The following is a 72089-nucleotide window of genomic DNA, read 5'->3' as shown; positions in this document are numbered from 1 at the left end:
TATTAGAAATGAAAACATTTCTTTAAAGGTATTTAACATTAATTAAAATAGTTAATATTAAATATTACATGTTTTATATACAATATATAATATATAAATAATATATACTATATATAATATATAAATACATTAAATATTTAACATAAAATAAAACAATAATAAACCCAATACATGTTAAAATGAACATTTTCATGAAAAACAACTATATTTTCCCCTGAAATAGTGAAAAGAATGGCATTATTTTACCTTTTTTTTCCAAATCTCCTCAATATCTGGCTTAATAGAAGACAGGTGCATTCTCATATCTGATTCTGTATTTAAATTGTTGTGGCAAGTCATTTTGGTTGAGGTATATGAAGAAAATCCAACTTCATACAGATATGTAGTTGGAAAGGGGAGGAGGATTATTACAACAATGATTTTGACCTGGTGACTACCCAAAATAGTCTCCAGGGCCTCCAGGGGTCCACAGACCATACTTCAAGAACCGCTGATCTAGCTTAACTTCCTCCTTTTCCAAATGAGAAAACTGAGATATAGGGAGATTAAGTGATTGTCCAAGGTCACACAAGCTATAAATGACAGAGCCAGGATCCAAACCCAGGCCTTCTGACTGACTCTATTATGCTGTCTACTAGACCACTTATACTGAAAATTTAACAATTAACTCTCATACGTGTTCCATCACCTACAAAAGTAAGGATATTCCTAGGGTGATATGTTTATAGACTTAGAGCTGGAAGGGGCCTTGGAAGTCATTTAGTCTAATCCCCTCATTTTAGAGGAGACTAAGCTTTATTTAGATTAGTGGATTTACCCAGGCTCATATACCTAGTTAATGTTTGAGGTGAGATTGCAGCATTTCCTGATATCAAGGCCCAAATATTATCTGTAATTTTAGGACGGTGGCAGAGAGAACATGGTAGATCTCTAAAGAGGCTCTGTTAGATTAATATAGAATATCAAGGGATATTCTCTTTGTTCAAGATAGATGAGAAAATAGCAATAACAATACATAGTATTTGTAAAGTGCTTTAAGGTTTCCAAAGCACTTTCCAAATATGATCTCATCTGATCTTCATAACAGCCCTGTGAGGGAGGCGCTGCTAGTGTTCCCATTTTAAAGAAACAGAGTTTGAGAAAGGTTATGTAACTTTCTCAGCATCACGCAGCAGAGTTGGGATTTCAACTCAGATTTCCTGACTCCATGTCCAACATTTTCTTCACTTTTCCATCTATCCATCTCAAAAAAGTCTAAGTAGATTATGAGCTGAGTAGAGGGGTGTGATGGAACCTTTAGGAGCATCACTTGTTAAATTTTCATTGCGGATATTCACACCTCGGGCACATGCAAACACTACAAATCAGGGCTTGGTTATTGTTTAAATGACTGTCTAGACTTAAGAAAGGAATAGAGAAAATGGCAGATCAAACTAAAGGTGTGTTGTGCATGTTCCTTCCCTTCCCCCTTTGGTAAATGGTGGCTAAACATTTTCAACCATACCACTGGCTGGTGGTGGGATCTAGACCTTCTAGATTGTCTAATCCAACCTCCTCATTTTACAGATGAAAAAACTAGCCCCGCCCCGCCCCCCCCCCATGGAAATAAGGCCACACAGGAAGTGGCTAAACCATGATTTGAACCCAGTCTCTCAGATTCTGGATCCTCAACCCTTTTCGCTGAACCATCCATTAATCACAAGCTAAATACCAACTGTAACAATATCTGAAATATAATAGATAAGAAAAATGTTTCCTACCAATAAAGGGAATGAGAAAATATTCTTCAGTGTAGAAATTAAACCAGTTAATTGGAGACCAGCTACAATCCTTGATCTATTAATCTTCAAAACAACACTCTCAGTACTTTTTTTTTTTTTAAATCACCGTAGGGCTTCACAGAAGTAGATTTCATGCAGCCTTTTAGCAGATTAACTGCTCCAAGGACAAATGGCAGAAAAGGGTGGGGGGAGAGGCTCTTGCCTTACAGGGTTGAAACCTTAATTTGCAGCTATGAAAATAAATTGCCTTTATTGTTCCCTTTGGCCACAATTTAGGATTGCTAAAGTCCAGCAAACTTTCTGCAAGTTTCCAAGGCCGGTAATTGAAAAAAAAATATTAATGACCAAAGAATTGACCCATTGCTCCAAGGCCAGTGAAAAGAAATGAAATAATATGAAATAAAATTGATGAACTATAGGGTCACAATTGATCTGAAAGAAGAGGTGGGCCTGGAGGGAAAAAAACAAAGATTTTAGGAGTAATCAATTGCTTCACTTACCCACTATCACACAAACAAAAGGAGAGTTTGTTTACTTACTGTTGAATGAAACTTCAGCTCTCCACACATCAGGAGGACGTATACTTTAGATTTCAGCCTTCTGAAAATATTGAAGCTCAGAAAGAAGATCTTTTCAATTTTCTTGAAGAGCAAATTACAATTCCTTCCTATAACTCTGTGCTTCTTTGGGCAAAGCAGATATCATAGAGCAGAGATACATCTTATGGAAAAGCAGATTTTCTCAAGTATCTTCCAAACTTCCCCTTTAAAAATCAAAAAGGGTCATGCATTTATGCCAGTACATTATTCCATGTAGGGAAATATTAATAGCTAGCATTAATATGGCATTTTAAGGTTTGCAGAGCACTCTACATCATTAACTCGTTTCATCCTTGCAATAACCCTGTGAGTTAGGTGCTATTATAATTTTGTGGTTTTTGTTCAATTGTTTTCAGTCATGAATGACTCTTTCTGATCCCATTTGCACATGTGTCTATATAACATACAATATTGCCTTGTTTTAGCTTTCATTCCTATCCTGTGAAATGGGTACTGTTAAACATAGGTTGCTCTCAATTAGGTCTCAAACCCATCAGTGAGTTAGGGGAATGTCTACCCCAAGCAAAGTCTAGAACAATGCCTGCATGGAAGATGAGAACAATTTGCTCCAACAGTTATAAAGGCAGCTGTGGAATGCTTAGAGCCTGGTCATACATTGAAGATGCCAATGTTACCCACTGCATCCTGGGCTATTGCCAGTCATATTTACTTTTGTCCTGCCACTGGAATTCAATGACTCTGGAAGAGAGAGCAAGGCTGACAATTTTGTACAATTCTGCCTCATTAAAATCTGATTCACTTTTAAGTCAAGACATCACCTGTAAGTATCATTGGTCATCTTTGAAATGAATGATGAACAATTATGTATAGACATAATAATTATTCCTATTTTACAGAAGAAAAAAATTGAACTTGAAAAGCAGTTGAAATGACTTACTCAAGGTCATATAACTAGAAAGTGTCAGAGGTGAGATTCCAATCATCTTCCTGCATCCAAATTCAGCACTTTATCTACTACATCCCAATGAGTGGTATGCATGGAGTGACCTGGAAGGGAAAATATCCTTAGTTCCTATATAGGTCTTTTATTTTTTTTAATTAATCAACAAGTATTTATTAATTTATTTTAAGTATTATTATGTACAGGCATTGTTCTAGACTTTGGGAATACAAAGATACCTGCTAGATCTTTTGTTGTTGTGTTCTTTCCTTGAGATAATTAATTGGAAAAATATTTCCTGGCATTCTGAGGATCTTTCAAAATCTGGTGTCAAATGTCTGATCACTCCAAAACCAAAAATCCAGGATGACTTTGCAAAATCAACAAGGGCTCACAGAAATTTGAAATGTCAGATAAATATTCTTAACTTTTTCAGGAGAATTCATTCATGCTCTTCATCAAGAAATGCTTATCTCTGACAAAAATTCAACTACTTTGTGAGGGCAACTACTGATATGAAATAATGAATTGGGCCTTCTCTAACAAATGCATTGGTGGGGACGAGCATATTCTCAACATAAGATATTGCTGATAAATGGCATTTTATTCCAACTGTGCTCAGAGTTCACAAATCAAGTCCATTAGAGAGAGAGAGAGAGAGAGAGAGAGAGAGAGAGAGAGAGAGAGAGAGAGAGAGATAAGAGCTATTCAATTCAACTTTATTCCTTTGTTAAAGTTAACAACTTGTCTTGTGGATCGTTGTGTTTTTCTTTATTTAGGGGAATTTATGCCTGAAACAACATGAGGTTTTCACCATGACAACATAATATCCGCAGAAGGCAACAGATTCATAGTCAAACTAGCAGAAAATATTGAATATTGAAGTTAGCCTTTCCTACCCTTCACAGTTACAAATGACTCCATCTGCTAAAACTGGGGTAGGATTTCTGATACTTAAGATGGGGCAAAAATGTCACTGCATAAACCAAGACTTCCCAAAGTGATCATTCATAAGAGTTCTGTCTAGTTCCACTGTGAGATTTAATTTTTCACACATTCTCCCACTGAATAAGAATTTCATGCCCTTTAAAATAGTACCAACATTAGTAATGGTTCCACTGCACAAGATAAAGACCATTTCTGAAATCAGAAAAAAACTGTGCACTTGGCATAAGAAAATTCCACTCATATTACCGACTTCCGTTTAGAGAAACTGGCTATACACTCATCTTTAGCTGCTGCTGCCTTTGAGCATTTGACTGCTTAAATACTAAGAAGAGCCAGGAAAAACAGCTGTCTCTGTCCAAAAACATATGTCTATCTGGTAGTTGAGTAAGCCAGAAAGCTTTAAAATAAGCTTTCAGTTTTATACTTTTTTTTTTCTGGAACATTTTCTTAAGAGGAAGCGACAAAATTTTTAAAAAGAAAAGAAAATATAATGTACCTGTGGAAGAATGTCTAAAAGCATAGGCCACAAGTCTGAAGATACATTTATTGAAACCTGAAATATATGTCTACTTTGCACTTCATACTAATTCTTATAAAAAGTTGGTTATATTCTTCGGGGGGAAGATTACACACACACATACATACATATATACACACATACACACACATACATATGCACATACATACATAAATACGCAGATTCACATACATATATGCATGCACATATTTACATGTATGTAATTGTATAAACAAATATAATATCTCTATATATACATATATACAGTACATGTATGTATTTCTTGCAGTTCAGTCTTTCCAGTCATATCTGACTCTTTGTGACTTCATTTGGGGTTTTCTTGGCAAAGATAGTGGAGTGGCTGCCATTTCCTTCTCTAGTTCATTTCACAGATGAGTAAACTGAGGCAAAAAGGATTAAGTGGCTTTCCCAGGGTCACACAGCTGGATTTGAACTCAGGTCTTCCTGACTCCATGCCCAGTGCTCTATCCACTGTACCAACAACTTCTCCATGTATATGTACACATATAAGTAAAATAAGCATCTGTAATTTGAAGAACATGAAAACATAATGGAGAAAGAGAATGGCACAGATGGGTAACAAAAAGACTTGTGGGGGGGTTCTTTTTTTGGCAATATTTAAGGATTTGAAGAATTACCATATAGAAAGCATGTGAAATTTGCTGTGCTTATCCCCAAAGACCAGAAGTAGGAGCTTTACACAGAAGTTTCAGAGAGGTAGAATTCTCCTGATTCCAGACACATTGGCTGTTAAGTAAACCTTTGGTCAACAGTACATTTTTCCAAGTCTAGCCTTGACTCTAGTCCATAGGTTTTCAGTGGGCTTTAAACCAAGCAATGTCACTGAAGTATTTTATTTTCTCCTCCACTTCTTAGATATATTTTAGAACTTACCATGATATGTGACATGGCTCAGTCATGTTGCAGTATTATATCTACATTTGAGAATTTCTGCAATCTCAGAACAATTCTTCTTCTTGGTATAATATATATATATATATATATATATATATATATATATATATATATGTATATAATAGTTCATTATTCTCTAAGATAAGATTTCCTGAATCATTAGAAGTAAAAGAAGAAAAAAATCCATAAACCTTTTATACTGATGAATTTTTTTTCAGTCTATAAATGCTCAGCTCACACAGAATCACCTGGACTTCTGACAATGGTTTTGCTATAGCATCAAATGGAAAAAGAGATTTCAGGAGTAAAAATTACCTCTTTCTAACCTTCAGTAATCAAGTCATTGTATTGTCTTGCTCATAGCAAGTATTTATTTTCTTCATAACATCAGTTAGCAACTAATTTTAAAAAAAGGTCTTCTTGCTGTTATTTCAAATTTAAGAAGTTATATCTCTTTGTAATGGAATCACATTACACACATTATGCAATCTGTGTGTATATGTGTGCATATGTATGAAATGTTGTGAATGTGGAAACAACAATCACTGAATGTGGTAGCAGACTGAATATATACATATATTATTTTTATATATATATACATATACACATACATATATACACACAAACATATATGCCTACATACTTTAGAATTTGTAAGTCATTGTGATAGAGAGACAAGTCAATCAATTGACACACATTTATTAAGCACCTACTTCTCTATGCCATTCAATGTGCTAGTTGCTGAGGATACAAACAATTAAATAGCTTTTGCTATCAAGACAAAAACAATTTTTGCAGACAAATACATAGATATTAACTGCTCATGTTTGTGTTGCTCCAATGCAATAAAAATGCCAATATTACCTAAATTTAAATAAGATTCAGGGTCTTACCAAACTACTAAAGAACTGCTTTATTGCCTCATACAAAATGATAACATTTCATCTGGAGGATGAAAAGATCGAGAATCTCAAGGGAAATTATTTTTTTAATGGGATGGAAGATTCCCTAGCAATATCAGATTTCAAAGCATACTGCAAATCCATAATAAAAGACAAAAACAAAACAGACCTTGCCTTTAAAGAGCTTATATTCTACTGGGTGGATACACACATATAATTTATGATATATATATATATATATATATATATATATATATACACACACACACACACACACACGCATATATATGTATATCCACATACTCAGAATATGATGCAACATAATTTTATATATATGTCTTATATATGATACATATTTGACACAGTGTGCTTACATATGAATATGCATATATTCATGTAGTTTCAAAGTAATTCCAAAAGAAAGGAGAGGTAATATAGCTTGAGGGATTTGTAAAGCTCCATTGTAAAGGGTGACACCTTAGTTGTACTTTTAATGATTCTATCAAGTGGAGGCAAGAGCAGTACATATTTCAGGCATGGGGAAATCATTTTTGCAAAGACATAGAGGAGGGCACGATGACAGGGCAGTATACTGACAGCTTCCCGTGTAGATGTGACCACACAGCCATCTCAGGAGATATTATATCATAAAATCTCAAATTACTTAAAGCTGTCAGTAGGTTTCTTTCTTTTTGTTCTTTTCTGAAGAATTCTAAGTCTTATTTTTTCTAAGCATTTTCTAAGGCTTATGGCTTGAAAGCTGTCCTGCCTAGAGCCAGATACTATTTCTTCAGTCTTAGATTAATTTCCAGGAAAATCTCTCTTTAGAAGCCCACCTCCACCCCCACTCTACCCCCATTGGGTCTGCCTCATGGTTCTTGGAAATTTATAGGTGGGTTAAAAACATGAAGAGTCAGGGGAGGGGGGGGAGAGGAGGCTCCCTAGACTTTGGGAAGAAGGAGGCTGTTTCTATCAAAAAGCAAAATCTTATTCCTAACTCTAGAAAACCCTGTTTCAAGACTCTCTGCCCCTCCTTTTATTCGAAGCTCATTTCACTTTCATTTGCAGTTACTTTCAATTTGAATGCTCAAGTAGGCTCCAGGAGAATATAAATTTTGTCTAATCCTATAAAGCAAAAGCCAAATATATATTTCGTTCTCATTTAAAAATTCAGTTAGACATCTGAGCCTTCCTTGGAACTTTCAGATCTCCTTTGCTAAGCCCATTTCTTCACCAGAAGCAATAGTTAAAAAAAAGACAGCCCAGGGATAAGCCATGGCTGGGAGAATTTGAGCAGCATAGACAACATATTCAGTACCTCCAGCTAAATAATTGGTCTAACTTACTGGGGACTGTCAATTTCTCCTTCCTAGATCCACTGACCAGTCTCTGAGTAAGGGTTCTGTTTATTTTGGCTGCAAAGCCCTGCCTAGAGAGAGAGAAGGAAAGCCAATATTTCCTTCTGTGAAATGAATTGCATTAGTCTTTTCAGACCCTTGTTGTACGGGTGAGTTGTAGCTGGGGTGGTTGTGCACGCACAGTAAATCTAACTATATCATTCCCACATTAATATTTTCCGGTGTAAAATGTTCATATTTCAGTACTCCCTTGAAAATTTTTGAGGATCATGTTTCAATATTACTTTTTTTTTTATCCCTTCCTAGAGCATTTCCTTTTCAGGGTTACCTTGAAAAACAACAAATCTGATTTTTACTTTGAATGTACAAAGCAAGAGTACCAGAATAAACAAAGTAACAGCTTTGCTGTTATGATACTCTTGTTCATGAGTAATGTTGAGTTTCTCAGCCAGAAAAAAGGTCACTTAGAACTGAATTCTGAATTCATATTTGGACTGGGGCATTATGGGTGTGACTGTCATGCTTTATGGCCTTTTATTTTAGAGTAGGATGCTTTATATTTTGTGTTGTTTCTCATGAGGAACTTGGTCAATATCAACCCTGAGAAAACTAGTTGTAAATTGCCAGGGCAACTAAGATCTTAAAAGAAATGGTTCACTCTCTCTTCCTAGGAGCAATTACTGACTAATGGGTTCCCTTGGGTTCACATTTTCCCCTTTAGGGGGCAGTACTATTGTACCTTCAGATACTTCCTTTTTTTTTTTTTTACTTTTGTATTCAATTTTTCATTCTGAAACACAACCGTTGAAAAATATTTAAACCAAGAAGGCCTATTTTTTTTTATTTTGTAACATTAATTTTTAAAATATTTTGAATTCTAAATTCTCTCCATCCCTCCTGCCCCCACCCACTCATTGAGAAGGCAAGTGATATGATACCTATTATACTTATGCTATATGCTTATCCCCAAAGACCAGAACTAGGAGCTTTGTATAGAAGTTTCAGAGAGGTAGATTTCTCCTGAAACCAGACACATTGGCTATTAATTAAACCTTTGATCAACAGTACATTTTTCCAAGTCTAGCCTTGACCCTATTCCATAGGTTTTCAATGGTCTTTAAACCACGCAATATCATACCTCATTGAAGTATTTTATTTTCTCCTCCACTTAGATATATTTCAGAACTTATCATGATATGTGACATGGCTCAGTCATGTTGCAGTATTATATCTACATTTGAGAATTTCTGCAATCCCAGAACAATTCTACTTCTTGGTATAACATGTATAATAGTTCATTATTCTCTGAGTCATGCAAAGTATATTTCCATATTAGTCATAAAACATAACACTCTGTTAAAGAAATTTCTCATAAGAAAGCATCTAGACTCACATATAAGACTCTCATTCCTTTCTTTTCCTTTTCTCTTCTTTCATAGCATAAAGTCTAATTGTAGCTAGCTCATTTGATTCTCACAATAACTCTATTAGTTTTCATTATCATCCTCATTTCACAGATTAGGAAACTGAGAAACAGAGAAATTAAATAACTTGCCCATGGTTCCATAATTTGTAGGTTTCTGAGGCAGGATTTGAACTCAAATCTTGCTGACTATAATTTCCTTGCTATATCCACTACACCATCTAACTGTCTAATATTATTTGTTCTCTGTCCTTCATTCTCAAAAGAGGACCAATGACATCAGAAGGGTGATGTCTTGACTTGCTTGCTCAGATGCATGTGGCTGGAAGTCTCTGGATCTCAGTTTCCTCATATGCAAAATGGGGGTGGGGCTGAACTAGATGGCCTCTGAAGTCTCTTTTCTTAATTAAGGATTCAGTAATCCTAAGAAGAACATTTGAAACTAAAAATCTTTCAATGTTTTTCAATGGATAAATAAAGAGTTCTCTGTTTTGTAAAAAAAAAAAATTAACAGAATTTTTTTTCTTTTTTTTAAGTTTAATATCTTATTTGTGTAAAATATGGCTATTTGCTGTGGCTGCTATAAAGACAAAATATTGGACCCACATGTAAAAAAAATATTTATAGCAGCTCTTTTTGTGGTGGCGCATAACTGGACATTGAGGGGATGCTCATCAATTGCAGAAAGGCTGAATAAGTTGTGGTATATGAATGTAATGGAATATTATTGTGTTATAAGAAATGATGAGCAGGCAGACTTTGGAAAAACCTGGAAAGACTTAACGTGAACTGATGCTGAGGGAAGTAAGCAGAACCAGGAGAACATCGCATATAGCAACAGCCACATTGTGTGATGACTGACTTTGATAGTTCTTCTTAGCAACGCAAGGATCTAAGACAACTCCAATAGACTCATGATAGAAAATGCTATCCAGATCCAGAGAAAGACCTATGGAGTCTGAATGCAGATTGAAGAATACTATTTGCTATTTTTTTATGGTTTTGTTTTGTTTCTTCTTTCTCTTGGTTCCTCCTGTTGGTTCTAATTCTTCTTTACAACATGATTAATGTGAAGATATGTTTAATATGAATGTAGAGCCTATATCACATTGCATGCTGCCTTGAGGAGGGGAAGAAAATTTAAAACTCAAAATTTTATAGAAGTGAATGTCACAAACTAGAAAATAAAAATAAAGACAAAGACAAAATATCAATCTGAATTTGATTAGAAAAGAATTAAGAGAGCAATGTCATCAATGATACCACTTTTTTAGACACCCAAAGTAAGCCCATATGATTCAGTGATTAAAAAAAGAAATGATACTAAAGATTATTATTTTATGACTTACAAATATAAAAATAATGAAGAATTTTATCAACAAATATCTGTATATAATGCATCATTTTTATCATATGAGATTTATGTGTTGTTATAAAATGTAATAAACTATTTTATTTGAATAAAATACAAACTAAGAAAATTATTCATGTAGAGTATTTTATCAAAAGTGTGTGTGTGTTGGGCGGGGGTGGGGGGTGGGGGGTGTGGTTGTTACAATTTTCTATGTAAAAAAAGAAAATACCACTACTGAAAATTTCACTGCCTTAAAGAGCTCCCAAACCTCTATAAATATTTTGTTTCCAAGGCATTGAACACAGAACAAAATCATTAAAACGTACATTCCTATTCCCTCTCCTGCCATCCACAAGAGGATTCACAGTGGATCTTAGAACACGGAGGTGGGGATGTGCAGGATTCAGGGCTCAGCTGGGGATTGTTGCAGGGCCCCACCACGCCAAAGGCAAGGGTGGTGGGGTGGGATCTGAAGGTGGGGGAACCGATTTTCTACCCTGAAAAGCAGACAGCTAGGTTGTATAGTGGTTAGAGTGTGGGCAGTTAAGAGGACCTGAGTTCAAATGTGGCCTCAGATACTAGCTGTGTGTGACCCCAGACAAGTCTTTTAACCCTATTTTCCTCAGTTTTCTCATCTATGGTTATGGTAATCAGGGTGGGACTTTTTTGTTTTCTCTTTTAGAATGCTAAAGTAATCAAGTGCCTTTGATGAGTCTTGCCTTTCAAATGTAATGGCAAGTGAAGTAGACTTTTTGTTGTCTTTTGTTTCTTTGATTGAATCAACAGTCTTTGACCTGCTTAAGAAACAAGAAAGCTTAGTTCACATAGGTTTGAGTCCCATGGTTGTGATGCCCTCTGACCCTGAGAAGGGTATGTAAGATCTGAGGTTGGCGTTTTCTTTTGGAGCTCTCACTCACTAGAAGAGTGATTTGTGTGATTTGACCAGGTGAGACTCTGGGTAGCTGTTGTTAAGAGGACTCCAGCTTTGAAAACCCAAATGTTGGTGCTTCTCTTTTTGGTAACTATTTATGTGATGTCTTGATTAGACAAAGCCTGTCTGTTGATCTGTTTGTAGTTTCTGTTCATGTTTGCTCTGAAGTTCAGGGTGCTGACTTTTTCCCTTGAACTAAGGATTCTCTTATATATTCCCCATATATATTATTGTTTATATTATTAATATATATTCCCCATATATATTATTGTTTTAACAATCCAGCTAGCAGCTCCTGTGGGGGCATAAGATCCCCCCACAGCCAGCACCCAGGAGGCTGCTGGCACACCGGGAGAGCACAGGTTCTTTTTATTTGTTTAAACAAGAAAAGCACGGTGAAAGGGTTGACCAGCTTACTTTAATCCAGCATTCAGTTAGCATACAGACAACATTCATTTAGTTAAGGGGAACAAACAGCCAGTCTTCTGAAGTTCAGAACATTCATTTAGTTTGGGGGAAAACAAAACCAGTATCCCGAACTTCAGAACAAAATACAAACAAATTGCAAATATCAACAGACGGACCCAATACAATTCATAGTTACCAGCATCTGGGCTCAGCCCGAGAGCAAGGGCTGGCCCAGAGTCACGCTTGCCACTGCTCCCGAGCCAACTTGAAAAGGAAAATAAAAAGGAATCTTCAAGCCATCTTCTCCCCTCTTATAGAGTTTTTGACATCATCAAGCACTGCCTGAATGACTGGGGCCGATTGGTTCTTGAGTTGGCCCCTCCCCCCAGCGTAGACTAGGTTAACACCCAATAGGGCGTGGCTCTGGAGTCAACACCTCCCCTCAGTCAGACCCATGACTCATCACAGAGGAAGTTCTCTTCTCCCAGGCATGGTTGCTGGGCTTCCTGCCCCGGAAGAGTAGCCCCAGCACCCAGCGAGGCTCAATGAGGTAAGCTGAGTCACAAAGAAAACAAAGGCCATTCTGGTCACAATTGTACACACACATAGACACACACACACATATATATACATACATACATATATATATATATATGTGTATATATATATATATATATATATAATTAAAGTGAGATCGTTAACCCTTAAAGTTGCTTTCCTTAGAAAAGCAGATCAAAGGACTTGTGCTAGCAGCCCTCCTGTGTGTTGGTGTGATTGTTCTCACAACCCCACAGCAGCTGCTAGCAACATTGTTGTTACATCTGTAAAATGAGAAAATGAGTTGGAGAAGGAATGGCAAACCACTCCGGTATCTTTGCCAGGAAAACATCGAATGGGGTTGGTAACAAAGAGATGGACATGACTGACTGAATGAACAACAACAAAAGAGAAATAAAGAAGAGGCTGGGTTGTGACCTATCCTAGCCCTTTAAGCAAGGAGGCATAATATAAAGGGAAAAGCACTGGCTCTAGAATCAGACAACCTGCCTCTATTGCTTAATACCTATGTGACCTTGGACTGCCTTAGACTAGTCCCTTAGCCTCCGTGACATTGTTTCCTCACCTGAAAAATGAAAAGGTTGGACTACATACGGCCTCTGAGGTCCTGTTCAGGTGGAGTTCTATAATCATATGACCCAATTCCAGGAAATAGCTGCATTGCACTTTCAGATAACTTCAGGTAGTTCCTTTCTTCTGTCCCACAATGGTCAGTCCCATTCCTCAGACCACAACACTGATTGGTGGGGTCCTGATAACCCAAATGGAGTTGAGGACCTACCTGCAAAGCAACGTTAGTATCCTTCCTCTTATTTGCTTCACTCTGGGGGTCTGCCCACTTCCTTACACCCAGTTTTACTCCTACAGCAACGTCTCACTAAACATACGCCCTTGGTGTTCTCAGCCAGCTAAGCACTGACTGTTTCCCTGGTTCCACAGCTCTTAGATAGACCTGGGACCTTTCAGAGCCCATCAGACAGGTTGAACCCTTTGCCACCTAGCTTCCCAATCCTATTACTCCATTCTGAGATCTTTTGAATAATTAGGATGTGAGAGCCTAAAATCCTTTTGAGCTCTTCAGGTTCTCTTGATATGAGTTACAAGACCATAGATTTAGAGCAGGAAAGGACCTCAGATGCTAGCTCATCCAACTCCTTCATTTTAGAGGCCGATGAGGTTATGCCCAAAGTAGCATAGGTAGTTTCAGAGGCTAGGTTTGAATCCAGGGCCTCTGACTTCAGAACTTGTACGCTTCTGACTGTGCCATGATACCTTCGTTCAGCATATATTCATTATATCAATCTATATCGGTACCTTACCAACGTAAAATGAGAAAATGAGTTGGAGAAGGAATGGCAAACCACTCCAGTATCTTTGCCAGTAGGCTGTAAACTCTAGACTCAAAGAAAATGTTTCCTTTGCCTTCCCTCGGTCCCAGCTCTGATTCTAAGGTCTTGGATGGTAGTGATATCATACTTCAATATGCAACAGGTCAGATTTTGTACCCGAAAAGTAATTGTTAGATGAAATTAATCATTCATAACTCCATGTAAGCTTGGAGGGAGGTCTTTAGTGGAGGGCACTAGGGATCTCTGCTTGGCTTTATGCTTTTCAACATTTTTAACCAATGATTTGGATAAAGGTAAGCAGTATGATATTCCTATTTGATATTGACACAGAGCTATAAGGGATATTTAACATACTGAATGACAGAGTCCACATGCAAAAATATCTAGGCTGAATTTATCAAGATAAAATGTAATAGAGACAAATGTAAAGTCTTACAATTTGGAAGGAAATGAGAATTTATTAGTTATTGAACTATGTGCTTGCAAATATTATCTCATTTGATTCTCACAACCTTCCTGGAAGGTAGGTGCTATCATTATCCCTATTTTATGGTTAAGAAACTGAGATAGACTGAGGTTAAGTGACTTGACCAGGGTCACACGGCTTGCAAGTATCTGAGGCTAGATTTGAATTTGAATCTTTCTAACTCCAGATCTAGGGTTCTATCTACCGTGAAAGAAAAGGGAGCTAATATTTATCTCTAAACTTAAAAAGCTTTTGTGGGAGTTACTTATTCAGGGAATAGACATAATCTGTACCCTGAGGTTGGGAAAAGAGGAATAGATTTTAGTTCTCCTAATACATCTGGGAATAAGAACTGGAGAATAATGAGAATAGCACTAGTCTATAGGTCTTTAACAGTTGCCTAAGAGTTCCCTTTGTGTGCCAGCATGAATGTAAGGCTGGCCAATTGCTAGCTTGGAAATTTGTTGATTAGCACTGAGACATGGTGACCTGGGCAGTGGCATTCTATAAAACTACTGATGCCACTTGCCTGAGAAATAAGTAGTGGTGGTGGCAGAGGCAATAGCAGTGGCAATACTAGGGGCAGTAGCAATGGCAGGGGCATAGTGAAAAGTAGATGGCAGCTATAGACCTAGAATGCAGTGACAACAGACAGATGGACTCATCTTCTAAGCCTCAGTAGGAGCAGCTTCGCATCAGCCTCAATGGTACAGAAGTGGAGGGAGTTCCTAGAACATGCCGAGGAGCTATGGGTGACTGAGCTGAGGAAATCTAAGGCACCCAGTCACAATGGGAAGGAGACCTTGTCCTTCATTGGTTCTGTGAGTTTTCAAGAAAGTTTAGTTCCCAAGGAAAGTAGAATCTATGAAAGAGAAGAGTTGCCAGTCTTTTTAGCAACCTCGTTGTTTTATTCGGTTTTGTTTTTGTTTTTTGCCCCTTTGCTTGGGAGGTGGGAGGAATCATCTCAACCTTGCCATTATACTTATGGATCAACTCTGTGCATCTCCAGGGAAAGTTGTGCTTTTGAGGGAGAAATGTTTCCTTGGCTCTACGTGCTCTGGTAGAAATCCTTATCATAATCTTTGATAAACTCATTATATCCTCTCTGCCTTATTAGTTTGATGCTGCCAAGGAAACAGAAGATACATAGATGAGAGTTAGAAATGAATTAAAGTCAGATGTTCCCACAATGGCCCTTCATGGAAGTCTGGATCTGTGATTTCAATAACAGGGGAATCCTGGTGAAGAAACTCTATCTTTGCAGATGAACAACTGTTCTACAGTTTATAGCAGGAGTAAGAAAAGTACAGGGTCAAAATTTGGCATGCCACCTGTTTTTGTACAGCCTAGAATCTAATATTTAATTCAAAAAATTTTAAATGGTTGAAAAACATCAAGAGAATAGTAATAATATTTGAGACATGAGAAGCTCATAAAATTCACATTTCAATGTCCATAAATAAAATCTTTTTTGGAATAGAGCCACTCTCATTTTTAACGTATTGCCAATGGCTGCTTTTCCACTAAAAGACAGCATTGAAGAGTCATAACATAGACTGTATGTGGCATATATGGGACTCTCACAGCTGCACATTGCTGCTCAGTGCACCACAAGTCACAGTGACTCCATTATAACTCAATAATGTTTCAGGTGCCACATATATGGCCATGCCGTGACATTTTGTGAATTCTTTGTGTTATCATTACATATCCATCGTATAAACTTAAGAAAAGCAGAGGAGGAAAAGTTTCATTATGATTTTTGAGTTCAGGGACAAGATTGACATTTTTTTTCAGAATGCTAAGAACCACTTTCAACCAATAACACTGAATGCTGAATGACTGGAAATTAGCTTTTGCTGTTGACTTGATTAAATTCCTTAATGAATTCTACACAAAGTTACATGTTAAAACAGCAATTATCCATGAAACTTATACTTGCTTGGCTAATATGGAAATATGTTTTGCATGACTTAACATGTTTAATCAATATCACGTTGTCTTTTCAAAGGGTAGAGAAGAGGCAGGAAGGAGAGAAATTAGAACTCAATTTTTTTTAAAGTTAAAATTTTTAAAAAATGTCATTGGGAAATATTTAATAAAATACCTAAATGTATTTTAAAATAGAAACATATTTTGAAAAAAGTCAATTTGATGACACCAGCCGTTGTTTGAATCATAAGTAATGTCAAGTTGCTTTATCTACGTCCCTTGTTATCAAAAGTGAAAATAAGAAGTGGGATCTCCATTTCCACACAAATGGCTACATTTTTATCTGAGCTCAAAATATAATTCTAGTAGCATTTTTCAGACCTTAATGCAAATACAGAAGAAATATTATTATTTCAAATCCACATACCTGTGTAATTGAAGGGCTTCTAACTAATCTTCTATTGAAAGTGATAAATCTGCAATATAATGATAGTTGTTAAAAAGTAAATATCAAGAGAAGAATCTAATAAATGTCTTCCAAGCACGAATATGCTCAATTAAAATCATGTGCTTGTGGATTGATATCAATATTTGGCAGTAGCTATCTGTGTGAAAAGACATTATTAAAGGTCAAACACATAAAATCTCATTACAGATAAGCATTAATAGATGGACATTTGCAAATAATTTCATGATAAAAAAAACACTAACTTTCAACCCCAATAAAGCAAAATGTTATCACCCAAATAATTCTCTTTTTGTCATTAGCATATCTATATTACAAAAATTGTATCCCATCATTATCATTATATTTTGAATTTCATCAATAAAATTTTGTGGAAATTTGTTTTTTTCTTTTATTATGTAAGTACCTACATAATATCCATAATTGCCTCTCAGTCTACAAAGCCTAAAATATTTACTATCTGTCTGTTCACATAAGGAATTTGCCAAGCTTTGGCTTATACATAGTCTTAGAGAATGGCCTGAGTCATGGATAGGTTAAGTGATTTGACCAAGGTCACATAGCTAATATGTGTGAGAGCTTGGATTAGAAGCCAAATCTTTCTGACTCGGAAGCCAGATCTTTATTCTTTATTGACTACAACAAGTTGTCAGTTCCCAATCTCTCTCTCTCTCTCTCTCTCTCTCTCTCTCTCTTTCTCTCTTTCTCTCTCTCTCCACACACACATACATTTATAGACATACATGTCTATATACATGCATATACATGCACACATATTGATTTATTATTATTATTAGCAAATTTCCAAAAATGAATTTAGTCTCTCTGTTCTTAATCAACGCAAAGGTGGTAGAGTGAGAGCTTTGCATTCAGGAAGACATAAGTTCTATTCTTACCTCAGACTCTTACTAGTTTTGCGATCCTAGGCTGGTTACTTAAATGCTATATGCCTCAGTTTCCTCAACTGTAAAATGGAGAGAATAATAGTCTTTGTGTCTCAGGGCTTTTGTGAAGATTAGATGAGATAATTTTTAAAATGTTTCACAAACCTTAAATTGAGATAGAAGTATTAGTTATTATTATTATTAATAGTAGTAGCAGTAATAGTAGTAGTTTGTATAGGTTATTTATTATTAAAGTTTCATCAAAATTCTTCCAGTCTTTACTTATTTTCCTCTGGAGTTGCCTCAGATATTGTTTATGGTATCAGAAATATGTCAGTGTCCATTGATAAGAATTAGAACCCTGAGATTTCCATATTAAATGTGATTAATGCATAGCTTAGCAGAAAAAGGTAATATCAGAGCTAGGAGGAATCCTTACAATGATTTCATCCATTTCCTACCTTTAAAGATGAGAAAATTGAGTCCAAAGGAGTAAAATAATATGCCTATGGTCATATTGATACTATAGCACTCAGATTGTTCTCTTTGGGGTTTTTAAATCCCCAGGTTAGGCCTCTTTCTATCTGGAAATTATAATGGCACCAAGAGTGTGAGGGGTGGTCAAGGTTGTCCTCCCTGACACCAACCTCAAAAGGTTCAGAATGTAACCAAAACATCTGAGTTCCCTTTAGTAATTTACGTCTGTCATCCATGAATTTGTATAAACCTTTTTTGAACCTGTTTATATTTTCAGCCTCCACTACCTCTTGGGGTAACTAGTTCCATATGTATACTTTCCACTTGGTCAAATAGTACTTCCTTTTGCTCCTAAATCTATCTTTCAAGTTTCAAGGAATCAACCCAAGTTTAAGGATTTAAGAATTTTGTGATCAAGTTAATATTCATCCCATTCATGCTCCTCATGATTTTATAGACTTAGATCCTATCTCCTCTCAGCCTTTTTCTTTCAGTTCTGGAGACGGGTAATCTTTATAGGACTCTTTTTCAGAGATATTAGGTGATATAACCATATGATGCCAAACATCTGGCTGAAAATGAAAAAAAAAATAAGTGGAACATCAGGATACATCCACATATCCAGATGTTTGTCATCTACTAAATCAAACACCAGAATATTTAACTAAGTTATTCAGTTTTTGTCCAGATATATGCATTGTGAAGACAAAATTTAATTCTAACCTCTCTAGGCAAAGAGCGGGGCAAGAGAGGGCAGAAATGGGTAACACACTTATGGTTTTGGGGAAAAGAGCAAAAGAATGACAAAATTATAGAATCACAAAGTGCCAGAGTGGGAACAAACCTCAGAGAACATCTGGTCCAAGCAATACTTGAAGAGTATTATTCTTTATAACATCATTACAAATGGTCATCCATCTTCGACTTGAAGGCCTGTAGTGGGGAAGTGACATCTATCTCCAGACAAAATTCTCTATCTCTTTTGATCCCCCCATTCCACTTTTGGACAACACTTATTGTTAAGCAGTTTTATAATATTTACCCATTGGGTAATCCAGATCCCTTCATTTTCTCAGTCACTCTCTCCCAAGGGGTACATGTCAGTTGATTTTTTTCACCCAAGTCTAGTAATTTACATTTTACTCTCTTGAATTTCAACTTACATGACTTTATCTATTGTTAAAAAAAACATTAAACTGGACAGGGGCAAGGATGATCAATGGATATACCACGAGAAGAGAGGTTCTTACTTTTTTGGTATGTCACGGTCCCCTTGGGCCATCTGATAAAGCTTATGTAGATTTTCCCAGAATAATATTTTTAAATGAATAAAATAAAATTCATAGGATTACAAAGAAAACCAAATGTATTAAAATATAATTATCTAAACATCAAAAAAGAAACAAACAAGGGGGGTTCTATCTCACTGACACTTTTTGTAGTTGTTGGTGTCATTTTTCAGTCATCTCCTATTCTCCATGATCCCATTTAGAGTTTTCTTGGCAAAGATACTGGAGTGGTTTGCCATTTCCTTCTCCAGCTCATTTTACAGATGAAGAACCGGGGCTAACAGGGTTAAGTGATTTGCCCGTGGTCACACAACTAAGTAGTGTCTGGGGCCAGATTTGAACTCAGGAAGATGAGTCTGCCTGACTCTAGGTCTACCACTGTGCCACCTAGCTGTCTCCTCACTAATCCCTTACTTTCCCTTATTCAGAGTCAGAAAAAATCACTGCTTCACTATTCCCCTCAAATCCATGAATATATTTTAAATTAAATCAAATTAATTGAGTTTTAGGTGCTGTTACACTGGTACTTTTAGACTATTTCTTCTTTTCTTTCTCATTGGAATCATTTGTCTTCATTTTTTTTCAGACTCTCTGGAGAAAAACAGTAATTTATTTCTTTTTGTGGTGGCTTTACTTGTAGAATTTTACATGATGTGACTTAGGCTACTTTGTGAATTCTTTGACTTTTGCTGTCCCCAAATTTAGAATTTGCATTATTTTCATTCTCAGGTTTCCTTTCCATATTGATAAGGAAATCTAAGTAGCATAGTAAGTTCTCCCCAAGAGTATCATCATTTCTTTGTCATCAAATTATCCCTCCTCATTAGAAAGGTTCAGCTCCAGAAAAATAGCTATGCTTTCTCATTTTATTTGCCTTCTAAGAATAATTAGTATTGAGACCAATGACAGATTTATAACCTCCACTGGCTTTGGCAAGAGAGGTGCAGTAGATAGCTGAAGTCCCCAATCACTAAAATAAGTCTGCGTCAGATTTATTTCCTAAAATCCTCATCCTCATCCATACTTTTGTTATGGCCTAGTACTCTGTTATATACTCCCACCACACATACGACAAAACCAAAAAAGTTTTTATTTTTTTCTCACACAAATTTTCTTCAATATGGCCTCCCTGTTTCAGTCCGTGGATTTTATTACATGTGCATATCTTCGTGCATATAGTATTCAAGCAAAGGTATTTCACTTTCCCTTTTATGTAACCCATTATTTTGAATAAGGTATACTTTTCAATAGTCATACTTCAGTTGGGCGTTTCATCCCACCAAGTCCCACTGATCCCTATGGCGCCAAACTTGGTTGGGAACTCTACTTTCCCTTCTTCAATAGCTAATACTTTGTTCTTCACAGATAGCCATAACAGATCATGGATTTTATTGTTGACTCTTCTTTGATATTAGCTCCTGTCAATTACAGCTCACCCTTATTCATATTCCTACATTATACTTACCACTTATTTTGATATATGGCTGTCATACTGACATACAAAGCCCAATGTGTAAAAGGCACACATCTTTCCCTATAACCCCTCATATATCTATATATGAGAAGCTTCCTGCTTTTCCTTTTCTGTCTTAATCATATTTTCAGGACTCCATGAATATACATATAGTATATGAATATTTATATGTGTGTATGCATATGTGTATGTTCATGTACATATGCATAGCCAGCCCATATTAAATGAATTCCACCCCTGACCAAGAACCCACAGTTCTAACATTTTAAGCAATTGTCCAGAAATCCAAATTCTGTTCTCAGACATCATCTTCTATTTGCCTTCAAAATTCACTTTTTCCCTTCTTCCAATGTCTCTTTCTAATGTCCCTCCCTTTAATCAAAAATGGTAATTGAAATGAACAAATAAATAACACCCCTCACCTGCGTGTCAAAAGCCTTGAATTTCTTTTCTAGGACTTTATCATGCCTAGCAATGTATTGGAAATTGTTCCTAGCAGTCTTTTCTCCCCTCATATAATGCACCTAAAGTGGATAATGGTGGTAGATATTCTCCATTATATCCTATATTTATATATGTCCTGAGAAGAAAGCATAGTCCCTTACTTTTTTATTCCTGGTTGACATAAGGCAACCTCAATCGTCCTCAGTAGGGAGATGCCAATCACCACAGCTCATCTCTTCTTCCATTATGGAGTATTGGATAGCTTCTTTCCTGGTGGTACCTCATCACTATTTGGAATTCACAAGGATTCATCTCTACTCTCCAAAGCAACTAAATTCTCTCCTCTACCTTTAAAGTCACTTCTAAGATTTTTCATTGATTGAAGATTATATAAAAACAGCATTTCCGGGAAGAATCTTGCTTGTCTTAGTAGTGGACTAGGAAGTGATGTTGGAAAGAATAAAATTTGCATAGGGCTTCCTGTGGTTTGGATAGAATTAGTGAGCACGGCCAAAAGGAAACATTAAGAAAGCTGTCCCTAAAAGGCATTCCCTAAAAAAGACCATAATCACCCATATTGTGTATAGCCACAGAACTGTGCTGTATTCTGCATAAGACATCTTATAAGATAAATTAGCTACAACATTTGGATAATGGAAGAAAAGGGCCATTATAATATTACATAAAATGAGCAAAGTACTGCAGTTTTTAATTAAGGCCAAAAGTCGGCTTTACAATGAACTATTTGTTGAACTTTAAAATATAATTTGGAATCTTTGAATAAATTACTTTGGGCTATGTAATAAAAACAGAGAAGTTTGTGCAGGAACACATGGATTGCATTATCTCCCTTAATGCTAGCCTGCTCTTCCACTGGCTGCTGCCTGGTAACTTGGGTACCAGCTGGGAGAGCTAGGACCCAGCTGGCTTGGCAGGAGCTACAATGGCGTGCCTTGTCTGGCATCAGGCCAAGGGTCTCCAGCACAGAGGCCCTCAACTCCTCAGATTTGCTGGTGACTGGGAGATTGTAGCTACTGATTTTGAAATGTCCATGACACCCAGGACAAAGAAATCCAAGAAGGAACAAGAATATTGAATAATATTGGGAGGATTCCTCAGGTCACATTGAGTAACTACTTGACTTCCTGAGTATTACCTTAACAATGAAATTGGGTCACTTACTTCCTTGTGAGATTTAACTTATGGGGGAAAGTTTATAGACAGCCAAGCTCCTTTACTTGTTCAAAAGTCTGAATGAATCATCTGCCATTTGGAGTCCGGTTTTTCTGGAGTTGTCCAAAGTCAGCCTCCCAATTCTCAGAAAAAATGTCTTAAAGACTTACAAAGGAGGCTCAAGAGGCTTCTTGGACATTAAGCCACTCTTACAAAACATTTGATGAGTCAAGTGTAAACGAATCAGACACATACATGCCAAATTTCTCTTGACAAACACATAAGTTTAGAATTGTTGGAAGAGGGAGAGGGCATGGCGCTTGGGAAAACATGTGTTGAGTTTTATTCTTCCCAAAATGTAATAGAAATATTTCTTGAGACATGAACACAAACTGTGCTGGATTTACTCAAGGCATGAACAGAATAGCAAGAATTGCAGATCCCCATGCTGTTGTATAATATATTCAGGGCTGACTCTGATACTCCCCCTTACCCTATCACCATCTCCATTCCTGACTTTATGCTAGGATGTACATTATCTTGTAGATCTCTTATTTTATCTTATTCAGGGTCAGAGAATCACCATTTCTTCTTCCTTTCAATTCCATAAAGAATAAAGGAGTTGAATAATACATGTTAGCTTTATGACCCTGTGCAGGTCACTTAACCCTCCTTGCCTCAGTTTCCTCATCTGTAAAATGAGCTGGAGAAGGAAATTGCAAACCACTCCAGTATCTTTGCCAAGAAAACTCCAAATGAGTGAGGAAGAGTCAGACATGACTGAGAACGACTGAACAACAAATATACATATTCATTTGTGCATGTATATGTAGATTAGATTGTACCTATAATTTCATTGGGATGAAGAACTTCAGGTAAGGAAAATCACTCCATGAGATCATAGGTAGAGATCAACTATCATACACCTTATAGTCTAAGAGAATTACCTAGGGTGGAGATTTAATGTCTTGTTAAAAGGCACACAGCAAGTGTCAGAAGCTGGTCATGAAGAGTAAGACATGATTGAACAACAATAACAGTGTTAGCACATACCACTCTGCCTCATACAGTGCTGTCCTACTATGAAGTGTCCATTGTCATGGCCAACAGCATGGTGGCTACTGAGAGTAGAGAATTATTCATATTATCTCTCCCAGCTTGAGTGTAAGCTCCTTCAGGAAAGTGATTGCTTTTCACTGTTTTCTTTGTAACCATGGAACTTATCAACAGTGCTTGAAGCAATGTTAACTGCTTAATAAATAATCTTTGATTGATTAATAGTAATATTTACCACTTTGACCATTTTTCAAATTGTTTAGTATGAAAAATAAAGAAAAGTATTAGAATAAAATAAATAAATAAAGCCATTAGAGATAGATGAATAAATAAATAAATAAAGCCATTGTTTTAGATATCTCAGAGTGGGAAAAACTATATTTTGCAAATGTCATAGCATCCTTTCTCTTCCTGCCTTCCCTACAGCTTTCATGATCACAGCCATGCAAATAAGATACAGGCAGTCTCATCCTCAAATTAGTTTCTTTTCATCATCCTTTATATGTTTTTAAAGGGTTCATTTATTTCAAAGACATAGAATTTAAAAGGCACACATCTTTCCCTATAACCCCTTGGTATTTCTAAGGAAAGTGTTCTCTGGCTTAGAATAGCATCTGTTCCACCAATTTCAAATCCAAATGTGCTATTGCTACTGAATAAGTCCTCATTGCTGCTGGTCCGGAACCAGAAGGTCTCTCCTGGGCCACCAGTGGTGGTCTGGCTACAAAGCCCAATGTGTACATGAATCCCCAGATTTCCTGAATGTCTGGACAGCTCACTCTTTTGACCTTCTCAAATCCACAAGATTAATCTCCTTCACCTGAAATAAAAGGACAACTACTGAGGCAAAAATCTGAGGATGAATTTCACAGGGCCACATATGGGCTGCAGAGGGGTAAGTACCTAATACCTCTTCCGTTATAGGATTGCTTCTTACTAGATGCAGGCAGCAAAAGAGTCAAACCAAAAGCAGAGAAGCTACTGAGCATGATGACATGATGAAACTTTTCTTACTGGTGGGAAGAACACCAGTAAATGAACAGGTGAGGCATAAGAAAGTGTCTTTCTTATTTGTCCAGGAAAAAACAAAACAAAACAAAACATATAACAGTTCTCTTACTGCAACTGAAAGCGAGAATGATAGAGCCCAGATTTTTTTTTTGCTAAAAGGATAAGGCAGGCTAAATGATTCTTCATTTGTTAAATAAGGTTATATCAGAGAAATGCTGCAGACAGAGTTTTCCTAGATTTTAGTACGGTTGTTGGCAAGACTTCTCATGTTATTCTGTCAATAAAAAGAAAAGATCTGACCTTGTCGGTACTGTAGATGGGAAGACTTGGAACTGAATAAGTAGATGCAACCAGAGAACATTCCATCATTAATGGCTTAATGTCAATTTGGAAAAAAAAACCCTCCAGTGCAGTGTTCTGGGGATGTATGCTTGTTCTAATTCTGCTAAGCATTTTTATTCATCAACTACCAGCATGACCAGCTATGCTATAAAATTTTCAGGTGACTCATTGTCAGGAGTACCTAATGTGGTGTCAGGCTGCCTTAAAAAATACCACACAGAATCGAGGAAATACGAGATTATTTGTGCTCTGCTCTAATCTATCTCTATGGTATTTTATTTAGACATGGGAACTACATTTGAGCAATGGCAGTGTTTTGATAGAGCGTGCCCAGAGGAGGACAACCAGGATGGGGAGGGGCCTCCAGATCTATTCACATAAGATTATTTGAAGGGACTTGGTCTGTTTAGCCTTGATAAAGGAAGGCTTAGGAGCAATGTCATGGATATCTTCAGTATTTGGAGGACTGACTTCTGGAAGAGCATGAAGCTTGTTGTTGGCCCATAAGTGACAGACCCTGGAACGTTGGGTAGAAGGTTCAGAGAGAAAGATTTAGTCATGATGCAAGGGGGAAAAATAGTAACATCCACAAATTTTATTAGATCAAAAACTGTCCCAAAGAGAAATAAGCTGCCTCAGGATATATGGGCTATCCCTCAATTTCAAGCAAAAGATGGATAAGCAATTTTGTGTATAATGTAGAAGGGATTCTTTGTCAGGTATTGGTTGGACTTGGTGGCCTTTGAGGTAGGTCTTCTACATCTGTCCCCTGCTTTCCACTTCCCCTTTATGTGCTGTCTTGAGAACTGTCCTCATTCCTCTTCCTCATACTTGCATCCCCAGCACAGAGAGTTCTTGACACATAGTAAGTGCTGCTCTCTCTCTCTCTCTCTCTCTCTCTCTCTCTCTCTCTCTCTCTCTGCACTTTATAACCCTATTTTCTCTTTCCTTTCATCATCACATTTCTCAAAATGTAGACTTCTATGTAAATGACTACCACATATGTACCTATCATGTTTACCTTTCTCCTAAACAATAGACCTGAATTCTGAATATATATGAGCTAATCTCCAAGGGAAGATATCAGCATTAATGAGAATCTGGAAAGGTTTCTTGCAGGAGATTTTAGCTGAGACTTGAAAAAATCTAGGGAAGTCAGAAGGTGGAGAAGAGAAGGGAGACAAGGGCATGGGGAAAAACTATTGCCTTTGCACAGAGTCTGTTGATAGATTGTCCTGTGAGAGGGACAGTAAGGAGGTCAGTGTTACTGGATTGTAGAGTACATAGAGGGGAGTCAAGTGAAAGACAACCGACAAAGCAGGCGGGTGTAATATTTCTTTGTGGGTTTTAAAAGTCAGAGGCTTTTCTATTTGATACTGGAAGTAATAGGGAGTTATCAGAGTTTATCATGTATAAAGGAGGGTAACATGGTCAGATATGCATTTTAGGAAGATCACTTTGGCAAATTAGTGAAAGACAGGCAAGAATAGAAAGAAATTTTAAGCAAGAAGATGAAAAATTGTCAAGCCCCCTACAATATTGCCAACAAGTCTCTGTTTAGTCTCTGATTCAATGCCACCATGATACAGACATCATTGCATCAAGAAGAAGGCAAAGCCACTTGAGGAGAGTTCTGTCAGGCAGATATAGTGTGTGTGTGTGTGTGTGTGTGTGTGCATGCACGCGTGTGTGTGTGAGTGTGTATAATATACACACATACGTACATATATTTTATATATATATGTATATATACACATATACAGACACAAACATACATGATGAAAATATTGAGAATTCTTCCTTGGAGACTATGTACTGCAAATAATTTCCATGCCAAAATATATTGCTGCTAACTTTGACAGCATCCTAGGCTCTCAGAGCTGAGATACAAGATTTAGATATAATTTGCTTAAATTGTAGGTACAACAGGGACACAAGCCAGCACAAGACAGCAACTGGCCCAGGGAAGGCCTCTCGGAGGCCCTAGCTCTGGGCTCATGAAAATTAGGTTCATTTCTAAGGGTGCTGGACTTTTAAATAAAAGGGCCAGGTTTTTTTCTTGTTCTCTTATTCATTACGTGCCCACTATAGAGTAGAACTCTTTTATTTATTCATTTCTTGCTGTGACAAAAATAATTTATTGTGAAAATGCATGAATAGATTGAATCCATTGAGGATAAGAAAATATAAAACACTTGGGAATTATCTCTTTCAGCTTGTCTGAAATTGATGAACATTGCTGTCCTCCTTCAACATCATGTAGGTGGTGCTCATTCTGTCCCAGGAGAAGCCTGGAAATTGAAGGACTGCAGCCAGGCAGCCTGGTGGTGGGTTGAGGTTCCTTCATGTAGAAATGCTCACGATAATGAATAGCAGCGAATACAAAGGTGAGAGTCAACTAGACAGAGTCATGGGAACAGCCTTGTTCCTGGAAGTAGGGGGCCAGGTAAAAAGACAGGCCTGATGGACTCTATTAATGGAATAGGATAGAATCTATAAATGAGGGAGTGTTGGAGAACATTAGAAAAGAGGACAGTGTCAGGACTGTATTCCAGGTACACCCCAACCCTGGACACAGGGCCTTTCACTTGATGGTTTAGTGATCTGGGATAAGTTTGTAAACTGTAATCATCTTTCTTCTTCACTCAGTGAAGCAGGAACACAGAGGTACATGAGCTAGAGTTCCTCCCCATCCCTGCCCTCAAGTACTGGGTATAGATCTCCAGTATCCACTGAGGTACTTTTGTCGTATCCACCTCCCAAAAGTGTCTGCCTGACATGAAGCACTGTTCAGCAAAGACAGAATGGCAGAGTCCTCAGGATGGTTGGGCCCCACTGGCCAGCTTTCTCCAGCCCTCATACTCTTCAGATCCTCGGAAACAGTTACATAGGTACAGTCTGATTCTGGATGGACTCTGATATCCACTCTGAATTTGTTGAGGATATCTGTCATCTCAGAAATGGGATATTCTCTCAATTCTGGACTGGAATCCTTGAGCCTTTGGGACAGCACTGACTCACTCCTTCCCACAGCTCCCTGAAATCCTGCAACAAGTCAATGTTGGATATGTGGCTTGTTTCCTTCAGTTCTCTCATGATGTCCTGAAGGGTTTGGACATGCTGTAATAGTGTGTCTTTGCTGGTTCTTTGCTCTTCCTTCAACCTTTTCAGACACTGAAATTCTTCCTCCCTCAGGAAATGCTGAAGTTTGCAATATTCTCCTGTAATGATCCAATCCCAGTCAACAAGAGGTCTCTCCACCTCCTCCTCCTGAGAAAGAAGTTTCTCAGCTTCCTCAAAATCCTTCCGCAGGTGACTCAGAATCCCCCGGAGCTTCCCCTGTAATTGTGAGCAGCCTCTTTTACAGGAAGAAGTTTGTGAGCATTTGGGAGCAGGGCACACAGAGTAATGTCTGGTCCTCCTCACAAAAGAACTCGAGGGCTTCCTTGTGAGTAGGACATTACCTCTGCCCTTCCGTACTCTGCAAACAGTGGGAGCTGAGCTGCTTACCCATGTCAGTGAGATTTTCCAGGCTTACTTTGAGTGCTGGAAATTCTCTGATTTGGGAAACTTGCCTACATCCAGGACGCGAGAAAGGTGTGGCAATCCAGCTCGAGGAGAAACATTCTGAGCAAAAGCTGCACCCACAGCCTTGGTGTAGGTGAAAAGTAGGTCCAGCAGATGCCACATGTGATTGATTTCATTCTGCAGTTTCTGGACTGCATCCATATCAGAAGCCATTTTTCTGTCTGGAGCTTCTTTACTGTAGCAACTGAAAGTAAGAGACCTTCAGCTCCAACTCAAGGAAAGGTTTCTGATCAGAAGGATCCTCTCTTTTTTACACAGTGTAGCCCCACCACTTTAGTCTTTCCTTGAGGAGGTGTGAAGTCATCTTTCCTTGAATCCTCTGGATAAATAAGTTAAAATGTAATAGTTACAGCAACCCTGAGGCTTCTCAGAGAACCTTGAGGGTTCTCACCACGGGTTGATTTCCATGGATTGACAGGTCTTAGAATGCTGAGCTCCTCTGAGGGTTTGGACTTTTCAGTAGGAGTTCCAGCATTGCTCGAAGTAGAATGCTCTTCTTTTCATGTTTCTTAACAAAGGATTCACAGTATATTGAATAGAGAACTGGACCTGGAGTCAGAACAGAGTGATTTCTGCTTCTGAAGTTTACTGGCTTTGTGATATGCTGTGTTGGTAAGCAAAAGGGCTCTTCTCACTCAGTTCAACCAAGTGCCCTTGAAGAGTTTGGCTTTTGTTTCCTTTGGTTAATTCAGTGTATTTCATTGAGTCTTACTAGGTGCTAAGCCCCAGGCCCAAACTCCTACTAGGTGCTAAGTCTATGTGGGTGTGAAGCTCACTAAGGGGAGGTGCTAACTCAAGAGCCAATCATAGCAGCCTAAGTTCTGGTCATTCAGATGATGTTTGATGACATCTGAAATGGTATAAGAAGAGAAAACAGAGCCATTTGCGCAGGGCTCTTACTCTTGGTGGTGCGCTGATGTGTGATATGAAGACTCCATGCAAAGACTATGGGCAGCTGTAGCTAAGAGCCCTCCAGCTCGTAAACCCGGATGCTGGGACTTTGTTAAACTCTGGTAACTATGTATTGGGATTTGAATCAGACAAGGTCTGTCTGTCGATGTTTGTAATTTGTTTGTATTTGCTCCGAAGTATGATGTGCTGGGTTTTTCCCCTGAACTAAGTGAATGGTATTTGTATGTTGAATTAAAGCAAACTTGTTAACCCCTTAATGTTGCTTTCCTTAGTAAAGCAGATCAAAAGAACATGGGCTTTTGCAAGTGTGCTGGCAGCATTCTTGTTGTTGGGCTTGTGTTGGTCTTTCACCCCCACAACAGCTGCTAGCCAGATTGTTGAAACATATGCTTCCTTATTTCTCACCTGATTGTACTTCACTGGGATTTGAATTCTCCATTCTGCCTTCTCTCCAGGGTTTAGAGATACCAGTTTCTTCTGGCTCTCCTCTTACCTATCTGAACTGTCCTTCTCATTCTCCTTTGCTGGATCATCCTCTAAATCATGCCATCTGATGGTAGGTATCCTTCAGGTTTCTCGAGATTGCTTTTATTTTTTTAATTTAATTTAATTTTTAATAATTAATTTATCTATATTTAATTTTCAACATTCACTTCCATAAGATTATGAGTTTAAATTTTCTCCCCCTCCCTCTCCTCACCCCTCCCCAAAATGGCAGCAATCTGATTATAGGCCCTACATATATATTCACATCAAACATGTTTTCACATTAGTCATGTTGTAAAGAATAATTAAGAAGAATTAGAACCAGTGGGAGGAACCATGAGAAAGAAAAAAACAAAAGCAAAAAAAAAATGGAGTAGATACTATGCTCCCATATACAGTCTGACTCCAAAGTTCTCTCTCTGGATGTGGATAGCATTTTCCATCATGAGTTTTTTGGAGTTGTCTTAGATCTTTGCATTGCTAAGAAGAGCTAAGTCTATCAAAATTAGTCATTCGTCACACAATGGGACTGTTAACTGTATACAATATTCCCCTGGTTCTGCTCACTTCACTTAGCATAAGTTCATATAAGCATTTAAGGTGTTCCTGAAGTCTGCCTGCTCATCATTTCTTATAATACAATAGGATTCCATTATATTCGTATACCACAACTTGTTCTGCCATTCCCCAATTGATGGACACACCCTCAACTTCCAATTCTTTGCCCCCACAAAAAGAGCTGCTATAAACATTTTTGTATATGTGAGTCCTTTTCCCATTTTTGTGATCTATTATGACCTAATAGTGGTATTTCTGGGTCAAAAGGTATGTCCCATTTTATAGCCCTTTGGGCATAGTTCCAAATTGCTCTCCAGAATGGTTTGATCAGTTCACAACTCCACCAACAGTACATTAGTGTCTCAATTTTCCCACATCTCTTCTAACCTTTGTCATTTTCCTTTGTTGTCATGTTATCCAATCTGATAGGTGTGATGTGCTACCTCAGAGTTGTTTTCATTTGCATTTCTCTATCAGTACTGATTTAGAGCATTTTTCCCATATGGCCATAGGTAGCCTTAATTTCTTGATCTGAAGACTCCCTATTCTTATCCTTTGACCATTTCTCAATTGGGGAAGGACTTGTATGCTTATAAATTTGACTCAGCTCTCTTATATATTTGAGAAATGATGACTTTATCAGAGACACTGGCTGTAAAAATTGTTTCCCAGTTTTCTGCTTCCCTTCTAATCTTGGCTGCATTGGCTTTGTTTGTGCAAAAACCTTTTAAGGTCTGACAGGCAGACTATTTCTTACTCTCCTAATTTGCTGATAGTATCACACTTTAAGTCTAAATTGTGTACCCATTTTGGCCTCAACTTGGTATATGGTGAAAGATGTTGGTCTATGCCAGTTTCTGCTGTACTGTTTTCCAGTTTTCTCAGAGTTTTTGTCAAATACTGAGTTCTTATCCCAGAAGCTGGGATCTTTGGGTTTATCAAACACTATGTTAGTATGCTCATTGAGTACTGTGTCTTGCATACCTAGTCTATTCCACTGATCCACCACTTTATTTATTAGCCAGTATCAAGTAATTTTGATGATTGCTGCTTTATAATGAAGTTTTAGATGTGGTATGCCTAAGCCACCTTCCCTCCCATTTCTTTTCATTAATTCCTTTGATATTCTGGACCTTTTGTTCTTCCAGGTGAATTTTATTATTTTTTTTAGCTCTATAAAATGATATTTTGGTAGTTTGATTGGTATGACAAAGAATGAGTAATTTAGTTTAGGTAGAATTGTCATTTTTACTATATTAGCTCAGCCTACCCATGAGCAACTGATATTTTTCCAATTATTTAGATCTGACTTTCTTTGTGTGAAAAGTGTTTTGTAATAATGTTGATATAGTTCCTGTGTTTGTTTTAGCAGGCAGACTCCTAAATGTTTACTATTATCTACAGTTACTTTAAATGGAAATTTTCTATCTCTTGCTGTTGGACTTTGTTAGTCATATATAGAAATGCTGATGATTTTTGTGGGTTTATTTTATAACCTGTAACTTCGCTAAAGTTGTTAATTATTTCAAGTAGTTATTTCATTGACAAGTACTTAAAATATCATTCAGTGACTCATCATTCTGATTATACTCTCCTGGGAGGCTGATGGTTACAAACCCTAAATGTCTGTGTAGGTATCAAGACCTATTGATCCCCCTATGAATGTCTTTCATGTCTATCCCATCCCTTTCGTTCCCATGGCCATGACATGTGTTCATGTGTTTGTAAACCCTCCTTTCAGGACTACTCATTTAACTTTTACTCATACTCACAGTTTGATACAGGGCAGATGATGACTTCGATTGTTTATGATATAATTTATAAAGCTGTCCTTTTAAAAATATAGCAATTGCTTTCCGTCAGTCATGCAAAAATAGACGGGGTTTTGTTTGTTTGTTTTTCACATAGGTAGTGATGAATTTGTGCTGACTCATCCAATTGCTCACTCAGGTCACCTAGCAACTGGCTTGCAGCTAGCCTCCGTGGATACTGTTGTCCAAGTAAACTAGCCATTTTCTGTCCCTCATATACAACGATCCATTTTTCATGGCTTTTCTTCATGCCTGGAATGAAATTTTCCCTTCATATCTATCTGTCAGAATTCTTCAAGGCTCAGCTCAAGTGCCATCTTTTCATATGAAGCCAGTTCTGATGGCCCTTGGCTGGTACAGCTTTCCATCCATAAATGCCATTATAATTTGTATATCTTTTATAAATATGTGTGCATATATATATACACACATGTATACACACGTATATATATAAATACAGCACAGTGTACATGTAAATACATACTATGTACATATGTATATATTCACACATATGTACATACACTCTATCTATCCATCTCTCCATCAATTTATATCATACCTATACATGTACATGTTTCCCAGCTAGACTATAATTTCAATTTTCTTTGTATCCCTAGGACTAAGCCCAGTGTTTCTGGCACATAGTTGTTATTTAATCAATTTTTTGTTGGTTGATTAATTGACTGAAGTTTAGGAGAGTCTCTTGTGGCCATGCAACAGTTAACTGTCTCATGCCAGGTTGAAACTCTCGATCTTGACCTTAGGGTTTTCTATAAGGAGTTAGAATAGACAACTTCTACTAAATGCCTGGAATTCTGTAGGCAACGTTCTCAGCATACAAAGGGCAGAATTTCCATGATGCACCATGCTTCCTTTTTTCAGTTTTTATGCTTTAAAATTACTGACTACCCACAGTTTTTTCTTCTTTTTTAAATACATAGGCATTAATGAACTAGAAGAGTAAAACCTGAATTTTCAAAAGCAAAAAAAAATTCTCTTTAGTGCACAGAATTAACCTCAGGAAGCTGTTTCTGAGGCAAAAGACTTGCAGCTTCTCAGCTTGACAGATGGACTGAGAAGTAGAATTTTGATATATTAAAACCCTTTTAGTTTCTTCCACCTATAGTAGGTGAGGTCATCCTTGAAGAGTCCTGTGTCACCACATTGGAGCTCTTTGAATAGGACTGTACCTTGTCAGCTTTTCCCATGGCCATGGCTTTGAAATCAGAGATTAAGTCACCTTTTAGGTTGTGATGGGTGGGGTAAATTGGCTAGTAGAGTTTCCGGTTTCCTAAAGACATTAAACTTCTCTTTTCCCCTCCCCTTTACTGATGTATAGGTGATTCTCTGGCAACTGGAATATGGAATACTTAATTTGGATAATGGTTATCATCCTGATCAGGCAATATGCAGTTATGCTGTGTGGAACAGCCATTCAGTCAAGAATAACCACTGAGCACCTAGTTTGTTTAAAGATTTGAATTAAATGCATTAAAGTAACCAAGGTGGCGAAAGGAGAGTGGAGTATGATATTGTGAGAATAAGACATTTAAGAAATTTATTACATAGGTTAAAGAAGCAAAGCATGCAAACATGAAACAATTAAAAACACAATTTGTCTTAATCTTTACCAGCATTTATTATCTCTTCCTCTCACTGCCTCTACCAAATGATTCTTTAAAACAAAAATGGTTTTAAAAAAAACTAATGACAAATAGCAATTTCCCACATTGCTCATATTTAAAAATGTAGGTCACTTTGTATTTTAAGCCCATCATTGCTATGTCAGGAATTGGGTATTATGTTTCATCTTCAATCTTCTGAAATCATGGTTTAGCATAAATATATGTGTATACACATGTGCAAAAGATTATACAGATACAGATATAATGCATACAACATGCATACTGTGTGTTCAGATACATACACACAAAGATTATATCGATATAGATATAATTATAAATATAATATATCCTGGAGCTTTGAGTGTTATGGTGAATCATAATATCTAGAGCCTTAGATATTGATTTATAGGTCTCAATCTCTCTGTCTCTTTCCCTCTATCCATCTATTGGGCTATATCATGTCAGTCTAAAGTTTCTAAGACATACCATCCTTGCTCCTGTTTATCTTCATTATTATATCACTGACATGCTTTTTCAATATTATATAACCCAGAAGGATGGCATAGGACTTCATGGAAGAGATAAGATAATCTTTAAATCCATAAATAATAGGGTAATCTCTAAACTTTGGAATCCACAGATCTACCACTTGACTCAATGAGAGTATCAGGCAATCGTAGATCTAGGGTTGTAGAGACGGAATGGTGAGAGCCAATGTTTTCTCATCAGGAGAGATGGGATCATATGAGGTCCTGGTTGTGTGGAAGGAAGTATTAATTAGGATTGTGATAAAGGTTATAGCCTCCAAGCTTCTTTCGCATTTGGTCTCTATGTGGTAAATATATTACATAAGTCCTAGGTTGCTCAAATTTTCAAAATCATGGTCCTTTGGCACACTTCTCCTTTTGGGGCAAATGGTAAGAAGACCTAATCTTCCCTGTGTAGAAATGAAAAAGAAAGGCCATGTCTCTACCTACAGGCAGAGTGACTCTATTTTTGATCACTTCATATAGAAAGGGTAGAATCTGGAGTGGAGAAAAAAGAGAAAAGAATGCCAGGAATTTAGGACAGTACTTGTAAGAAATCCTGCTACGGTATTACAGAATCATGGCATCTCAGAATTGGAAGCCATTTCATTGAACAAACCATGCCAGACTAAGAATCCCCCTTCAACATACCCTAAAAATGGTCATTCAGCCTTTGCTTAAGGAGTTCCCATAAGGGGAAATTCACTACCTCCCTAGATAGCCCACTCTACTTTTGAATGTTTAAGGAGTTTCTTCCTGGTATGTAGGCCTAAATTTTCCTTTTTGCAACTGCTATTCATTGTTCCTATTTTTATCCTCTGGGGTTCAGAAGAACAAATTTATTCCTTCTTTCTCAGGACAATACTTCTAGTATTTAAGGACAACCATCAGGTACCACACATTATCATGTACCCTCATAGTCTTTTCTGGCCTAAATACTTCTAGCTCAATCCCCCACATCCAACCCTTCTTAATATACATAAAATGAAGGCAGAGAGAACATGATAGTTATGCAGTAAAAACTCATAAGTGAGATAGTATTTTTTTTCTCTCTTACTGCATTCAGGGAGAGTCTCAAAAGGAGCAGTTGAGAATTAGCCCAGAAGAAATGGGCTTAGTAATGATAGCTTAGGGCTTTCCTCCATTCTCTTTTGTCCCCAAATCAGAAAATTATGTTTTACTTTTGCTGTTTCTAGATGGTCTGACCCAATAAATTATTTATTTTGATTCATCAAAACATTCCAACCACCCAAACCCTGGAATTATGAAATATATCTCTGGCACTATGTCCTTGAACATGGGAGCCATTGAAAATATGGCCACGTGGGTGTGTTTTCATTATCTTTGTAGACAGCTAATATCTGCCAGGGATTGCCTAAACGCTTTAATCAGGAAATGAAAGAAGTTTCCTGCTTTTCAAGCTTTGGAGCACACCATATCATTCAGGGATTTTCCCTGGGACAAAGTCCAATTCCTCACCTGTAGTTTCTTTCCTTCCTAGTACATAGGGCACAAAAGTGGACCTTTACCGCCATAGGGAGTCTCTCTACCAAATATGCAATTCCTCAGGTCATTCATGCCACTCTTTGCTGAATCATTTGTTGTTGTTTTATCGTTTTTCAGTTTATCTCACTCTTCATAACCCCATTTGGGATTTTTTTGGCAAAGATACTTGAATGGCTTGCCATTTTCTTCTTCAAATCATTTAACAGATGAGAAAACTGAGGTAAACAGGGTTAAGTGAGTGACTTGCCCAGGGTCATACAGCTAGTAAGTGACTGAAGCCAGATTTGAACGTAGGAAGATGAGTCCTCCTGACTCCAGGTCTAGTGCCCTATCTACTGTGCCACATAGCTGCTTTGGGTCATTACTAGCGCTGACTATGTGTTTACTTATGCTGGTTTAATCCTCTTGAGAGCTGTGAGTACAGGGGCTTACAGTTAATCTTCATGTCACTCTCCATTTTAGCTATATAGATGATTAGATAAAGAATTTATTAAGTTCTTACAATGTGCCAGGCACTGGGCTATGTTCCAATAATATAGACATAAGCAGGCTAGACAGTACTTGCCCCTTCAGGAAGTTTCCATAATAATGAGAAAAGATAATTCCTAAAAAGGAGCTAGAAAGGAGTTGTATGGGGTGGACCTGTGTGAAAATGACTGGGAAGTAGTGTTGAAGTCTGGTTCCTAGAAAGATAAGGTGAAAGGTCACCTATCAGAGCCAAGGGACCCTTGGATGGTGTCCAATATTGTGGTGATGGGAAGATGAAGATAAAGTTCAGAGTGTAGGCAGCAAAGTGAAGAGATAGCTGTGAAGTATTTTACATTTAAGTCTTTTCCTGATACTTTTCCATGCTGTGGAGGAGGCTGCTCTAGGCTCTAATGGAGCAAAAATTCTGGCAGATTAGACATAGGTGAAAAGATTTGGAATAGCAAACTTAGTGATGGGCTGTGAGTCTGTTGTCCAAGGACCTACCTAGTTTGGTATAGAAAAGCTCACACCAAGAAGGCTGAGAGGCAGTGAAGCAGAGTGGGTAGAGTACTGAATTTGGAGACAGTAAGACCTACATTCAAATCCTACATCTAGTAGAGTAAATTCTGGCAGAGTCAAGAAGGCAGAGTTGAGGAAGCTTTGCAGCCAAATTCTCCCAACATTCCCCTCCAAACAACTTTAAAATTATGCCTCAAATTGAATTCTGGAGCAGCAGAACTAACAAAATGTAGGAGTGAAACATTTTTCCACCCCAAAACAACTTAGGAAGTCACAAAGAGAGGTCTTGACATCAAAGTGGGGCTGACCAGTAGCTCACACAGTGGCAACACCGGTGGTGGGAAAGTAAGTGGCAATAGCAGCAGCAGCAACAACTTTGAGAGCTTTCAGTTTAGAGACGATAAAGGGATTGGAAAGACATTATTTGGGACCTCTGTGCTAGCACTGGTTACCATCCCGGACACTGTTTGGCAGCTTTATTGCCTATACCCACTTTCAAGTTGCAGTTCCAGGGCACATAGATATCCTTGTGATTATAAGGTAGCAAGGGCTCCGAGGAGCAATAGTCCTTGCAAAGGATCAGGGGTCCTTCCTGGATAGGGACCAGAGTATAGACTAGGAAAGCAGTAACCATGGCTCTCCCCAGGTCATAACATATTGGACGCACAAAAATTTACAATTTCCTAGAACCTGCTCTGAAAACAACAGCCCAGGCCCAAAGCTCAGGACAATGCCCTGCCCCTCAGAAGAGCCCAAATTTAAGTTTAAAGTCAAGAAATAGGTTGAAAAAATGAGTGAACAACAACAACAGCAAAACAAGCTACCAGAGTGACAGGGAAAATTAAGAAACAAACTCAGAAGAAGACAGCAATGAAAACAGCTACAAGCAAAGTCTCAAAGAAAAATTCATTTGGACCCAAGCTCAAGAAGAATTCCTGGAAGAGCCAAAAAAGAGCGATTTTAAAACTCAAATAAGAGTGCCAGAGAATAAAATGGTAAAATAAACGAGAATGATGCAAGAAAGAGATGAGAAAATAACAGCTTGTTAAAAGAACCATAAAAATACTGAAGAAAATAACACTTGAAAAATAGAATTTGTCAAATAGAAAAAAAGAGGTACCAAACTTTACTGATGAAATCAACTTATTCAAAAGCAGAATTTGTCAGATGGAATAAAAAAAGTTCAAAAGCTCACTGAAAAAAGTAATTTCTTAAAAATTGGCATTGGACAAGTGGAAATAAAACCCACTTTGAGATCTCACTACCTCTGTGACCCTGATCCTATGAAGGACAATCACCAGGTATGTAGTTTTTTGCTATTATTATCATTATCATTCTTATTTTGTATCCCAATACATGAAATCATCTGCAAAAGCATGGAAATGTTAGAGGTTGTTACCTATATTAGTAGTAGAGGTGGTGTCCAAAGTGATAAAATTGAAAAATCACCAAACTTTTCATATTCTCTCACTCAGAAATCTTACTTCAGCCATATATTCCAATGCGATTAAAGATAGAAAGAAATACCTCTTTATAAACCAAAATATTCATGACATCATTTATGGGGAGCAGCACATTAAATCTAACACCACAGTGTCAAAGGAAAGCAAGGGACATCTCCAACACACTGGTTAGATACTCTGTGATGAATTTATTGAAGGGCATAGACAAGGTAATGTAAGACTGGCAGGTAAGGGTGGCTTGCAATCTGCATCGTTGGAAGAAACTCCCAAATTGATGGGATTTATTTGAAGCCTCTCTTGGTCATAGATTGTTTTATTTTTGTCTTTGTAACCCCACTGCCTAGTGAATATATGGCACACAGTAGGCAGTTAAAAAGGCAATGAATAATAGAGGCTCAATGAATAACAAAGATCTAAAACGTAGAATGTACCTATTGATTGGGGAATGGCTAAACAAATGTCAGTATGACATTTAACCTAGTTCTGTTCTGCAAATATGAGGAATTCAGAACTGATAAAGAGTAAGTAGAACCAAGAGAAATTATATTTAATGACAATAATTATGAAAAGGAAAGCAATACCAAAATGCAGCTCAACTCTGATTAATCGTAGTGACCAGTGTCAGTCCTTGAGAACAGATGATGAATCATGTCTTCCTATTCTTAGTAGAGACGAGTGGGAGCCTAGGTACAGAATATGCCATATGCTAATAGCAGTGTTCCTTGTCTTTAAGTCTTGACTTTCATTTGTTTATTTGTCCTTTTCTAGAAGAGAAGGTTTATGGTGTTGGAGGGATAGTAGGAGACTGTTGTACTATAAAAAAGAGACATTAGTGAACTTATTTTTTTTAAAAAAAGAACAACAATATAATGAAATCACATATCTTTTGTTGTTAAAGAGGTTGTCTCCCCCGCACTGGGGAGGAGAGCTGACCAGTCCCCAACTCCCTTTGGATCCTTCCCCTTCTTTCCTCCTTCCAATCTGGCCGACCTTGGGCAGGAGTCTCTGGCCCTTAGTTCCTAACTTCCCAGGAGGCCCTCGTTTTTCAGGCAGCCTAGGGCCCTCTGGCCTGATTTCAGTAAAGAGCAGGGTATGGGTGCCTTTTCCTGGGCTCCAAACCTGGAAGGAGAAGGAGCAAGGTGGCATGTGAGGCACCTCCAGGTATGCTTAGTGGGATGATGGGATGGAGGGCTGGTGGCTGTACCCAGCCATCCTTGGTACTTTGGAAGGTTGCAGCAGGGAGGGGCAGGAACCCTCCACCCACCGAGCTGCCATGACAGCGTGGGGATTGGTGGAATGACCTTCAGAGTCTAAAACCCAGGGCAGATGTGGAATAGTCTTCAAGCATTTGACAGGTGGTCCCAGGGAGATGGGATTGAGCCACTGTGGAGCGAGGCAGCCCCAGAGAATGGGTTTAAATGGCAGAGGTAGGTTGAGGCTCAGTGTCAGAAAGACCCCCAATAACTAGAACCATCTCTAAATGGCCTTAGTAGAAAGTGAGTCCCTGTCATGGGCCAGTACCTTCCAGCAGAGCTAGGAACTGAACACCTGGCTTCACAAACAAGATTTCCTCTCCATGTTCAGGGTAAACTAGTCAGTGATTTGCCTTTCTTTCGCACTTTAAGTTTTATGAAGCACTTTCCCCAGAAACAACCCTGTAAGGTAGGTGCCCAGGGAAGTGTAGGGGCCTTGGTTCAGAGCCCTTCCAGTACAGCAGAGCACTTCTCCCTGACCTGCCCCAGCTGGTTGTACCCGGGGAGCGGGTGCAGCTTAGCGGGGTTGGTCATTCTGAGACATGCACCTTGGGCTGCAGGAGACCTCCCTCAGACACAGAAGTTACCTTGAGCTGCCAGACAGTCACATTCGTGTTGGGTAGGAAGATGAACAGCTGGCCCTTGGAGACCTCTCCAATGGCCAGGACCCCTCCATGCTTGACACCAAACCCTTTAGAGCTCTAGAGGAGTAGAGCTGAATGCCCATTCCTCCAAACGGCCAGTCCTACATACAGTTGCTAGCAGGCCCCAGGCCCAGCTGCAGAGGCTTTCTGGTGTGGCTCAGGCTCCCTCGTTCCCAAAGGATATCAGACAAAGTGGCTGATAGCTGCAGTCATAGATGCCCAGGAATTCTAAATAGAACCTGCAAGGGCACCCCATTGAGTGCAAAGAAGCCTCTTCAAGCCAGTGTTATGAAAAGGGACCGTCTGCCGGCAGCTGCATTTTAGGGCAGAAACTCACCTGGCTCCAGGTTGTACAAGGAGACAGGGACCTCCGGGTTCAAATTCAGACCCTCTGATCTCAGCTGGAGGGCTTCTCCAAGGCTTCTGTGGTGGGGAGCACTCTCCCTGAGGCAGCCACTTTCGTCTGGGGATACATCCAATGAAAAACTTGCTCCTTACGTTGCGCCCCAAAGTGCTTCTGGGTAATAGGCCTGTTAGTTCCAGCTCTCTTCCCTCCATATGACCAGTAAGAACCAGAGTCCCTCTCATGTATTAAAACACTTCACCAAGCCCCCAGCCGTCCTGCTTTCTTCAGCCTCTCTCTATTATGAGAAGTGTCTGAATGTGATCAGACCAATTCAGAGTCCTCTGGATGTGAGACTGTGGGGATCTTTGTAGCACACCGTCTCCCTTTGTCAACTCAACTCATGGCCTTCCCCATGAACTGCTGTCAAGCAGTTCAACACATAGGAACCTGAATTCAGGCCTTCACATTGAACTCTATTCATTTTTATCTTGGTGGCAGATTGGAATCTGGATCTTTTGGGATCCTGGCCACCTGTCACCGAACATGGTAGCTATTCCTTTCAGGTTCATTTCAAAAGCTTAACATATGTTAATTTTGAATGAATTGTAAAAATGATTAAAAGCAAAATAATTTTTAAGAATTGAAAAAAAATAAAGAGGTTGTCTCTTTTAGCATCTGGGAAGCGATCACACTGCTGATGCTGCCCCCACCCATTATTTATCTGTATAAAGTGGGAGGTTATCAGGAATGATCAAAAAAGGAATCAATAGTTGAATACAATGTGCAACACATCTTTTATGCCAACTCAAATGCCATCACTGCTGCTATATAGCTACTGGAGATCATGACTCATAACTACAAAGAGAGGGAAATTAACTCATACCACCCTTAGTCAATATGGAAAGACAGAAGCATAGAATGTCATAGCTATGTGAGGCTTTAGAGATCACTTTTGTGAAATACCCAAGATCCTTTTTAGAGAAAGACCAGAAAGACCTGGGGATGGGTTGGGGGGGTGGTAGGGAAAGGCTTCATTTGTAAGATAATTCTTGAAATGAATAATGGTGATGATGATGGTGGTGGTGATGATGATGATAATGGCGAAAACAGCAAGCATTTATATAGCATCTACTATAAGCCAGACACTCTCCTAAGCATTTTACAAATACTATCTCATTTGATTTACCCAACAACCCCAGTAGGTAGGTGCTAGTACGGTGTTTATTTTACAGTTGAGGAAATGGAAGTAGATAGTGCTTAAGTGACTTGCCCAAGTCATACAACTAGAGAAATGTCAGAGATGGGATCTGAACTCAGGACTTCCTGACTCCAAGCTCAGTGTTCTAGTCACTCTTATACTTAACTTCTTCCCCATGGAAACCAGTGATTCCAACAAGCAAAGGCGAAGAGGGCATGGAGAGAATACAGGGCCTGAAGTCAGAAAGACTTGAGTTCAAATATCATCTTAGACACTTTCTAGCCCTGTACCTCTAGGCAACTCAATAAAGCTCTGCCTCAGTTTCCTTGACAGTAAAATGAGGAAAATAGCTCTTGCTTCACAGTGTGTTGTGAGGCTCAAATGCAACAATGGTAGTAAAATGCTTAGTATAGTGTTTGGCATATAATAGACACTTAATAAAGGCTCATTTCCTTTATTCTCCCCCCTCCTTGTCTATTCACCACTAGACACAAAAGTGTGGTCAACTATAGGGTTGTGCATTCAACAGGAATGCAAGGGGGAATTTAGAGTAACTTCCTATTTTAACATTATCATGTATTTAGATTTGGAAGGGAACTTAGAGGCCGTGGGATCCAATCCCTCATTTTATATATTAAAAAATGCATAAATTTATAGAAATTACATAAAATTTATATAAATTATATATATAATGTATATATAATATGAAATTTATATAAATTATATAAAAATTAAGGCCAAGACATTAAGCTATTTGCCCATGGTCACATAGATCATGTCTAGGGTGAGATTCAAATCTAGGTCTTCCTATTTCTAAGTCCAGAGCTCTATGCATTACTGTATCTCAGGAGCTGGTGAAGTTGCATGGCAGGAAAGTGTCAGTTGGTCTTTAATTGTGATGATGATGGATGCTGATGATGAAAACGATAAAGCAGTCTCAGTAGCAGTAGTAGACATAGTAATCATAATAATATACTTTTCAAATGCAGCTTCTGTCGCTGGGAAGAAAACAAGGACTTTTTTACAGGGTTATGCATATGACAAAACTATACTCTTTGTTATTATTTGAATCTGTTTCACTCAACTGCACAATACAGAAAGCTAGAATTTTCCCATTTCTGATCTTCCTATTTGTGCTTATAGGAATATCTGGGGTTTCTTGTGGCCCCAGTTAGGAAAGTCTAGGACATAGATCCTATTCCTTCCTTAAATACTTCTCTACAGGAAGCACGATCTCTATAATGGCTATATGGCTAGAGAAGAACATGGGTGTGGCCCCTGTCTGACAAGGTACTACATGGCACAGCTCATTCAGGAACAGAATATAATTAATAGAACAGAGGCTTCGAGAAATTTGGAATCCCAGAATTCTATAGCTGGAAGATGTTTTAGGGATTTAGGGATCATCTAGTCCAGGTGTCTTGTTTTATTCCTGAGGAAACTGAGGCTGAAAGGATGGTGACTACTGAAGGTCAAATAAATACATTATTGGCAAAAGAGGCTAGGACTCAGGGCTACTGACACCTAGGCTGAGGATTGCTACCTTGTTGTACCTAGGACAGTAAGACGTTGTTATCCAAGTTGGTTTGGAGGGGATGGATAAGGTTTAATATCCTTTGCACAGACTATTGATTTTGTGCTTTCTCATCCTTGGCACAGTGAAGTTGGGAAGCCCAGCATGACAGACATCTTATATGAGAGGGTTATACATGAGAGACAACGTGTAACAGGAAACCAGCTTCTGACATTTAAACTCTCTGTGTCCTCAGGTAACTCTCTTAGACTATAAGTTGTAGAATAGTTGGTCTCTACCTGTGCTCTCTGTAGATAGTTTTCTTACCTGAAATTCTTCATCCAAAAATCATAGGTATGTATGTATTTATGTATGTGTGTGTGTGTGTGTGTGTGTATATGTAGTGTGTATATACACATGCATACATATATGGATATGTCTATTTATTGTTCAGTCATTTTCAGTTGTATCCACCTCTTTGTGACCCCATTTAGGGTTTCTTGGATAAGATGCTAGAGTGGTTTGACATCTTCTTCTCTAGTTCATTTTATAGATGAAGAAACTGAGGCAAATAAGGTCAAATGACTTACCCAGGGTCACACAAATAGTAAGGGTCTGAGACCAGATTTGAACTTGGGAAGGCAAGTTTTCCTGACTTCATGCCAGATACTCTAACCACTGGGCACCTTATCTGCCTTACAAATATGTATATACATTCCTTATACATATGTACGCACAAACACACATGCACACGCACACACATATACATACACATGCATATGAATCAATAAACATTTATTAAGCACCCACTATGTAACAAAGACTGTGCTAAGAACTTCTGCATGTACATCATATACATATTAATACACAATGTATGGATATACATATGAGCCAGTATGTGTACATATACATTAACATACATAGTTTCTATAACTTTCTAACCTTATTTCATGTAACTCCTCCCAAAACATCCTATATTCCAGCCAACTTGACCTGTACTATTCCCTGTATATAAAATTCTGCCTTCTTTCCTTTGTATACACAATCTCACAAACAAAGAATCTTCTCCCTTTTCACCACCTACATGAAAATTTTTCTGATTCCTCCTAGTTATAGGACTTTCCCTTATCTCCAGTCAAGTTAATTTTCTTTGTGTATATTTTGTGTACTTACTTCTCTGTGTTTGTGTTATCTCCCTCAATGGAACATAAATTTCTTGAGGGAAAGGATTTTGATTTTTTTTTTATTTGTATTCCCACCCCTTACCAACTACCTAGAATACAGTAGGGGACTAATAAATGGATATTAAATTGAACTATAGCCACAGTGATGACTTTTCTACACTAGAGGCTCATCCACTTTAACTCTATCCCATACCTTACATGCTGAATGAAAGAATGGATAGCTTGTTTCCCAAACTCATGGGCACTGGGAATCTGCAGACCATGTGCTAAGAAGAAAAACCAGCCGTCCACGTGGAACTTATCTCTTCCAGATTGTACAAACTTTGAACCACTGTATAAAGTCAGGTTAATGCATTTTAATGCAAAGGCAATGAAGTGAGGGAACCAAAACAAGACTAACAATGGGGCCTTTGATCTCCACTAATCAAGACATTTCATGAGCCACTTTATGATCATGTAGTGTTCAGTCCCTAATGAAATTGGTTTTAAGTATGACTTTATTGGGGAGATCTGAACAGCAGCTATCGAGGGGAGAAAACCAGATATTAAGTAACTGAATACAATGCAGGAAATCCAAATAAAGTTGCAGCTCCATGAGCCAAATGTAATGTTTGTGGAAGGAGAAGGAGTTAGAATGAAGGGGCCCTATGTACCCAGGCTTAGCCTTGCTTCTCTCTCATGTTCAGGGCATGGGCCAAGCAGGCATTGCCAGTCTGAGGTCCTGGAAGCCAAATCCAAATCAAGGTACACATCTCTTTTCCTCCTCTGCACAGCCTGCACTCAGCTGTTTACCTCTGAATCCTTTGCCTTTCTCCTCTTGGCAAGCAGGACATTTACCAGATGGACACTTCATTGACTGTACATGTTCTGGAAGGAAGGAAAGATCTCTTGGGATGGGTCTGATGGGAAACAAAGATGGCCTATGTATGACTATGTTTCAATAGCACTTCATATTTCTAGAGGGCTTTATTGTAATTTTTTTATTAGCAAGTTCATATAGCAGTCCCGTCCGGGGACACAGTCATGTTCTCAGTTTGCAAACAAATTGAAGGCTCCATGTGCTCCAAGTCATTTGCCCAGGCCCACACAGTGTGCAGGGAGGAAAACAGGGATTAGAACTGGCAGACCCAGAGATCACAAGCTTCAGAGACTCACTGGCTTCATGTTTTCCATAGATCTATTTATATTAACATGCAAGGGACTGTGGAAAGTAAGCCAAATAGTTAGATTATATCAAATGATATCGAATGGCCCATAATGTACATAAAGAACTTTACAACTTTAAGGCAATATAAAAATGTCAGCTATGATTGCTATTATTGTGATGGTGATGAAAATAGGCAATATAATGTATTAATACATACTATTTAATTTATAAAAGATTGGCTTGAAGGTCAGGAAGATCTGGATCCTGCTTCTGACACATACTAGCAGTATGACCACGTGCAAGTCACTTTTTCTCTGGATGCTCCCTGATAATTCTATGATTACAAACAAGGTGATAGCAAACAGTATTTGTGGATGTTATTTCCAGGTCTCTATATGGATTAAATCTCAGGTCTAACATATATATGTATGTGTACATACACCTTTATGAAAGCATGTGTGTATATACATACGATATATAGATATAACACAATATCACAACACAAGACAACACAAAGTGAGATGTGATGACATGACACAACAAAACACATTATAATAGAGTAGAATGTAATATAATTCAATATAACAAATGCAATACAATGTAACATAAACATAATATAATAAGTTACAATATATTATATAATACAAGTATAATATGACATGATTTGATATGATATGCGATATAATGTAAAGCAATTTAATATAATATAATACAATGTAATGTAATTAATATAATATGACATAATGTATAGTATGTTATAAACCATTATAACAGGTTGATTTCCAAAATGGTTGGAGCAATTAATAATTCCACCAACTGATAAATCCATATATAATACATGCATACACATATATGTATGTATTTATATATGCATATGCATACACACACACACACACATATATATATATATACATGTTTCATATGATGTTCACTTTGTTTTGGTCAAAAGGAATAAATATTTGAATCAATAGATTTGGAGCTTCAACAAATTCAACATTTATTAACACATAGTATCATCCAGATAATTTTCTTAATTTTTCATTTAACTTTGTGCATTTGTGTATTTTAATTCTGCCTTTGAGAAATGACTTCACTAGCAGGACCAAGTGTGCTACAAGCAGTATTACTGTAAAATGAAGGTCAAAGAGATTGATGGAAATTGAGGAAAAGACCCCAGACCAGGAGTCAAGAGACCAGGGCTCTAGTTGGCTCTACCACTAAGTATCTGCATGAAATTTGTGGGCAAATCCTTAAGTAAGCCTCAGTTCTGTATCTATACAATTAGGGAATCAGACTAGTTGGTCAGAAAAGTTCTGTCTCTCCAATTCCATGAGTCTCTGATTGATCCAGAGAGATGAAAGACAACTTCAGGTAAAGCAATATTTAACTTATGCCAGATAGATAAGAATTTTCTGTTTTTAAACAGTGCTTTAACCACCACCATATATTTCTTTAATACTATATTCTAGCATTTAGTGCTCTTCAATGTAACAAGTTCTTTCTTATATCTGATCATATATTACTGATCTAATGATGGAAGGGATTTCAGAGACCATCTATTCCAATCACTGGAGTTTATAGATGAGAAAATTGAGGCTTAGGGAAATTAAATAATTTGTGCAAGATCACATGACAGTAACAACATCAAGATTTTAGTCCAGATCTGATTTGAAAGCCAGCAATATTTCCATGTTATTATATTTCCTCCAAAATCTCCCATCCTGCAACTTTTCTCTTTTCTTCTGTACACTATTCAGAAGAGAGGAAAACTTCTTCATTACCAGGTAATTTCTGCCTGCCATTTATACATCTCCTTAAGTCCATGCAAATGTGACTTTTTTTCACTGCCACTCTGCTAAAACTGCTTCTCAGAGGTTCATAGCTTCCTTCTTGCCAAATCCAAAGACCTTTTCTCCATCGTCATTCTCTTTGACCTCATTTTATATAGCATGTGACTTAGTTGACCACCTCCTCTGCTTTCTTAAAAACTCGTTTTTTCTCTTTCCCTTATAATATTACCTTGTCCTGGGTCTCCTTTGGCTGATCTTTCTTCTTTTCTTGGTCCCCATCTATTTTCTTTTCCCTAACTGTGAATATCTTTAATGTTTAGTGAATAGTCCTATATTCCAGTGTCTCAAACACCTCCACTACAAATTTTTAACTAATATCTTGCCACTAATTTCTCCAAAATTACTGTAGTCTTTTGTCTTGACCTCTCCTTTTACATGCAACCATTTCCAATTTTTCATGAGGAATATTTACTTGGGGGTCTCACCACACACTCAGACTCAACAAGTGCCAAAGTGAATTCTTCATATTATTGATCTAAGATATCTCCTTAGAATTTGTGTTAATGGCACTGCCATTTTTCTAGACATTTCAGTGTTATCAACTTTGAATCTCTCTCTCTCTCTCTCTCTCTCTCTCTCTCTCTCTCTCTCTGTCTCTCTCTGTGTGTGTCTATATGTCTGTCTGTCTTTGTCTGTCTCTAACATCCATTTTATTCAAAATGCCCATAAGTCCTGCAGATACTTCCTTCATAATATCTCTTTTATTTACTCTCCTTCTATATTTCTACTCCTATAACCCTCATCCAAGCCATTATCATCTTATTCATTGATGATTGAAGAAATATCCTTTCTTGTCTAACTGGCTCTAATAGTCATTTATTTCAAAAGAATTTGGGAATTTTAGTAGAGTAAAAGGATAGTATGAGTCAACATTATGATATGGAAGGCAAAAAGGTAGTGAGATCTTGAAATCAACATGAAAAATGGCATAGTTTCCAAGACTAAAGAGGTAATAGTCCCTCTGTACTCTGACCTCCTCAAACCATACTTAGAGTATTATGTTAAGCTCTAGGGACCTCAATTTAAGAAGGCTAAATATAAGTTAGAGATTTTCCAGGGGACAACTTGATCATTAAAGGGTCTTGACTCTATGTTATATGAATATTGGGTAAAGATATGGAGGATGTTAATTCTAGAGAAGACTAGACTTAGGGAGAGAAATGATTGTTATGTTCAAGCATTTCAAGAACTGGCATGTGGAAAATGAGTTAGACTTCTATTTGGAACTGGAAGGTAGACTAAGAATTAGTGGATGGAAACTGCAAGGAGACAAATTTAAATTAAATGCCAAGAAAAAACAAAAACAACAAAAGTAGGCATTGTATTCTTCACTTTGGAGGTGTTCAAGAAGAAGCTAGATGACCATTTGTCAGGTATGTTGTAGTAGGGATTTCTTTTTGTGTATAAATTGTACCAAATGATGAAAGAAGTCTATTCCAACCCTAAAATATTGGGATTTGGGAGCAGAGCCAAGATGGTGGAGCTCTCCCGAATTCAGCTCTCCTGAATTCTCCTCGAAAGCACATTAAAATCATGCCTCAAAATGATTTCTAACGTGGCAGAGTCAACAAAAGGATAGAACAAAACAATTTCCAGCCCAAGACAATTTAGAACGTTGGCAGGAAAGGTCTGTTTCAATGCAGTGAGAGTGAAGCACAGTCCAATGCCGGCTGCCTCTGAGCAAGCTAGCAGCAGGCCTTGGGGATAATGGAATCAGCTGTGGTAGTAGCTTCTGGAGTTCTCAGCCCACAGACAATAAGAAGGTAGACGACTGGTCAGAAAGAGATTACAGGGAATCTTTGATGCCTCTGGGAGAGATGCTCAGTTGTATATTCTTATGCTATGCTAGGTAGAAGCCACAGGGTGATAAGGAGCTCTAGCAGGAGTAGGGAACTTGGACATAGTTCCAGGGCAGAAAAAAGTTCTTATGGTTGCACACAGACCAGAACATAGGCCAGGAGAGCAGTGACCACATCTCTCTTAATACCACACCTCCTTGGAAGAACTGAGGGCATGTCACCACCCACAAGAAAGCCCTTCTGGACTTGAACTCTGTGTTGGGTTTACTTTAACAGTGATGAGGACTTTTGAAGAGTATAACGACAATGTTGCTTGTAGCTGCTGTGGAGGTGTAAGGCTAATGACACCAGCACACAGGAGGGTTGCTAGCACAGGTTATTTGATCTGCTTTTCTAAAAAAAAATAGATTCCAAGCTTCCCATAGCAACGAAGGTCCCAAGACAAGTTACTTAACTTCTGTTTGCCTCAGTTTCCTCATCTATAAAGTGGGAATAATAACAGCACCTGTTTCACAGAGGTTTTGGGATGATAAAAAGATAATATTTTTAAAGCACTTTGCAAACCTTAAAATGTTGTATAAATACTAGCTATTACTTTACCTATGCAAAGATATCAAACCTTTCTGGCATTATTATGACATTAATGATAGAAATTCTTTGGAGCTTATAAACCTAATCAAAGCAATTAATTAAAACATGCCTTCTAGAAGTAACATCTCTTATGCCAAAGAACTGTGACTACTAGATGCACACTCATATAATAACTGTTTTGTTAAGCTGACTACTCCCATTAAAACAGAGTATCATGTTGATGAAAAAGGAGAGACCTTGATTGTTTATTTATGTGAGTAGAGTATCCAATCAGATTCACTGGATATGACTCAGATTGTTGTTCTTCAGTACTTTTTTCAGTTGTGTCCAACTCTTCATGACCCCATTTGGTGTTTTCTTGGCATACTGGAATGGTTTGTCATTTCCTTTTCCACCTCATTTTACAGATGAGGAAACTGAGGTAAACAGGATTAAGTGACTTGTCCAGGGTCATATACTGATAAGTGTCTGAGGTCAGATTTGAATTTATAAGGATGAGTCTTCCTGACCCTAGACCCTGCCCTCTATCCACTGCACCATGCAGCTACCCATAACTCAAATAAGAATTGGTTTTTAAGATGAGTTACCAATGTGTTCTCACCATACCAAGCAACTGGACAACCCAAAACTCCACTCTTGAGACTCTACACTTTCATAACTTAATGCTAGTTGTCTGTTCTTCCTGGAAATATCTCTTTTCCCTATTGCTACCCCCTCTATTTCATTAGTTTCTACCTAGGACTTTTGTTTGAGAAAGTACTCTGCCCTGAACATTTTTTTCTCTAATTCTTCTTCACTCCTGACTTTCTGGACTTTTGTATCTTGTTGTCACTTTTATTTCTTTTTTATATCTTGTCTTTTCCTATTAGATTATAAACCCATTGATGATGGGTAGAGGTTGCCCTCCTTTTTTCTTATATTTGAATTACCAGCACATTGCCACTATACCTAATATATAACAAGTATTTAATAAATGCGTCTATCTACCTATCTACCTATCTATATCTATATCTATATCTATGTCTATATCTATATCTATGTATCTATATCTATATCTATATCTATCACTTATTGTTTATCATCTACCTATCATCTATGTAGCTATGTATCTATAGTGGGATCTTATATTCTGTACATCTTTCAGTGGTTCATGAAGCAATAAAGATATGATCCATGGTTTAATACTACTTGTAAAAATCTCTTATTTTTCCTACTAATATCCTCATAGACATTATTCACAATTAGTGTATGAACAATTCTCATAATGATTTTGTATAGGTTGGAGAGTAGGGATATAGGTCAATAGCTGTTGACAGTCACCATATATGCACATACATATGCACACACACACACACACACACACACACACACACACACACACATAAGGACTAAGTTTTGTTTTTTCATGCTTTCTGTATCTTCCTCTCATTTAGATACCTTGCAAATTGGTCTCTCAATACCATCAAAATGCTAGCTCCTACAGCATATATCTCTTTATATACTTAATTTTTTTGCTTGTTATGTATGTATATATATATATATGTATATATATATATATATATAAAACTACTTCATTAATAACTCAAAAGAGATATGCAAAAACTGAAAGTATTTTTATTTCTGCCAGTATTTTTGCAAACACTTATCATCACAACTGAAATATGTGATGACCACATGTCTCATAAAATGACATTCCTTGTTCTTTTGGGTGCATAGTAAAACTCTATACCAACTCAATTTTTGCCTCTCCAAGGAGCACCTATAAGCTCTCTCTCCATTTAATTTCAACTTCCTTTTTTGTCTAGTATTTATACATGTCAAGACTGATTTGATTCAGCTCCTCCAGGAATGTCCCTTTTTTGTCCATACTGCCACTTTCACTGTAGAAGAAAGGAAGAGGGGTGCACAGGACTGACAGCCTTTAAAAAAATTAATTCGTTTCAAACTTTGTCATGGCCAAAAAAGTTTCAGTACACGTGGCCAGTCTCTTTGTGATTAGCTAAGCTGGTCCTTGGAAAACAGACACATTCTTTTCCTGGAACCATACTTGAAACTTTTCCAGAGTAGTAGAACCTGCCAAAATTTTGCTCCACTGGCATAGCCCTTGAGAATACCCAGGGTCACCTCCATACTGTATTTGTGGAGCATCATACATATATGTGAAAATAAACAGGTTCACATAATCAAGGAATAGAAGGGAGGGAGAGAGAAAGGGAAAGGAATAAACATTTATATAAACACCTATTATATGTCAGGCAGTGTACTTAGCATTTTTTAACAAATATTACTTCAAATATTACAAATATTATTCTGACCTCAGAATTCATGCACTCCAATCCTCTAATTTTACAGATAAGGAAGGAAGGGCCAAAATATGTTAAATGACCTATTTTTGTCTCACAGGTTGTAAGTGGGAGAGGGAGAATACAAACCCAGGTCCTCTGACTCTCCATTCAGTTCTCTTTGTACTGTGTCATGTTATCGTGATGTAGATGTATAGTATGTACTTTATCATCAATGAGCATTTATACCCAGGCAAGACTTATTGACTTTGCTGTAGTGATTCTGTTGGTGTAAGGAATTTTCCATGTGGAAAATATTTCTATTGATAGAGATCAGTAACTTCTCAGTAACTTAGTCTCAGTGATCTGGTGTAGACAAAGAAGATAAATGACTTGCCTGGAGTCACAGGCAGAATTTGAATCCAGAGCTTCTGGACTGTAAGGCTGATCCCTCATCCATTATAACATACTGCCTTTCATAAATCTGGACCAAGAGTTACAATGATTTCTCCCCCTCATCAGATGCTCTAGTTTGGATACTCACAAGGGCATTCTGGGAAATGCTTAACAACCAGCTCTCTGGATGTACACAGGACATATTTTAAATTTTAAGCAGTATTATTAATATTTTTTCTATCACTTTCCTAAGTCTAGACAATGAACAGAACAATAAATCAAACCTAATTTGTAACATTTGCTGATTTTTGAGATGAAAATGCTCACATCAAAAATTTAACAATGGCTCTTCTGAGCTGATTCTATCTGGCTTCAGCACACCCCTGAAAACCCAGAAAATTTCTAGTCTCCTACCTACAGTGTTATAACAATTAATTGGATTTTAAATAACTTGTAACTGTATAGTAAAGAGACTGGAGAAAGTTTTGTTTTTCTTCTTCTTCACTGAATAGTAAGAGTTTATACTGGAACAAAACCGATTTCTATTGGATAAAAAGCAGCTGACCTTTCAGGGCACACAGCTGTTTTATGTTGTCAGTTTATTTCCCTGTGAATCAGAATGCTTTTTCACAATTCATGATCTGGTCCATTTGTACTTGATTAAAGAAGAAAGTCAATATTCTGCATCTTTACTTGAAATTACAGAGATTTTCACCAAATGTTGACTCAGATTTTTTTAAAACCATATTTATTAAACACTTTAGTAAGTGAGTGACCATATACTATCTCTCCTGGAGGCTTTATTCTTGAAGGTTTCTCTCTGTATTTGAATTAACATTGAATTAACTACAGCTTATATACTGAGTATATGATAATTTTTTTTGGAATTTATGATTGTATGATCAAAGACCATCTTGCTTAGATTTTTAGATTAAAAAAACTTTAAATCAATCTCATACAAAGTATAGACAACTTCAAAGCAGACGTTCTTAACTTCTGGTCTAGGAAATTATTTTTTGAATAAGATTTTATTTTTTCCCAATTACATATAAAAACAATTTTGAACATTTGTTTCTTAAAATTTTGAGTTCCAGGTTTTCCCCTTCTTCGCTTTCCCTGCCTGAGACAGTAAGCTCTGTGATATAGGCTATACATGTGCAATCATGCAAAACACATTTCTGTATTATTCATGTTGTGAAAGAAAACACAAGTATGGGAAATTTTTTAAAAAACATTTTTATAGCTGTATTTCAACACAATTGGTTTCCTTTAATCCTATGTATTTTATTTTTTGCATTTAAAAACCTTATTCTGAGAAGGATCTCATAGGTTTACCAGAATGCCAAGGGTTTATGACAAAAAAAAGTTTCAGAATATCTGTTCTAATTGGACTGGGATGCTATAAAGCCAGTAGTTTACGGCAGAAGTGTCAGACATGCTGTCTTCATTGTGGCCAGTTAATATTTCTGAGTATACCCAACCATATTAAAATGTACTTATGATTTTTTTTATATTTAAAAAGTATATAATAGAATATAGGTAATATTAATATGTGGTTTTCTAATTCAATGTGCTGCCCACAGGGATCCTTATGTACAATTCGGTGGCCCTGTTTTGATTTGAATTTGAACACCACTGAACTACAGTATAGAATAGACCAATAACTCAGGCTTTAAACTACTTCTCATTCAATACCACAGAATCTATGTCTATTTATTGAAGGAGCTTGGCAGTCCAAAGTGCCATGCCAACTAACTTTTTTGTTATGAGAACTGATTTGGTCACTGACCAGACTCCTCTCCCTAATTTAATCATTCATTTCAGCCTATTGTCATTCTATGCACCCTTTAAAATCCTACTCAGATTCCCTCTTTTCTATGAAGCCTCCAATCTTTCCAGATGGGCAGTGCTCTCTTGCTTAATTAAATTCAGAGGCATTTATAATTTTCTTATCATACCTTGAAATTATAGCTATTTTTAATACAATGTCTTGCTTCTCCTCCTACATAAGGCAGGAAATGGGTCATATTTAACTCTATCTCTCCATAATCCCTAGCATAGTAGCTGTAGTAGGTATTGGACCACATCCCTCCCTTACTCAAGAATCTTCAACAGTATCAGGTATGACCAGGTCACTCTCCTACTCAATAAACTTCAGTGACTCCCTATAACCTTGAAGTTGAAACATAAAATCATCTTTTGTCTTTTCAAGTTCTTTCCAACCTAGCCCCTTCCCAATTTTCTCTGCTTCTTACACTTCTACATATTTTAAGATGCAATTCTTGATGATCCTCACTTGGAATACTCCATTTCCATATTCTATGCCTTAGAACTGGCTGTCCCCATGAATGAAATGTTCTCTCTCCTCTCTGACTCTTGGCTTACTTGGATGACTTCAGGACTCAGCTTGTCATGGGAGGCATTTCTGAGTCCCTCTGATATTACCTTCAACATACACTGTACATATCTTGTATGTATAATTTTTTAATGTTTTCTTCTTCATTAGAAGATGAGGCCCTTGAGAGCAAAGACCATGTTTTTCTTTTTCTTTTTTTTCTTTCTTTGTATCCTGAGAACTTAGCACAGTTTATGCTTGTTGACTATTTCCTGAGTAAATAGAGCTGCATACCCAATAGCACAATAAGAATTAAAAGCTTAGTGTCTGGCCTCAAGGACCTTTATATCATTACATAAACAGCATCCAAGAAAGAGCATCAGCTGTACGTGAAATTAGTGAACCTTGTGATTTCCCAACTCTCCTGACTAGTACAAGGCATGAGACCTGCAACCTGAGATACTCCTGAGAACAAGGATTTTGCAGGTGGTTTCATCCACACAGTATTCAGGCCAGTGCAAAGGCTTAGTTGTCATTGCTTCCTAAAACTGGAGGATATCCCTGGGATCCCTTCCTGGCTAGATGCCTCTATAATGTTTTCAAGCTGTTGCTCGCAGGAGGCCAATAAATTCAGGTCAGGGAAGAAAGTTGTCCCAAGATCCCCATGGAGGGTCTAGATCTCAGTGGGTGGAAGCTGCCAGGGAAGGTGATGCTACTTCTTCTTCTGGCCCTGGTGCAGCTGAGCTTGTGGATGTTATTAAAACGTTCTTCTGGGGTCTGAAAGTAGGTGATGAGTGAGTCATTTGTCATTTAAATTGCCGGCAAATCAACTTAACCTCTGCTGAATCAGCTCTATAGCTTAGATGCAGGTCACTGAGCTTTCTCAGGTAGTTATTTTTAAACAATAGAATTCCAAAGGGGTTCTAGGTGACTCCTTCTCTCCTCAAATCCAGGGCCACACAAAAGAAAATTCATTGAGTATTCATTTCAGGTACTAAAATTAAGAGAAATTGGGAAGGGCTTCCTGTAGAAGGTGGGGTTTTAGATGGGATTTAAAGAAAGCCAGGAAAGTCAGAAGGTGGAAATGAGGAAGAAGAGTATTCCATTCATGGGGGACAGTCAGTGAAAATGCCCCAAGTGTCTTGTTTGGGGAACAGCAAGGCCAGTGTCATGACATCACAGAGTATATGAGATGGTATAAAGTATAAGAAAACTGGAAAGGTAGGTAGAGAGCATTATTAAGGCAATGAGGAAATAAAGATGACACCTATTTGTGCACACACACACACATGCACACACACGCACAGCATTTCCCTGTCGTTGAAGAATTTACAATTACATCTGGGTGATGGATGGCATGGATATTCTAATCATTGAATACCACTAACTCAAAAAAAAACAATATGAAATTACAAATAATCCAAAAGATAGAGGAAGACAAATGATATTTGTAGGTAGGCTGCCATCCATTATCAATAATAACTTGTGAGTCAGGAGTGATGTCAAAGTCATTATTAAGGGTATGAAAGGAGATCAATCTTGGAGCCCTGATTGAGTAATACCTAGTCACCACTAAGAAAGTAAAAGAGAAAGAGGTAATCTTCTGTAGAAGAATTATTGGCAAATATGGACCAGAGTCACACAAGGTGGGAAGGGATGGAAGTGTCAGGATCTGAATCAGTAGAGGTTAGCCAAATTTACCTTTGTTTATTTCTTAAACTTGATACTCCATCTCCAGTCCTTGAGTGTTTCCGATACTCATTCCTTGTATCTAGAATGAGCTGAATCCTCACCTCCAACTCATACATTCCCTTTCCTCCTGTAATAAGCAGTTCAAACACCACATCTAAGAAGCCTTTCTTCATAATTCTCCCACCCCAACTTTTAGTTCCTGACCCCTAACTACCATATGTCTCTATGCATATCTATCTATCTATCTATCTATCTATCTATCTATCTATCTATCTATTTATCTGTCTATCTATCTATCTACTCTGTGCACACACACACACACACACACACACACACACACACACAGAGAGAGAGAGAACGATAGCCCTTCTGCACGGTAGTCAAATAAATACCAGCACTAGAAAATCAATTGCTTTAATTGCATTTCAGCAGCATCGACCCCTCCAAAAAACATACCTTTCCCTCCAGAACAAAAGGATGGTTATGCTTCTCAATCTCTTCTCCAAGATCAAGATTGATCATTACAATTCCTCAGTATTTGGCTTCATTTTAGTATTTTTAGTATTTAGAACTTTTTGGTGGCACAGTGGATAAAGCACCAGGTCTGGAGACAGGAAAACTTGAGTTCAAATCTGGCTTCAGACATTTATTAGCTGTGTGAGCCTGAGCAAGTCACTTCACCCTGTTTACCTCAGTTTCCTCATCTATAAAATGAGATGGAGAAGGAAATGGCAAACCACTCCAGTATCTTTGCCCAGAAAACCCCAAATAAGGTCATGAAGAGCTGGACATGACTGAAACAATTCAGCAATAGCAACATTTTGTTTGAATTTTCTTTCTTTCTGCTTCTGTTTACTTTCATGTGAACCAGTTCATATAAGTCTCCCAAGATACTTGAAATTCCTCGTATTTATTTGTTTGTTAAGGTATAAGAATATTCTATTTTGTTCACATGTTACAATTTGTTCAGCTGATCCTTAATAAATGGCCATTCCTATTTTTTATTTTTGCTTTTTTGCTACAAGAAAAAGTTCTGTTATGAATATTTGGGCATGCATGATACCTTTCTTTGACTCTTTAACTGTCTTCTGGCATGTACCCAGCTACAAGAGGACTGAATTAAATGGTGTGCAAATTTAAAGATTTTCTTCTTTTACATTCCAAAGTGTTTTTGAGAAGGTTTGGTTTAATTCTCAGTTCCATAAGCTGTTAATGAATCTAGCTTCCCACAGCCCCTCTAATTTTACTGTTTCTCTTTTTGCCATTATTGTTAATTTGCTGAAAGTAAGGTGAAATCTCAATATTATTACTTAATTTTATTTCTCCTATCATTGATGATTTGGAGAATTCTTTCATATGCTTGTTTATAGCTTATAATTCTTTTGAAAATTGTATCCTTTCACCATTTGGTCATCGGAGAATGGTTTTCCACTCATTTTTTCTTATATTTAGTATGCCACATAATTGTCACACGTCTTTTCCCACAGGCAAGTTAAATGACAATATTGAAAACATTTCAAACTCCATTGTAGCCCAAATAGATTTTGTGAGCTAGCACTTTTTGTTTATTAGGCTAGGTTAAAATGATTAAGAAATGTAAAACGTGACCCAGAAATTGTACTGCAGTGGAAGTCAGGAGTCAAGATGATCTGACCAAAGAAATTTGAGAAAGAAGGAAAGAGGGAGTTATCTAGCTATGGCACAGAACGGAGAGCATGATTCTTGGAGACATGAACTTGGACTAGGTAAGAATAGGACTTGGGAAGGAGATAGAATAAGCATTATGGAAAGGGATTTGTTTTTCTACCCAAAGAATGTACAATAGAACATTGTTAAGAGAAAAAAAAAAGTGATTTGGGGGATGTTGGAGACAAGAAGAGAGATCGAGAGAAGACACAAAATGTTAGTAATTAAGAAAGTGAGTGCTTTCCCCTCATTTCATTTTCATACAAAATAATACAAATAATATGTTATGCATATATTAGAGAGGGATAAGCAAAATACTATGTGAGAATTGAAGTTAAATAAGATCATTAGCAACTAGCAAGGTGGGGAAGGAACAAGGTAGGCTTCCTAAGGAAGGTAGCAATTGAATTTGACCTTAAAGAGTGATTGGAGAAATGATCAAAATATAAATCCCATTTGGTCAAGAACTGTTTAGATAATTTGATAAGAAAAAATGGGAAAATTGGGAAGTAGCTTGGAAAAAACAACTTTTGGTCAGCATCTCAGTCTACCCTCAGTAAATTCAAATTTATTTTTGATTTAAGCATAAAAGGTGACATCATATTTAAAAAAGGAATAAAATAGATGAGATTAGCTTTCACAAATATGGCTATTGAGAAAATCCTTACCTAAACAATAAAAGAGAATCACAAGCACACACATAGACACTATACGTACACAATAGGCAATTCTGACTACAGAAAATAGAAAAGTGTTAGCACAAAGAAAATCACTGCAACTAAAATAAGGAAAGATGTTGATTGGGAAAATTATTACATCAAATATCTGTGATAAAGTTCTGATATATGGGTATATATATATATATACATATATGTAATTATAGATATGTATACACATATACACCTGTGTGTATACATATATATGCATACATATATACGTACAGGCATATATATGTGTGTTTGTTAATTCCGTGTGTGTATGTGCATATGTGTGTGTATGGAATGAACACAAACATATGTCCAAGAATTATTTTCTACTTTTTTAGTGGTTAAAAGGAATTAAATAAGTAACTCTTAAAAGCAGAATGGCAGTTCCAGATGACTAATAACAGGAGAAATGAAAGTTAAAATAACCTTGAGATTTTGTCTTATATCCAGAAAATTAGCAAAGATGGAAAGCTAAAAAGAGGCAATTTTGGGTGGACCATGAGATGATAGGCACATTACTAATATATTGTTGGTGGATCCAACTATTCTCAAAAACAATTTCGAATTGAACTGAAAAGAGATACTGTTCTAAGAGGTCTATATAATTTTACAGAGAGACCTTACTGCTAGGCATATTCCCCAAGGAGGGCAAATACAATAGAATAAGCTCTACATATGCTAAAATATTCATGGCAGTACTTTTTGTGGTAGCAAAGAATTGAAAACATAGTAGTTACCCATTAACCAGGGAGTGAATAAAATGACATAAATATAATGGAAAATCAATGTGCCACCAAAAAAAAAACAAGCAAAAAACACTATGAACAATTGAAAACCATTAGAAATTTTGTATAAACTGAAGCACTAAGAATACCTAGCTAGAAATTAAAATTTTGCTACCTCCTTGGGGCTTAAATTGTTTCTGAAGGGAATGTAGTTTATAAGTAGCTGGCAATCTATTTAAATGGTTTCCAGTGTGCTTGGAACAGTAGGAAAAATATGTAAAGGTGAACAGAATGTGGAAAGAAATTGTAAAAACAGGATAGTACTCTATCATGGAGAGCCCTGAATACTAGATACAGGCATGAGCTTTATTTGGTAATAATTACTTGCATTTTTGTAGCACTTTAATATTTATACATCACTTTCTTCACAGCAACCTTGTGGGTTAGTTAGTACAAATACTTTTTCACTGCTTTATTCCCTTCTATTTGAGGAAACTATGACTCCAAGAATTTAAGCAATTTGGCCAAAGTCATAGAATAAATGTCAGAGTATGCACTTGAAGTCAGGTACTCTGACTGTCCAGATTCACCAGTAGGAGAAAGTCACTGGACTAGATCCATGCATAAGAATAATTAGTTGTGTGTAGTATGTGGAGAGGAGACAGTGGGAATGGGAAGACTCATCAGGACACCAAAAGTAATAGTTCAGGAAGGGAGGAACAAGGGTAGGGACCAGCATTGTGGCCAGAGAATAGAAAGGTCAGAACAGATCAAAGAGATACTGTAAACATAAAATATACTCAACTTGTTAAATGATTAGATGCGAGAGATAAGAGAAGTCAAAGATAAAACTGAGGTTTTGGACATGGGAGGCTCTCCTTTCTGGAATCCTTAGTCCCCTTATCATATGAATAATTACACCCAGCCAAGTCTCTGCCTCAGACCACTCCCACTATTTGTCACCTTTGCTCCTATACATGCATTGTTGAGTTCTGCTTGGGTCTACTATAAATATATATTACACAACCCCAAATGGACCCTCACTACTGCTAGATAATCCTACTAATACTTCCCTGAACTGACTATACCACTCTCTACAACATGTCTTTTAAATCTTTTCCTCCTCTGTCAAGCCTTCCATGGCTCCCATTCTCTCAGCTGAGAACCATGCCTCATGTTTTATAAACTATAGAAAATCTGTTTGATTATTTTTTGGGGGGTCATACCGAGTTTCACTACATCCTACATTGGAACTAATTCTTTAAAACAATACCTGAATGTATATGTATTCTCAGGCCCCTTGCGATAACTTCATAGCCCTTCAAAAATCTTAAACCTAGATGTTTGGAACGACTCCTGTAATGTATCTTTAAAGCTGAGAAAAGACTTGGTTAGTGAGCTATAACACTCACCCGCTCCATCTTTCTCTGGTGACCCAAACCTGAAACATTGAAAAAAGGCAACTCTTTTTGTAAGAACCACCTTTCCATCAATCATAATATTCTTCATTCATAAACACATATAGGTAAGATAGATAGATAGACAGACAGACAGACAGATAGATAGATAGATAGGCAGATAGCTGGATGGACAGACAGATAGGCAGGCAAATAGATTGATAGATAGGTGGATAAATAAATGAGAGATAGAGTACTGTAGAAGGGAAAACCATTCTCCCAGTCCCTCAGGCTTGTAACCTAGGAGTTATTCTGCACTCTTCACTATTTCTAAACTCATATATCTAATCTATTGCCAAGGCCTGTTGATTTCACCTCTGCAATGTCCCTCAAATTTGTCCTCTTCTCTTCTCTGACACTGCCACTACAGTGGTGCAGGCCCATAAAAATTCATACCTAGACTGTTACAATAATCTGTTGGTGGATCTGCCTAATTCAAGTCTCTCCTCACTCCAATCCATTCTTCCATTCAGACTCCTAAGTGGTTTTCCTCAAGGGCAGGTCCTACCAGGTCAGTCCTTATTCATAAGGTCCAATGGCTCCCTATTGCCTCCAGAATCAAATACAAAACCCTTTGCTTTCCACTCAAAGCCTTTTATAACTTAGAACCTTCTTACCTTTCTAGTCCTCTTACACTTTACTAACTACCATGTGCTCTTCCATCCAGTTATACTGCTTTCTTGCTATTCCACCAAAAAAGCATGCCACCTGTCAGCTCTGGGAATTTTCATTGGTTATCCCCTATGCCTGGAAAGGTCTTCCTCCTCATCACTACCCACTGTCTCCCATGGCTTCCTTTGAATTTCAAATAAAGTCCCATCTTCTATGGGAAACCTGTCTCAAACCCTCTCAATTCTAGTGCCTTCCTTCTGTTTCCCATTTATTCTATCGCTTGTTTGTATATATTTGTTCACTTGTTGTCTCCTCCATTAGATTGTGAGATCCTCAAGGGCAAGGATTGTGTTTTGCCTCTTTTTATATCTCTGGTGCCTGGGACAATAGACAATCAATAAATGTTCATTGACTAAGTTGATAGGTATGTACATACATGGTAGATAGATTCATAGATACCTAGACTGATGATAGAGCATTTATTAAACATTTCACTATGTGCCAGGCACTGTGCTAAGCACTAGGGATATAAATAGAAGAGGATGACAGTCCCTACTCTCGAGGAGCTTAGATTCCGATAGGGAAATGTAACATAAAACATAAAGGAGAGCTAGAAATGTGTGTGGGTGCAAGGGAGGGTAGAGAGGGAAAAGGAGGCTCCTTATGCAGCCAGGGCAAGGCTGGTGAGATGTTGCAACAATCTGCTAGCAGCTGCTGTAGGGGTGTAAGACCCACCAACAACATGTACACAGAAAGCCACCAGCACAGGTACTTTTGATCTGCTTTACTAAGGAAAGCAACATTAAGGGGTTAACAATCTCAATGTAATCGAACATAAAAATATCATTCACTTAATTCAGGGGAAAAAGCCAGCACACTGAACTTCAGAGCAAATACAAACAAATTACAAACAACAACAGACAGACCTTGTCTGATTCAAATCTCAATGTATAGTTACCAGGGTTTAACAAAGTTGGAATATCTGGGTTCACGAGCTGGGGGGCTCTTAACCACAGCTTCGCGGAGTCTCCACATCAGCACTCTGTCAAGAGTGAGAGCCCACGCGAATAGCTCTGTTCTAGCTTTTTATACCCTCTTTAGTCATCATCAAACATCATCTGAGCCACCAGAACTTAGGCTCCTACTATTGGCTCTGGTCTTAGCAGCTCCTCTTAGGACCCTGAGGGCTTCATGCCTACATAGGCTTAAGCCCCTAGTATATAGGGGTTTGGGCCTGGGGCTTTGCACCTAGTAAGGCTCAATCAAAGACACTTAATTAATCATTTTAAAACAGTAAGAAAGTCCCACCTTAAGTATTTTGGAGAGTGAGTTTAGCTGGGAATGAAGCATAGGATTCTGGGGCTCTTCAAGAAAGGATAAGCCTACACAGGATTAATGGGTTTGAACTAGAAAGGACATTTGAAATCATCAAATCCTATGATTCTAAATTTTACAGATTAGGTAACTGAGTCCCAGGGAAGATAAATGACTTATCCATGTAGTCTTTCTTTTCCCTTAAGCAATAGGAAATACTTAAAAGATAAAATGAATTCAGCTGATTTTATTTTATGTTTTTTTACTATGTAACTATAAGTATTAATTTTAGAGTCAATATGGTACTAAATAAGCTAATGATTAAAGGTTACCAAGAAGAAGTTGCCTTGACCTAAACACTTATAACATGCTCCTTCTCTTTGTCTCTGTTTTAGACAGAAAATATGAAGGAAACAAATAAGCCAATGCATTATAGGTTAGTATGAACAGAAATTTATTTTATTTAGTGTTTTGTCCTTTGAAAAGGGGCAGCTAGGTGACACGGTGAATAAAGTGTAGACCTAGAGTCAGGAAGACTTATCTTTGTGAGGTCAAATATGGCCTCAGACATTTAATAGCTGTATAACTCTGGGCAAGTCATTTAACTCTGTTTGCCTCGGTTTCCTCATCTGTAAAATAAGCCAGAGAAGGAAATGGCAAACTCCAGTATCTTTGCCAAGAAAACCTTAAATGGGGTCACAAAGAGTCAGATACAACTGAACAACAATAATAGGCCTTTGAAAATTATATTTACATTTTTGAAATCCACTCAGCAAACTTAGATTATAAAAGTTTTCAACTATATTAAAATATTACAATTTCTAATTTTTCATTAATGAACACCTATAGCTGGTTACATCATACCATCAAGCTTGCATGGGAATGAATAACATCCTTCCCCCAACTTTTCAAAAATGCATGACTAGTTCTTCTAAACATGTGTTATGAATTAGGCTAATCTGCCAATTCAGGGAAGCTCTTAAAAGAAGAAGGCAACTGGTCTGGATTTATAGCTAGAGGTTATTCAGACAACTCAAGAGCTAGGCCCAAACTAAATGGTAAACTAATGCTTAGGTTCTTTTTCTTTCTCCTGGAGGATGCCATGTGCTCAGTCGCTTTCATATTTCTCTCTTCAGATTTCATCATGGAAATAGAGGATCATGTTCAAAGAGTCTTGTCAAGTTTTTTCTGGAAATCCTAGGTGAGACACCTAATAGATATCTATCCATTCTCACGTAGAATAAACAGGATACAGCAGCAGTGACCCTCAGGGTCGAGTCAGGTTTACACAGCCACAAATTTCTATTTGAAATACATCAGAAGTCAATTTCCTTGTTTAACTGTGTGTGAGATATAGGAGTTTATAAACTATGACATATCCAGTCGTCTGTGCACAGGCAAAATGCACAAGAAGAAGAGTGGAATTACATATTATTCTTGTCTTCTTCAATGCCTTTGGTGCTAATTGCTCTAAGTACGGGCAAAAGGTACTCATTCACATTTCACAACACCTTTAGACTTTTGTTCACCTTCAGATTTCCAACATCCAGAATACAAGTTATTATAGTATAGAAGTGCTTTTATTAAATTGTAGAGATCACTCATTGCTGCTATTTTTTTCTAGATCCCTAAGTTTTTGTAGCCATGAAATCTTCTGTCATTGGAAATTTTGGTTACCCTGCTATGACTTCATGCAAAAATCCAAAGTGCAAAGAATTCCAGAGAAAGGGTAAACCTTAGGATAGGCTGTTTGACTGCTTTGTAACTTTTGGAGGAGGAAAATGGCTTAAATTTACTTTTAGTTTCTCTTTATATGCTTAAGTGCTTTGGAAATTTTAAAGAATAAAATAATTTAAAATGTTGGATATTTATTGACAAAATCAGTTTTATCTTAGCAAAGTTAATTAAACATTTATTAATTCTGACAACTGATGAAAATGATTGCTATAATATCAAAACTTATGTGGTATAGAATTTTAAAGTTTTGCTAACTGCTTTCATGTTCATTATTTTCTTTTATGCTCCTAGCATCTTTATGGGATAGACAGGATAGGGAATACTATTTACATTTTTAAGGTGAGGAAATTGAACCTCAGAGGGCTTAAGTGACTTGCCCCATATTACATAGTCCTGGAGCTTGTACAAAATTCCACATTTTAAGTCCTAGACTGAATTTTCTATCACATTGATTCTCTCACATTAATAAAAGGTGAGAAAACAATACCAATATATTATAGTTTATTAAACGGGTACTTTTTGATGATTGGAGCTCATTCCTAAACCCACAGTATCTATCAAAGTGGATCCCCAGAGCTTGGGTACATCTCCCCTCAAGGTCTAGAGGTACACCAAGTGATATTTTTCTCTAGTACTACCACTTGTGGGCCTCAAGACAGTATATTCCTCCCAATATCAATGGTCCAGTTACCTTCTTTTCTATGTCATTTAACCAGTGATTAATACTTCAATCTCAATTTAATCAGTTATAAAAATTAGCCTTTGGGCCAGGTAGGTAGCACAGTGGATAGAGTGCTAGAGTCAGGAAGACCTGAGTTCAAATTCAGCCTCAAACACTTACTAGCTATGTGACTCTGGGCAAGTCATTTAATGCTGTTTACCTTAGTTTCCTCGTCTGTAAGATGAGTTGGAGAAGGAAATGCCAAACCACTCCAGTATCTCTGCCAAGAAAAGCCCAAATCAGGTCATGAAGTGCTGCTAATTTCCATCCGTGGAGGGAGTTTCCATGCTTGGAATGTTACACAACAGAATAATCACTTAAAAAGCAGATATAATATATGCATTTAGGCTATGCATTAAGCAGTTCATTTATACACAGTTAAGTCTATCTGCATGTCAGTCAATGATCCTGCTCACTAAATGGAAAAGTATTAAGGGCTCTTTAAAATAAATTTAGACATTCTCTGGTAGAGATACAGTGACGATATACTGGATATCATCAGTGGAGGTAAAGTGATGAAGGTAATAAGTGTAATAAGCACTATAAATAAACTAAACAACGAAGCTATTCATGAGACATTTCAAATTTTAGGATCTGTCCTTGATGAGTTAGAAAAACAAGAAGAAATCAATAACATCCTGGCCCAGTACAATATCCACTGCATCACCTAGGTACCCAATTCAGTTTGTAAAATAGTCTAAACCAGTAGTGTCAAACTCAAACAGAAACAGGAGGCCATTATTCCTGAGTAGGTTGACTTAGAAAACCACATGTTAACATTATCTATATTCTATTGTATTTTTATTTACTTGTTAATTGTTTTCCAATTACATTTTAATATCATTGACCCCCCACTCTTTGACACCTTTGTTCTGAATCAATCAATCATTCTTTATCTAGTGGCTAGTAAAAAGTGAGCTAGTAAGCTAGTAAATTAAGCTAGTGATATTACATTTTAATATGGTTGACCCCCCCCATGTTTGACACCTTTGCTCTAAATCAATTAATCATTCTTTGATCTAGTGTTTTAAATTAAGCTAGTAAGCTAGTAAATTAAGCTACTAATATTTAACCAATATTTTCTATCACTTACCCTTTTTCCTTTGTATTATCTTCTATAAGGTCCTGAATAAGGTCAGACACAGAAAATGGGGTGGTAATCTTCTTCTGGGGGCTTTTGTTTAATCAACTGAATCAAAACCAATGCAATAGGGGATGCAATTAAGCTGACAGCAGAATATGGCAGTCAAAAAAGTTTCTGTTACAGGCGAAGAAGCTTTGAGCCCATAATTGGAGGACTTGTGTTAGGTCCTAGGTGATATCTTAGGAAAGACATGGATAAGCTGGAGAGTATTTAGGACAACAAGGATGGTGAAGGGATTTAAGAGCATGCCACAGGAGGCTAAATTAGTGCTTTCCTCCTCAAGCAATAATAACAATAACAAAGCAAAAAACAAAAACTCTGCATTTGTTTTTACAAGTTGCTAATTTACTGGCCTGTATACATTCTCTTTGCCCCTAGGAAAACATAACCTCCCACAGGATCAAATACATACGCCTCCATTTGTCTTTTAAAGCCTTCTATAGCATAGCCCCCCCCCCAACAAATCTTTCTGGTTTTCTTACATTTTATACCTTGCCCTGCCCCCACTCTCCACTGCCATGTGCTCTGAGATCCAGCATCCAGTGATTCTAGCTTCCTTGTTCCTCACACAAAATACTCCAATTCCTTCCTCTGGACATGTTCCGTGGCAGTCCCCCATGCCTGGAACTCTCTCCCTCCTTATTTCGTCCTCCTGCTTCCCTGGTTTCTTTCAATTCTCAGCTAAAGTTTAACCTTCTACAAGAAACCCTTCATGGTTGCCCTAAATATTAGTACTTGCCCAAGTTCCTCTTTAACAGTTGTATTTTAGGCCCTCCTGGCTTAGAGTGAACTCCAATGGTAATTGTTTCTCTTTGGAACAGCCACCCAGAGGGTCTTCCCCTCCCAGCTTGATTTTTTTCTTTTTTTTTTCCTTCTTTTTTTTCTAATTAAAGGGGCCATCCCTTGACTCACTTCTTAAAGAAGTCTATTCACTGAATGGGCGTTACCTCACTCTTAAGTGAGTATACAAAAAGGCCTAAGCCTAAAAGGGCCAAGGTCTCCCATTGCATCCTGGGTCATCTCCAGTCATCCTGATGAATATCTGGTCACTGGATCCAGATGGCTCTGGAGGAGAAAGTGAGGCTGGTGACCTTGCACAGCCCTCCTTCACCCAAATCCAAGTCAACTGCAAGTCATGTCATCATTTCCCTGATGTCATGGTCCTCTTCTAGAAGATAGGACAAACATACAACAACTTTTTCTCTGTGAATTATCTCAGTTTATCCTGTCTGTATCGTGTTTCTACATAGGTGTTTGCTCATTGTCTCCTCCATTAGATAGTGAACCCTTTGAAGAAGGGACTAATTTTTTTTTTTGCCTTCCTTTATATCCCCGGTGTCTGGAACCATAGTAGGCCCTCAATAAATGCTATTTGACTGACAGAGGGAGGAAGCCGTTTTGTTTTTGTCTCTGTATCCTCAGCACTTAACACAAGACTGGCATGTGATACACCTTAATAAATTCTTGTTGAACTTGTTAAAGGAACTGGGGCTGGCTAGCTTGAAAAAGAGAAGACTAGGTAGCTATCTTCCAGTGTATGAAGTGCCATCATGTGGAAGAGATATCACACTCATTGGACTTCATCCCAGAGGGCAGGTAAATGTTACAAAGAGGCAGATTTCAACTCAGAGCAAGGAAAAAAAAACAAACAAGCAAAACAAACAAACAAACAAAATGAAACCAAAACAAAAACATACATAATTTCTTAAGAGTGAGAAATATTCCAATGTAGACTGGGCTGCCTGGGGAGAAAGTGGGTTCCCCTCTCTGGCTGCCTTCAAATAATGACTGTGCTTACTATGGGAGTGATCCCTTCTCAGATACAGATCAGACCAGATATTTCTGAGTTCCCTTCCAGCTTTGAGGTTTTAAGATTGGATAATTCTCTGTGTGTGGGAAGAATGCACCAGAATGCTTGTCTATCTATATAGTTATTTCTTCCACGTCACCATGGGGTTAGGAGCACGGTCCCCCAGGGATCTGGAAAATCCCTATAAAAATTTTTGACCCTCCCTTCATATCAGAGAAGAAGTCTGCATTTTTTCTTTTATGGGGTGTTTAAAGTAACTTATTGTAAATTTTGGGTTAAGTATCTGGTCATAGGCTCTGTGTTATCTGCAGGCCTTTGCGTGTTGTTTGCAGCTTTTGTAAAACTCCCCTCAAATTCCATTTAATTTCTTATGCTGACTGTGATGAGGGAAGTTGTGATGTAGAAGGGATAACTATGATGTCTTTGTGAATGGACAGAGAAAGAATGCTCTAGGGGACAGCCCCATGTCCTGTACAGAAAAGGGCAGCTTTCCCAGGACACATCAAGTGAAGTGAACAGAAAAGGGTCTACCTTAAACTGTGACAACTCTTTCTGGAGCTGATTGTAGGGAAAATTAGGACACCCACTCTGGAAATGGAAGCCCATTGTAGCATGCCGCTGTGAACTTTCCGGTCACTCTCATTGGCCTCTCGTTCTCCTCTTCATGTGAGCAGCAGGACTCATGGAAGCTTTCCTCCTTTGTAGCCAGGAGGATATAAAGTCAGCATCCCCCTAAGCCCATGGGGGAGGACAGAGATGATTAATAATATTCACTGAGACTGGGATTAATTGGCTCAAGGTGTATCTCAGGAGGGTGTCCCACTGAAGAAAGAGCAATCATTTTTAATCACCACATGGGATTCTGAGACGATGGTCACAGCTGGAGTTCAGCAGCTGGCTAGAGTTTTGCAGCTGCTGGCCATGTGCCAGCAGCCTTGTTTGGATCTCAGACAAGTTTTACCGTGAGGGGCAACTCTGTCTCAGCCTTACAGCTGAGCCAACCCCACAGCTTAGGAAGTGATTCCCATCAGAATATTGGCCATGGAACTCTGCCCTCTTTGAGGCTGTTTCTCTCTCTGTAGGTCATACTCAGAGAAAATATGAAGTTATCTTCTCTTTTATTAAGAGCATTTCAGTTTTATTTTTTTTTCCTGCCTGCACAGTTTGAGGCATTTTGCTTTTAGGGCTACTTATTTTGACCTCCATCCAGATCCTATTGATTTGTGGGATCTAGAGGGAGGGGGTGAAGGGGAATCAATAAAAAACTGAACTTGGAAAAGTCATTACCTGAGCTAAAGCATTTCTAAGGAGTGATTTAACTGGATTTCTTCGTGTGATTAAGCGTTCAGTTTTGGGTGGCTTTATTATTTTTGGACACGACTCCTACCATGTATAACAGTGAAAAAACCTGGTTCCCACATGAGTATAGAATGAGTTTCTGGTACTGTATTATGATAGTGATTGAAAAGATTACATTAGAACATAATATTAAAATGCTGCTCTCTTATGTTATATGTTTATATTATATTTTAATGAAAAATCTGCTCTCAAGAATCTTCATCCAAAATGTTCCATGGCTTATGAGAGCATCAACAGTTGTCTACCCTCCTCCAGAAACTCTTGCAAGACAATGCACAAATGCACACACACACACACACACACACACACACACACACAGAGAGAGAGAGAGAGAGAGAGAGAGAGAGAGACATTGACATAATAGCATTACAGTCAAAACATTATTGTTCAATAGTTTCAATCATACCCAACTCTCTGTGACCCCATTTGAGGTTTTCCTGGCAAAGATACTGGAGTGGTTTGCCATTTTCTTATCCAGTTCATTTTACAGATGAGGAAACTGAGGCAAACAGGATTAAGTGACTTGCCCAGGGTCACACAGATAGCAAATGTCTGAGGCTGAGTTTGAACTCAGGAAGATGAGTCTTCTTGATTGCAATCCCAATGCTCTCTCTAGTGAGTCACCTAGCTGTTCTTAGTCATTGGAGTCAACCAAACTGTGAATATGCCTACAATATTTCCCAAATCCTTGAAGTAACAACCTAAAGCTCAAAATCTACTCCCCTGAGGCTCCTTCCTATGCTGTGCTACTAACACACTAAACTTGCCATACTGAAAACCAAACATTTTTACCCCCAAACTAACCCTACCATTCTAGAGACCTTTCTATTTCTCATAATAGAGCCATCACCATCCAAGCCCCATTGGTCAAAAAAAAAAAAAACAAAAACACAACTCCAGCCATCTTGGATTTCTCCTTCACTCTCACCCCCTCCCCAAGCCCTAGTTTGTTTGGGCCGTAGATTCACAACTTTATGGGACTTTACAGATAGTTTAGATCAACCCCTTCATTTTATTAATGAGAAATGTAAGGTCAGAGAACTATAGTGTTATACATAGCTATACTATAGTGTTATACAAGAGCTAGAGCTGGAGTGGAGTACAGTGAATTCATTTTACATTTGCAGGAACTGAGGGCCAGAGAAGATAAATTGCTTGTCCAAGATCATACAGGTAGACAGAGCAGAGCAAGGCTTCAAAGCCACTTCTTCTGACTTCAAATCCAGCATCCTCTCCATTGAGGCATGCCAAGGTCACATGCTAATACAAGGCATGACTGGGATTCAAAGACAGGTTCTATGATTTCAAATCCAGCATGCTTGCAATTCCAACACTAAGTCTTGTTCATTCTTCCTTTATGTGATCTATAGGATCTCTTCTCTTCTTTTGATTTCCACTGCTACCACCCTAATTCAGTTCTTTCTTCTTAGAGTAATTATTACAATAATTTCCTAATTGATTTACCTATTGTCTCCCCTCCACCATCACCCTGAATGCAAACATTTCAGCATACTATCAGCTTATTTTTAGAACACCATTTTGACTATAGCTCCTCTGATAAAGGAATTTCATAGCTAATGAATGGCTCTATTCATTACTAATTAATGTTCAATTGTCTTTAGAATTAAATCCACAAATATCCCAAACCCTGAACACCGCCCCCCCAAACCATCACCACCACCACAGTCCGGGGTCAAACTTACCTAGTCAGACTTATTCATCTCCACCTCACTGCTTTACATATGCCATGTCCCAGCCAATAACTTTGTGAAATAAGAGAAAATTTTTATCTTTATGTCTCTGAAAATGAGTGGCAGAGCTATGATGAAAAGAGAATCTTGATACTTCAGAACCTTGGCTTAAAGGCAACTAGGTGTCAGAGAGGAGCTTTGCTCGTTTAAGATTCTGTCTGTACTCTCAAAGACAAATAAAGTAATAGATGAGCTATATTCAGAGGTGTCAAACTCGGGACCCACCAGTCACAAGCCTCAAGCCAAAGCTCCTGAGTGATACTGGACTGAACTAAAATGTAAATGGGAAATGTTTGACCAAAATAAATAATATATATATATATGTATATATATGGTAATTTATGGTTTACCAAGTCAATATGCGGCCCTTGTGATACATTTCTATTTGAGTTTG

The sequence above is a fragment of the Trichosurus vulpecula genome, chromosome 1 (assembly GCF_011100635.1).
Source record: "Trichosurus vulpecula isolate mTriVul1 chromosome 1, mTriVul1.pri, whole genome shotgun sequence".
Taxonomy (NCBI): domain Eukaryota; kingdom Metazoa; phylum Chordata; class Mammalia; order Diprotodontia; family Phalangeridae; genus Trichosurus; species Trichosurus vulpecula.
Note: the sequence above shows the minus strand (reverse complement) of the source record.